General features: G+C 49.2%; 1 protein-coding gene and 1 pseudogene across 1 annotated transcript; one reads left to right on the top strand and one right to left on the bottom strand.

Moving 5' to 3' along the window:
• Positions 1-5,166: 5,166 nt before the first annotated feature.
• On the bottom strand, positions 5,167-15,190 carry LOC107401186 (large ribosomal subunit protein eL37-like; annotated as a pseudogene).
• A 25,517-nt stretch (positions 15,191-40,707) lies between these two features.
• Positions 40,708-66,400, top strand: C9H10orf71 (chromosome 9 C10orf71 homolog). Its single transcript, XM_006976720.4, has 4 exons — positions 40,708-40,906; positions 56,751-56,853; positions 57,312-57,435; positions 61,346-66,400. Exon 4 carries the CDS (start codon positions 61,493-61,495, stop codon positions 65,729-65,731), a length of 4,239 nt encoding a protein of 1,412 aa, XP_006976782.1. The 5' UTR covers positions 40,708-40,906; positions 56,751-56,853; positions 57,312-57,435; positions 61,346-61,492; the 3' UTR covers positions 65,732-66,400.
• The last annotated feature ends 5,407 nt before the right edge of the window (positions 66,401-71,807 follow it).

Below are 71,807 nucleotides of genomic sequence, written 5' to 3'. Positions count from 1 at the left end.
AATATTTTCACTTATGAAGAAAAGAAATTTCAAGTATATTGCAAAGTTGCCATGGAGTGTCGTTAATAGTCACCGATAGATGAAAATGTGAGTGAGTGCCCACTGTTCTCCAATTACACAGTTAGCAGAATTCCTACCAAGTACCAGCGGAATATTTTAATGAAGCAAGCATTTATAAAATAATTCTAAATTTAAAAAAATTAAACAAATGAGAAAGGTTGGAAGCATTTTTCCAAAGCTGGGGGAGCTGCTTTGCCAAATTTTAAAGTCTGCTGTGAAGTTCCAACAATGAAGTGTTTTATTGGCAGGAGAGTGTGCAAACAGATCAATAGAACAGCTAAGCATGCACAGAAGGAATGTCAAAAATATGTAAGACTCAGAAGATGATAAAGGGAACATCACACCCAAGGGGGGAGGAATGGATGAATCATCAGATAGTATTTTTATTTGTAAAGGAAACCTCAGGAAAAAAAGAAATAAACACGTGTCAATAATTACTGCTACTGGGGTATGGCCATGCTTGCAGAATCAACAGCAGAAACAGTAATGGCAAAACACTGACAGACTAACCATGGAATCTCTGTAGATCATGGACATAGAGAATCAAAACTACGAAGCTTCAAATAAAGATGAGAACATGGGTCCCAGGATGTAGGTCAGGGGTACAGCAGGTGCTTAGCGCCCAGATGGCCTTGGGTTCAATTTCTAATAGCAAAACAAGCCGAAACCATAAAAATGAAAGTGAAAGTCCAGCTAGGACATGTTGGAAAAGAAATATTTTCACACACAAACACAAAAAAGAGTAAATTGTCTTAAAGAACTGTCCCAAGTCATACAAGAACGAACCAAGAATCTAGACATAAGTAGAAATACAGGCTAGCCCTGAAGGCAAATGGCCAGTACACCATGAGCAGATCGCAAAACGCCACTGTCCCATCTGAGTCACAGCAGCAATGAGGATGGAGCTGTCTTTGTTCTTGTTTTTGAGGTTGAACATGACAATTCAATAAGAAAAGTTCTAGTAGGATGTGGTGGCACGTGCCTTTTGATCCCAGCACTCAGGAGGCAGAGGCAGGAGGACCTCAATGAGTTTGGAGCCATAGAGTATTTCAGGTCAGTCAGGGTTACATAATGAGACTCTGTCTTCAAAAAAAAAAAAAAAGTTCTAATGAATGCACAAATTTGGGAGCCTCGGAACATGCCTCTCAACTTAGTAATTCCATTTCTTCATATCTAAGGAGTTTTTTTTGGGGGGTGGGGGTGGGGAATTGCTTCGAGACAAGGTTTCTTTGTGAAGCAGTCCTGGCTATCCTGGAACTCACTCTTGTAGACCAGGCTGGCCTCGATCGCACAGAGACCCACCTGCTTCTGCCTCCCAAGTGCTGGGATTAAAGGCATGTGCCACCACAGCCTGGTCACATCTAAGTTTTAAAAATATGGGTCCAGCCCCAAAAGATGAGAATCTGGCCACAGACAGCCCAGCACTTTATGTTCCAAATTCCTTCACTGTTGATGATTTAATACAGTCTTCACCAACTCAGTCCTTTGCACAAAGGTTTGGTTCTAGTTATTTTGTTTCAATGTTTAGGAAATTGAGATTCATATACAGTGACAAGATATAATACAGAGGAATCCCTGGGTCCTTCACTTCACCTCCCCCAAAGTGTCTACTACAACTATAGTAACTGGGCAGGGGACATGTGACAGATGAGGACAGAGTTTGGGAGACAACTGCTATGACGCAGCTCTCACACTTGTAGTGGTGGCAGTCACCTTTCCTGAAGATCAAAGAACAAAGCTTTAGCGCTCTCTCCTCTGGGTCCCTATCCCTCTGGAGAGTGCACAGGCTGGGGCCTCTCCTTGTGCTAGAGCCTGTGAGCAAGAGAGAGCTAGGTGAGACTCTCAGAGGCAAGGGCTACTGCGTGGGCGTGGTCCCCTAGGCTGTTAGGTGAGCAGGCAGCTCCCTTCCTTGCAGACAGGATTGCAGGTCTTCACATAAGCGCACAGCAAAGCCACGGTGGACAGGATCCCAAGCCAGCTCAAACTGCAATGTGTTGAGAATCAGCAGGAAGGCTGTGAAAATGCAGATTCCAAAACAAAATGAAATGAAAACAAAAAATCTCACAGCCAAACAAACAATAGCAAAAATACATGGAGTTGTCTTGGTGCTGGTCAACTACTCCTGGCATGGGGCCTGCCCTGGAAGGCAATTGATATATCCAGTGACTCTGCACTCGGGAGCACTGCTTGGGACTTAGGAAGACACCCTCACCCCCAGTAACACACCCCCGTTAGGCAAACTGTCTCAGGCCTGGAGGAGTTTAGGTGTTTCACAAAAATGATGGACTTACTCACTGACGAAGTCAACTTCTGACTTCTTAGTTCTCTGATGCAAGAGGTTTGCTGGGATCCAAAAGCCTGCTAGTATTGCTCCTTGGGCCATTCCTCCTGGACCCCCACCTCCACCAGGAAGCAGCCACTCAGCACTCCCCCTTCATAGGAGAAAGGCTCACCCCACATACCCAGAGCAGCGTATCCTCAGGAACCAGGCCCTTTAGCTAAACTAGACAATGAAGCACTGGTAGACCCAGGAGCCCAAGAGGACCTGGAAGATGCATGGTGGAAGTAGGAGGGCCAGAAAGATGCAGGGGGGGGTCCGTCAGGAAGGTGCATGGGAGGGGCAGGAAGATGCATGGGAGGAAGAGGACCTGGAAGATGCATGGGGGAAGAGGACCTGGAAGATGCATGGGGGGGACATGGAAGATGCATGGGGGGGCAGGAATATTAATAGGGGGAAGAAGACTTTGAAGATGCATGGGGGAGGCAGGAAGACTCCTTTCATGCATAACTTGCTCTAGGATTGAGTCTTTATGTCTAAAGACTTGATTAGCAGTGTTTAAAGGTCTAGTTAGATTTTATTTATGATTCTTTGCTAAAGTAGAATGGATATCTGGCTGAGTGTGACAGGAAGAATGGTGAAGGTAAAGAAACAAAATAATTTTAAACTTTAAAAGTAGATTGGCTATTGCCAGGTTCCCAACAGGCCATTTATTGTCTTGAGAAGGTTAAGACGGACGGGGCCTTTCTTCTCAGGTTAAATCAGATAGAAAAAGCTCTTTCTGAATGATTGCCATAGACCTTGTGTTTTCAGGGGGAAAACTGGCGTATGAAGGGATCTGGCAACTTTCTTGAACTTTCAGCTCAGTTATATGGAACTTGGCCTGGGGAACTCCATGTTGACCTGGCCCTCTGGGTCCTGGCTCAGGAGCTCTGTTCACAGCAGTGCTCCCATATGCTGTCCAGCACCAGTGTGGAGCAGCACTGAGTCACTGCATCACAGGTACCTCGCTGTTCTTGGTAAGTCACGGGCAGATGAGTTCTGCATGAAGGGAAACAGACACAGACAGCATTGTCTCAGTCCCCACTTTCCCAGTCTATGACAACTTTGATCGAGGAGCCTGCCACACCCACAGGGTAAACAGTCCCGCCGGGCCTGCTGGAGACCACAAGATCAAAGAACCTCATCATGTGATGCTGGCCACTAATTCTCACAACAGTCCTGCAGGGCAGGTGCTGCCACCGCCATGGGGCACATGAGAAAACTGAGCTAATGCCATCTTTCAGGGCCTGAAACCAGGACTCAAGTTGTACTACATCTTGTGCCTCTTCCAGGAGCCCCACCCCCACCCCAGCTTTCTTATGGTGACCAGCACCAGAAGACTCAGCCACCCCCAGGACACAGCTGACCAAATCAGGAACGCCAGAAAACCACAAAGCCCCAGAGGTTGGAAGCAGATGGCCCAGAGGTGCTGAGTCCACACAGCAGAATGCCCATCTCGATGCGCTGGCCAAGCCCTAGACACGAGAGTCTCTGAGAAGGTGCCCACTTCTGCCTGGAGCCCCTGCCACCACAGTGTAAGCCCTCTATGAGTAACTGCTCTTTGAACAAGAACTCAACTCTTGTCAGGAGTTCTGGGATAGGCTGGGGGCATGGCTTGTCCTGTGGCAGAAGCAGTGGTTGTCTCCACCCACCATCACTCTTCTTTGCTCCCTCGTCATAGAGCTCTGGCTTGTTCAGCCACGAGAAAAGGTGATGTTAAACGTCACTGACCTCTGTCCCTTGCACTTAAATGGTAGCCATGTAACTGACCGTGGCCGACGGAGCTGAAGTGAACTGTGTGTACTGAGGGAATGCTGCCTGCCAAGTCTGTATCCACCCAGAAGAGCAGCCATGATCCCCGCCATCTACCTCCTTCCTTCTGCCAAACCTGTAAGGCAGACTTGACGGCTGGCATTTTGTCACCCAATTTGAACCATAGTGTGACCCTGAAGAAAGCTACTTGAGGGTGCAAAGAAGGAGGAGGAGGAGAAGCTGCTCCTCGATGCCTCCATCAGACTGTTTTCCTATTGCTGGGCTGCCTGAGCCAGGCTTGGTCAAACCACTAAAACGTGCAGTTTCTCTCTTCTGTTGTGGCGGTGGCTGACCAAGTGATCTGACCTTCCTGGTGGTCACCCAGGAAGTGGTATAAGTTGCAGAATTTCCTACTCCCCTGAAGCTACACCTTTGGAGGACTTTGGTAAACTAGAAAGAATCTTCTTCAGGTGCTGCAAACCACCCCCCAAGTGTCCTGGGCATGTGGCCTTCCCTCAAGCAGTGAGAATGGCAGCTGATGTTGGAGATGCCTCAGTGATGTCCCATGAACCTGTTGTTCACTTCCCTTCGTCTGCTGCCCGTGGGAATAAAAAGGCAGAGTTACTAGGTTTGGTGAGTGTGTGCATCTGTGTGTCTGTGTGTGTTATGTCTGTGTGTGTGTGTGTGTGTGTGTGTGTGTGTGTGTGTGTGTGTGTGTGTGTGTGTGTGTGGACTGTGTTTGTGTGTGATACTTGCAAGGCCAGTGCCTTCCCACTAAACTACATTCCCAGCCTCTGAGCTCAATCTTGAAGTAAAACAGAAAAGACATATTAAGTAATCCTTCTGCCGCTGCTCTCAGTTACAGAAGAATTAGCCGGCATTAATTATGATAGCGATAATTATACAATACATAAAATATACTATGTAGATCAAACATGCAACTAAATAATTACTGTTTTTATAAGCTCATATGGGATAATGAGCAAGGTTAACTGCAGAGGGAGATGGAAGCTGGTGTTTTGTGCTTTCTCCTTTTCATTCAGGTCAGGATCCCAGCCTATGGGCCGGTACCACCCACAGTCTGGAAGATTCTTCCCACCTCAGGTAGACCTCTCTATAAGCATCCTTCCAGACACACCCCCAGCTCTGTCTCCTGGGTGATTCTACAGTTTCTCAAGTTGCAAATGTGTATTAACCATCTGTGCTTCTTAGATTTTTGGGTTTTTTTTAAAGTTTTTGAAACTGGAGCATTTATTTTGTGACTTATTGAAATCCTCAAGATGAACTGGATGCTGTAACAGCCGCTCTCTTGGGTCTAGGTGTTGTTCCTCCACAGAATCCATGTCTGAATCTGCAACAGACAGTTTTTAGGTGACTCATCTGCCCAGTCCTGGTACTGTTTCATCTCTTACCCTGGGCTCTCCAGTTATACTTTCTCTTGCCCTGGCAGGGTAACCACATTTGCTACGGGTCAACTCTGAAGGTGGTAGGTGTTAGAGCCACACTGGCAACACAATGTGTGCATCTTTTGGGGATGCTTTCCAAAGGATGACGTTTCTTTGTCATCTTGCTTCTGCCACAGAGACTGAAAGACCAGAAGAGCTGTGCTACTTAGTTTCTGGTCAACTTGACACAAGCCAGGGGGTTATCTGGGAAGAGAGAACCTCAACTGAGAAAATGCTCTATCAAAATGGACTGTAGGCAAGTCTGTGGAGCATTGTCTTGATTGACGGTTAGTGTGGGAGGGCACAGTGCTCTGTAGGTGGGCGGTTCTGTAGGCAATTCTGTGGAGCATTGTCTTGATTGACGGTTAGTGTGGGAGGGCACAGTGCTCTGTAGGTGGGCGGTTCTGGGTTGTAGGCCAAAGCAGGCTGAGCAAGCCATGGAAGCACACCAGGAAGCAGTGTTCCTCCACGGCCTCTGCTTCAGTTCCTGCCTGCAGGTTCCTGCCTTGAGTTCCTTCCCTGACTTCTCTGAAATAAACCTTTTCCTCCTCATGTTCTTGGTCATAGTCTTTAGAAAGTAAACTCAGACACGGTCAGCTTTCCATTACTGTGACAAATGCCTTAGATGAGTCGGTTTACAAAGAGGAAAGCGGTTTCCATGATAGGGCGAATTCACTGGTTTCCGGCCTCCAGTAGGGGTGTGGGATCCCCACATGATACTGGGATCATATGTTGTGAAACTATTCACTTCATGGGTAGGAGGCAAAAAAAAAGAAAGCGGGGAGAGAGGGAGGGAGGGAGAGAGAGGGGGGGAGGGAGGGAGGGAGGGAGGGAGGAAGGAAGGAAGGAAGGAAGGAAGGAAGGAAGGAAGGAAGGAAGGAAGGAAGGAAGGAAGGAAGGAAGGAAGGAAGGAAGGAAGGAAGGAAGGAGCACGAGGGCTGGGGTAAGACAGACTCCAAGGACTAGAAGCCATTGGGCTCCACATCTTAGCGTTTCCACTCACACACCCACAACAGTGCTAGCTAGAGGCCAAGACTTTAACACACAGGCCTTTGGGGAGTATTCCAGACCCAAACTTTCTCATGAGGAAGTCTGCAGAGCCTCTACTTCTGGGATCTGCAGTGCTGTTTGGCAGAAATGAAGCCATTTCTTCTAGGACATGGGCTTTGACTTGGGCATCTGAGAAAATGTTTGCCCCAGGACAATAGTGCTCCTGCCTCTGTTTTGAGCTGCCCAGCACTCTTTTCTTCCACCACTCCAAGAAACTTCAGGAATACATCCAACATTCCATAGGTCATCACAAACATAAGCCATGCCACTAAACAGAGGGGTTGCCTATGGTTGAAGTTGACCAACTACCCTTTCCTGTCCAGTGCTGTCCCTCAGCAATGAGGAGAATGACACACTCTGATTTCTGCAAACCATATCACCTAGGACCTCCCACACTGGGAAGAGCTGGATTTGATGATCATCAAAAAAAGAAGATAGCCAAGCATGGAGGCCTTTAATCCCAGCACTGGAAAACAAAGACAGGTGGATCTCTGTGAGTTTGATGCCAGCCTGGTCTACTTAGTGAGTAGCCCATACTTAGCCCAACCAGCGGTATATAGTGAGATCCTGTTTCAAAAGAAGGAGGAAGAGGAAAAGGAAGAAGAAGAGGAAGAGGAAGAAGAGGAGAAGGAGGAGGAGGAAATTATTTTGGGGAGAGCTTATTTGTCTAGTTGTTTGCCTGCAATCACGGGGAGACACCAAAGGCCTCAGGGAAACTGTCCTGAGACCCTAGATGTGGGTGTCCACAGGCTTACAGCCAAAGCCTTATGTGGACAGCAGGCCGCTTCACTAGGATGGCCTCAAACTCAGGGCCAAGTATAGTCAACCTGATAGAAAGTCTAGTTCTTCCTCTTGAGACCAGGGACAATCGCCTACCATGGCAACTGCATGAGCTGGGGATTCGGAATGGACTTGAAAGAAACAAATCCGTGCTGGTTTCTATGGGTATGAGTGGGATGGCTGTGGTTTGTAGCAGGTACTGCATGGCTGTCACCCAGATATGCTTCCCCATTGTTCAGACACAAAGAAAGAGATGGGGGAGGGGAGGGAGGGAGTAACCCTTCTAACTCTAGTTGTGCTCTTTATTTTGCATTCCAGGCCTTAACTACTTCTTCCTGTCAAATGGGAATATGCCATCACCATTAACAAATATCTATCACCATTAACAACTATATTAAAAATAAATATTAAAAAGTCAACTGTCAGCACCATGTCATTGCTTCTCAGCAGCCTGGCCCTGAAGTGGAGGTCACATCCCATACCACAGAGCATCACTTACCCAGGGACTGCTGGGCCAGGTATGCCCCAGACACCAGAATGGATCAAGACTGAAGTCTTACCTGGTAATGTCTCTGCTAGGCCAACACATAGAAATTTGGAGGACCCTAAGGTACCAGCCACAGACTTGTGCCAGCTCAGCACCCAAGGCCAGTTAGTATCTAGTGGTCACCACATCCTCAACTCTGTTTTCTGGGTGCTCATGCTAAGGAGGTCCTCTTCACCATGGTGCTGGAGTTGTTTGCCCTCTAAGCCTCTGAGAGCTACAAGAAGAATTACTACAGGTAGGTGGTTGACCTGACCAAGGGCATGTACACAGGCTCAGGGATGTGAGGGCCTCTTAGGAGGCCCTGGGAGGCCTCAGGGGGTCAGCCTCTCCCACAGCCTTTCACTTCATCTCCAAGACCAAAACAGGTACTTCAGATCCTTTGGGTGCAGTTTTGGAGCCATGCCAGGTGTTCAGACACATTTAATCACCATCAGATCATGTGATCAGGAGCCATGGATCAAAAAAACACAGCAATCATGAAAGCATTGCTGATTTTCCATATTTGTTTCTGTAAATGATCATGCATTCTAGAGCAGCTAGTGATCCTGCCAGGGGTGTAGCAGAGTGGGTAACAGGGTCCTGGCCCACTCAGTCCTTTCAATCCCAAACAGAATTAAAGCAATGACTTCTTTCAAAAACAAACAAACAAAAATCCAAGTACTTCACCAGGGTCAAGGTTGTGATGACCGAAACTTCCAGGGATTCTACAGTGTGCCATCAAGAGCCCTCTCTGAGGAAGGACCTGCTGACCAGCTATTAGGGATGCTGTTGGTGAGCTTCCAAGACTCTGCTCTTTTGAAGGCATCTCCATCCAGTGACTGACATAAGTCCAAGGATGAAGAACTTGTGACCCCGACCCAACCAAGACACTCTGCAGACCACTCCACCACATCTCTCAGGGATGTCGGCCGAGTCTCCACTGGTTAAGATCATAGCTAATTTCTCTCTCTGTCCACATCTGCCCCTTGCTCTTCCTGCCACAGGGTGGTAGTGTGGTTCCAAGGGCCTTCCTTAATAAACATCTGTCCACTAAATCCACCTCAGCATATGAAGTCAGGAAGAGATAATAAAACATTTTTAAACTTTTCCCCATGGAACTAGAGAATCCTTGGCATATATTTTATTTTTTTAATTGGTTGGGCATTGTATGTATGCATATGTTTTGATCAATGACCCCCCATTCCCTCTCCTCCAACTCCTCCCCTTACACCAACTACCACCATTCCATCCCAACTTCACGTGTTCTCAGGACCCCCGAGGAAGCAAATGAGACCAAGCAAGCTCCTGGCAGTATGAAAAAAAAACACAAAGAGATGGGTCTCTTCCACTGCAAGTGGTCTAGAGAGAGCCACGTTGCTTGGAAAGGAGCCTGCTGGCCCCCTTCCTTCCCCAGCCATGAAGTGTAGTCTCAGCAGCCTGCAAGGGGTGCCCACCCCAGACAGAAGCCCAGGTCCCTTTGGGAAGAAAGGATAGAAGAAATTCTGTACCCGAAGGATCTCCGGGCTCCTGTCTGCCAGTGTCTGTCACTGGTGAAGGGCGGCGAGCCTCAGGGTCCCCAGGCCCAGGTGACAACGCCCCACGTTCCACTGAGCTCACAGACTCTGCGGAAGAACCCTTCTCTCCAAACCACTAATGAACTCCTCCCAGCTCCAGGTTTAATTAGTTTTCATTGCAATATTAATGATCCCAACAAACCATTTCAACTTTGCTGGTTCACAGCTGGAATTCCTTTATTTGGCATTTGGTCTCTTTATAAGAGAGTCCCAGGCGCCTCCTCCTCTCCGCTTGCCCCAGCGAGGGGGAACAAGATCACATTCGTACTTTGCTTATCCCTTGGCCAGCCCAGGGACAGTAGCTTTAATAATTTCGAAGCTGGGGGCATTAAACACATCACAAACTGCCATACAAATAACATATAATATAACTCCAGGATTTTAATTACAGTGACTAATATATGTACCAACCCTGAAATCTCTACGGTACCATTAGGCCACACGCGTGGATATTATTGGGAGGCTTAAAATGTGCACAAGGTGTGCCGTTAGTTGATCCAAGGCCTTCCAGGTCTAGAGTTCTCACCTGGGACTTGGAATTCATTTCTTGGGCAGTTTGAACCACCCACCAAAGGCCATGTTTCTTTCATTAGTGGCGATGAAAAATGATTAAACTTTGCCTCCAGCTCAGGTCAGCTTGTGTTGAACATTGAGCATGTCTGGACTGCATGGCAGAGCAGTGAGGCTCCTCTGGCTCTCTATTTCCTCTGGGGAGAAGAGCAGCAGCATCTGATATGGAACTGTGGCCCTCCTGAAATGCGCCAGCCTGGGCTTGGTGAAGGTGCTCTGGACTTCCGTGAGAATCCACCCCTGTTCAGTGCAGTGAGAGTTCACTCGATGTTGAGGGCAGCATTCTTCCAGCCACAGGGGAATGTGGATAGAGATGTTGGATGATGGCTGCCGGGAGCTGAATTAGTCCATTTGGTATTGCTGTAACAATATGCCCGAGGTTGGGTATTTTGTAAAGCAAAGGAGTTTATTCAGCTCACATTTTAGAACCTGAAAGTCTAAGATGGAGTGACTCCAGGTTTGGGCTCTGGTGAGGGCCCCTCTGGGTACAGTACAGCATGGCAGAAAAGTAGGAAGAGAATCAGCAGTATGCAGAAGGGGCAAAGAACAGGGATGACCTCACTAGTGACAATGAACTCTCATGAAAACTGAGTCACTTCTTGAAACTGGAACCAATCTTTCCAAGAGTGGAGCCCTAAGGCCTAGTGACCGCCCACCAGACCCAGTGCTTAAGGATTCTACCACCCTGAGGACCAAGTATCCAGCACAGACACCATATCCAAACCATAACAACCTCCACTGGGCCTTTCCAGCAAGAGGCCAGCAGTCTCAGCTCCAAGTCTGAAGAGCTTAGAGAGCTGTGGTTTAGCATGGCCAACATCAGCAGTCAGCAGCCATGCTGTGGGGTCATCAGTGAGAAGCTCACAGAGACAGTACAAGTCCAGAGGTGTAATCAGTGGAGGTAAGTCCCAGCCAGTGTCTGAAAAGGGAGCAGAGCAAGGGAGGCAAACTGGAAGGGGGTGGTCACAGCTCACACTGGGGAGTAGGGCGGACCTCTCCAGAGTCCATTGCCAGCAATTAAAGAGCTTCTTTCACTCTCCCACCAGTAGGAAAGCTTATTGCACAACTCCAATCAGGCCATTGGCATGGCCTCCACAGTAAGACGCCTCCACGCCTGGTGTCCAGGCAGGGACCATGGCCGTGACAAGTCTCCAAGCCAATGTCCCTACCTTGCCTGATTTACATGCCCCATCCTTGGAGCACACACACTCACTGGGGCCAGAAGATTATTCCTTAAACAGGACCCTTCCCTGCAGCCTCTCGAGACCCACAAGAAGGGGCAACCTGGCTCCAGAAACCATCCTAAGAACTATTTATCTTACTTCCCAGATCTTGGAAATGCCCATAGCTCTTGGCCAGCTCCCAGTAACAGGTCAGAAAGTAGAAGAGGATTAAGGGACCTATGTACAAAATGTTATAAAATATTCATAAATAAAATAACATGAAATGTACAAGACCTGCATTATTAAATTATTATTTTGATAATAAAATTATTAAATCATTCATTTATTTTATATGTATGGATGTTTTGCTTGCATATATGTCTATGTACCACGTGCATGCCTGGTGCCTGTGGAGGCCAGAAACAGATGTTTGATTCTGTGGAACTGGAGTTACAGATAATTCTGAACCTCCATGTAGGTGCTGGGAATTGAACCTGGGCCCTCTGGAAGATCTGCCAGTGCTCTTAACCACAAACATCCAAGGAAAAAGAAACCTATCTGACATCGTGGAAAAACAAGCCAAAGTTGACTAGAGATGAAATGATGAAAACCATAAACATCCTTAGAATAGGACTAAGTCACTCCAATTTAAAGCTAGCACCATCCATACAAAGGGAAAAAAATGACACCATAAGCAACATCAAAATTAAAAGCTCCCCATAAAGAGCCTTAAAAGAATAAATGGACATGCAGAAAGCATTCATATATGTAAGAAAGAACTTAAAACTAATGCATAAAGAGATTTACTAATATATAAAGAGATTGATAGATAAAGAGGTTCCACACTCAGTGAGGAAGCAGGTAACTCAGTCAGTGATGGACAGAGGTGCACACGTTCACTTTACCAAGAAGAATGCACCCATAGACCTGCAAATAAGGTCATGAGAAGATATTTAAGGACCACGAGGGATGTGCAAAGGAAAACCAACTACACACTGTATGAGTGACCAAGATGATGCCGCCTGTAAATGGTGATGGAGAAGATCGGTCCCTCACGTGCTGCCAGGGGCCATAGGAAGTGCTACGGTCTCTTTGAAGCGTCTCCAAAAACTAACTGTTCTCTATGAATATTGATAGAGAGTAGAAACTTATCTGCATACAGAACCCTGTGTACAAGGCAGCCTGATGTAAGGCTTGGGGAGGGTCTGGTAAGATGGAAACTGACCAGTCCCGAAGGGGAGTGACTGGAGAGGCACTGCCGAGCTCTGTGGAGAAGGAAGGTATGAGCTTGACATCCATCTCATTCATTTCTTGAACTCATCTAGGTCCATGCCTGGGGACACCATTATAAAGCACCACTGACTGTGTGTGTGTGTGTGTGTGTGTGTGTGTGTGTGTGTGTGTGTGTGTGTGTGTGTGTTCCTATTGCTCAAGTCACTGCTGCCTCAGTCTGTGACAGTTAAGCTCCACTTGCTTCAGGGACTGGATCCTCCCACTTCCTGTCTGAGACATTTTCTGGTTCCGGGGCACCTGGCCACACCTGTGGTTTACAAAAGGGTGGGATCCAGATGATGAGCCAGCCTCGGGGAGGGGACAACTGTAAATGGTATCGCAAGAAGCTATCAGGAGATTTGTGCCAGATAACACAGCCTTCCTACATATTCGCTATGGGAAATCTCTCTGTCTGCCTTCCATCTTAAACTCTGCCTCCCCAGACTTGTCTCCAGCCTTTATCTTGGGCTCTGATGAAGGTACCCAAGATGATATGCCTCATAAGATTTAACAAGTACCGAGAAGGTGCCCTGTTCCTTGCTGCCTCATGCTAGAATGAGCCCCCTTGAAGCTACAGGTACCAATGTGAGGAAATAATGATGGTGGGAAGGTAAGACCTGGGTGCTAAGCTTGGCCAAGGTGAACGTAAAATCCAGGTCAGAGATCAAGGACATCAAATCTGGATGGGAATGACAAGGTGTCACCTCCAAGAGCCAAGGCTAGATCAGACCATCATGTGAGTGGCAGGTGGAATAACAGAATCAAGTGTGGCTTACAGGAACACTTCTCTGGAAGCTGGGATATGACTAGTCTCCTATTGAAGATCTCTGACCAAGCTGACCCACCCCAGAGCCTTAAGTGACTGGCATTAGTCTTAAATGGCTGACACCTGACATTCAGGGCCCCTGTAGCCCATATAAGAAATACAGGTGGCACTTTGGCTTTGAGAGAAAGAGAAGTAGCCGAGGTCATAGCAGCTGATTTTGTAAGTGAGGGTATGAGCTGGCCTGAAGGCTTTAAGCTGCTGTTAGTCACTCCAGGCCAGAGGGACCCCACAAGGACTTAGTAAGGCTGTGGCCTTCCTGATCCAACAGGCTGCAAATTCACTTTAGGTGGGAAAGAAACTTCTAAAACCTTCCTATACCCTGTTGCACAAGCTGAAACATCATGTGGAAAAAATGTAAGTGCTAGCAAACAAACAAAAACAAAAAACAAAACCCACCTAATCCAGGGGCATGAATAGGGACAGGAAAAAATCTATCACATTTCATGAGCAGCACTGAGAGTCTGGATGAAGTCCAAGGTCAGGAATGACCACTAGTTCATCCAGCCATCCTTCTGCCCATTCAGCTGTCTATTCCTTCATTTGCCCATCAGCCTGTCCACCCATCTGACCATCAACTTGCCTCCATCCATCCATCCACCCACCTATCCATCCATTCATATAACCACCCCTTCATTCAGCAGGCCCTTACAGATTCCCCATCCATCCATCCATCCATCCATCCATCCATTCATCTATCCATTCATATAACAATTCCTTCATTCAGCAGGCCTTTGCAGACTGCCCCATCCATCCATCCACCCATACATATGTCCATCCACTCATTTACCCATCCCTTCATTCAGAAGGCCCTTGTAGAGTTCCCCATCTATCCATCCATCATCCATCCATCCATCCACCCACCCACCCATTTATCCATCTGTTTATATACTCATCCCTTCATTCAGCAGACCCTGGTATAGTTCCCCATCCATTCACCCATCCATCCATCCGTTTATATACTCATCTCTTCACTCAGCAGACCTTTGCAGAGTTCTGGGAGCCCATGCAGTTCTGGGCCTTGAAAAATACCCATGACTGACACATCTTCATGCTCCTGCAACTCATGGCCTCAAAAGGAATGGGATGCTCTACCCAAGACCCGTAGATAGTAAAGTGGCCCCATTTGTCCTCTCAGTGCACCCCACACTTGCCTATCAAACAGTAACACAACTGTTTATTCTGAAGCCTACAAACTCCATGACAGGTTAACATACATCGTGCCACCTTAGAACTCTGTGTGGATTAATGCACAGCCACCTAGATAAGTAGGAACTACAGAGCTGAGGAAAAAGACCAGAGAGGTGAGGCAATTTACCTGAGGTCACACAGGAAGCTCAACCTAAATACTTATGCACTTCATCATGACCTTTGTTGTCTATCAGGAGAGCAGGCTGGGACTCTGTTTGCTGGGAAGAAAAGATCTCTGGACCTGGAGTAGTGTCGGGCCACCCAGAGCCTCAGCAATGTGGATATAGGAAGCCAGTCAGGAAGTGCAAGGCTCTTCAGGAGGAGGCACTGTCCACAGGCTGGCATCAAATCAGGGGTAAGTGGAGGGGTGAGGGGCGAGAAGGGAAGAGGAGAGAGGGAGCAGGGACAGAGAAAGGAGGACTGAAGCTCGTGATCTGGGGCGCACAGTCTGAAAGAGGAGCCGCAAGGCCCAGGCTGCCGCGGCAGGGCTGACACTGAGGACCGGACTCACCCACAGCAGTACAAAATCAACACATTCAGGCTGGGGAGCTGACTGACCTGGGGCTCCCAGCTGATACAGGGCCCGGGTGAGGCCACAGGTGGGGAAAGTCAATTCAGATGGCTTAAAGGGGGAGGGGAGGATGAGGAAGTGAGAAGATGCCATCCGACATGAGTGAAGGATGCTGCCCCCACCTGAGCCACCACTTTGTAAGCCTCTCCTGTGTGCAGACACTGCACACCGCACTGGCCGGGGGATCCAGCCTGGCGCCCCCTCCCCAAGCACTGCCAGGTGGGTATGCCCCTCCGATTCTACTGAGAAGGAAACTGAGCCCTTCCAAGTGTCCGCAGGCAACAGCAATAAAGGAGTTACAGCAAGCTCCAGGCACCATGGGAGGACGCCCGGGTCACCTGCAGTCGGCGAAGCACAGGACACGGGGACAGCTGATCGACTTTGTGAGCATCGTGGTGGCAGAGTGCCAGCCTACAAATCACACCGCATCATCAAGAGAGCCGGAGTAGCCAGCAGGCGTCTCTGGGTGGCCTGCCGACTCCAGCTGTCTTAGCTCAACCGGATCTATTGACGATTCACTAATCCAGCCAATAGCTGGGCAGCTGACCCACCAGCTCCACTACTGCCCAGCCCAAGGTGACACCCAGCCTCCTCCCTAGCCCTGGGATTAGATGGTGTTAGTCACCATTAAAGAGCTGTCTTCAGAGTCGGCACTACCTAGGCGTCCCGGGGCACCCCGGACAACAGGACAGAAGCACCTTGCGCTCTGGATGGATCTACATCTGTGCTGGTTTTCTCAGCCTCCCAGCAAATTTCATTTCCGACATGCTGCAGTGAGTTCAATGGTGAACACAGCCCCCTCTCAAAAACATGTCCACAACCAAAGGCCCAGACTTGGGGTCTATGGCCTTATTTGGAAAAAAAGAGTCTCTGCAGACATGATTAAGACACAGAGATGATGCCACCATCCTGGCCAGGCCTAACCCCGGAGGTACATGTGCTTTCATAATCAGGAGCTAAGGGAGTTTGAGAGAGACAGAAAGGAAGAGACACCTTGACAGGGAGACAGAGGCTGAAGGGACAGTGGGAAAGCCAGAATGGGGATAGGTAAGGAGGATTCCTTGCATGGAGTCATGTGACCTTGCTTGATTTCCAGCTTCCACCCTCCATAACGCAGGAAAATACCTTTGCACTGGGGCGTGTGGTCATTTACAGCAGCCACGGGTGGCCGTCACACATGGCTGGCAGTGTCTGACCCAGGGTGAGCTGCTATCTGCAGGAGGGCCTGCAGGAGCTGGCTGGGTCCTGTCTGTCTGTCCTTGGCTGGGCAGGGAATCCTGACATTGCATCTGCCGGGGTGTGGAGCCCAGGGCAGAAGCAGGATGAGAAATGGGTCTATTTATAAACAAATGGAGCCCGAGGGAGGGCATGGGGTCAAAAAAGGGCTTCAGCAAGGTCAGAGGCCTCGTCCCAGGAGACAGGGGACTATGCAGGGAAGAGCCATGCAGGGGTGCAGTCATGGTAGTCTGTGCCTCTCAGAGTGCTGGGCCAGGGTCCCTTTCTGAACAAGAATGCCCAGCCTGCTTCCAAGTCATATCTGGTGTTGGGCGAAGGGCAGGCTCCGCTGGGCTGGGTGCGAGCAGATTCCTTCCTGCTGTCTCATTGCCTCTCTGAGACAGGAAACAAGAGTAGCCCAGAGGAGGACACCCCTCTATGCCCCTTCTGTGGACCCTTGTGCCTACCCTACTTCTGCCATTCTGACGGGGTCATCATCATGGTGAGTGGACCACTGTGCCCTTAGGGTTGAGGGATTTAGTGACAGTGATGGTGTTCAGTTTGAGGCCATCATGCAAGGGACCTGGTGCCAGGCAGCTTTGCCCGTCCCTGGGCAGACGTGGGCCGGGAGACGCTCTGCTCTGGGGCTCCAGGATTCCTGAACGCCGGCTGCAGCTGTTCTCCATGGCACTGGCGGTCTCTGACCAGCGAGGAGTCCTGGGTTGGCGTCCAGGGAGAGCCTTCCATCCTGGAAGCAATTCTCCTGCAGCAGCTCAGGCAGGAGGGCTGTGGCACAGTCTTACCTGCTCAGATTCAGGGATGATGGAGTTAGTTAAGGAATCCCAAATTCTAACTCACTCCACTTCTTGGCTGTGTTACTCAGAACAAGTCACTCAGTCTCTCTGAGTCTAGTTTCCTTGTCTGCAAAATGAGGCTAACGGGCCGACTTCACTGACGGGGTGTTAGATGGGACAGCAAGTGTGACCAAGGCTCTGATGTCATTAGAGGACATCTTTGGACAATTTTTTTTTCCGTTTAATTTTTCTCACCAAGAAAGCATCCTAGGGCTGCTGAGAGCCACTCTGCTGGCTTCCTCAGCAGCACAAAGTGTGTCTTTGGGGCTGGCCTCTGTGGGTGGAGGAGGTGGATAGGGGCACTCGGACGCCTGAAGCTCCTCCTCGTGACTCTGGACCCCACCCTAGCTGGTCATAGTCAAAAGACCTGAATTCTGGACAGGAAACCACATTACACCTTCGACTCTCCGTGGCCACAACCTCTCCCACAGAAGTTCCTGTTGATGCAGACACAGGGTGTGTGTGTGGTAGGGATCACCTATGGGCAGGACCTGCCTCTGTCACAGGGAGACATGGGGTGCTGCTTCCGGCCTCTTGCCTCGTCTTGGACGGGACCAAGAGCCAATCATGTCATCAGACACCCACTGCAATACTGAGCCAGCAACAAGTCCCTTCCTAATATACACACAAGCAGGCACACACAGACTCACACACTCAGGCAGCCCCTCTCACACATCTATATATACACTCACATACACTCACAAACCTTCACACAGGGGCTCATGCTCAGGAACACACAGGGGTACATCTCCACAGCAATTAGAAGGGAAACCAGAAGAGGGGGCCTGTGCCACCCAGACGTGTAGCCTGGAGTTTCTTGACCAGCGAATTGACTGAAAAGCGTCATCCTCCAATACAGAGAGAGAGAGAGAGAGAGAGAGAGAGAGAGAGAGAGAGAGAGAGAGAGAGGCAGAGAGAGAGAGAGAGAGACAAAGAGAGAGACAGAGACAGAGAGAGAGACAGAGAGAGAGAGCCATGTGCCCATGTGTTCCTCCACACCACAACCCCCGACAAAACATCCAAGAGTGAACCTATGGGAGGGGTCGAGTGTGGTTGCCTATACACATTGTGTGGGACTGAGTAGGGTAGCCTTTGCCTATGGGGAGGGGCTGAGTGGTATAGCCTGTGAATACTGGGAGAGGCTGAATGGGATAGCCTGTGCACATTAGGAGGGGCTGAGAGAGAGAGTCTGTGTGGCCGGTTCTGTCTTCCACTGCTGTGTCCTGAGTGTGTGCCTGGGGCCATGCAAGCTAGGTAAGATGGGAAGGGTCTGCTGCTCAAGCTAACGGTGAGAGGTTGCCTAAGTGCTACTCAACACGGGAGAAAACATCCCATGGAGGATCACGGAATCTTGCCCCCGAGGAGGCGTTGGAATAGACACGGCACTGGTCGGGAAGAGAGAATACCCAGTCTGAGCCCCACCCATGCTTCTCGCTCTGTGGCCCAACAGTGAGAGGACCTCTACACAGAGACAGATTCTTAGGCCTTACTCTGAGCCAACCTATCATCAACTCCAAATCAAAACTCCATGTTGACAAGCCTCTCTTCCTCACAACGGATGCTGTTCCGGGTGAAAGCCCTGCCTGTCTGTCACCATCACACTGGTCCTGATGCTGTTCCGGGTGAAAGCCCTGCCTGTCTGTCACCATCAAACTGGTCCTGATGCTGTTCCAGGTGAAAGCCCTGCCTGTCTGCCACCATCACACCTGGCCCTAAAGGCAACATTCTGTCGTCTCTGAACTGAGCCATCAGGTATTGAAAGCAGGATCCTGCAGTGCTGCTACCAAGGAGACAAAGCTTGGAGTCAGGTCTCAGTGTCACCCATCCGGCCTCCATATTCCTGACTCTGACACCGACACTGTAGGATTTGAACCTGGACCCTGATGCAGATGCACAGCCATGAGACACAGTGAGCTGAGAATCACTGGGAACTGTGAGGGAAACCCCAGCCCTACAGTCAGACCTTCCCACATCCCCCTCCAGGAGAGGCAGCAACTCTCCTCCTGAGCTCCTCAGATCTGGGGAGCAGCAGACAGAGCACTGTCAGTCTAGGAAGTGGAGCCATCAGGATGCCCAGAGCCATTGTCTCTCTGGCACCCTGTATCTCTCAGAAGCTCTGGTCTCAGTGGGAGATCATGTACTGTAGGTGCCATGGGGGTGGCACCCATGGACCACGGTGGGTGAGGAAGCAGGCAACCCTCCTTTGGAGCTCAGGGACCTTCTCTAGCCCAGAGAAGCCTGAAGCAGGCAGGGCAAGGCTGGGGGAGGTGGGTCAAGGACAGGATGGCAGGAGTGAGAGAGGCTGGCATTATCAGCAGCCTATTAGAACCAAATCGGCTGGTAGAGTGTGAGGGCCAGCCTTCAATGGTGAGTAGACCTAGAAGAACAGGCGGGAGAGGACCAGTGCCCTCCAACAGTGTGATGAAGCCAATCATGAACCAGTGACGCTCATGAATGTATAAAGATGTTTGGACAAGTTAGATATCCTAAGGCCAGATCCTTTTGAACTTGATCAAAAGACCCACTCTCCTGATATGGGCCAAATTGTGGCCAAAGGTTGTACCCCAGTTCTGCACCGTGATCCTGGGTGAGCACTTGTGTGGGCAAGGGAATGTGCAGATGTCACTGCATCCAGAAACTTGAAATGAGTAACTCCCAATTATCAGGGGCATGGGGTGTGGTCCACCTAAATCCTGTCTAGTGACAACGACCTCCCGAAAGACACACCGAGGAGGGAAGACTGGGAAGAAGCCACATGCAGATAGGTATCCACGTGGTGTGAGTCTGGATCCTTCCTGCCTGAGAGCTTCGGGGGGAACACGGCCCTGCTGACCGTTTGACTTCAGACCTCTGGCCTCTGGCGCTGTGAGGGAATAGACTGCTGTTGCTTCGAGTCCCCTAGCTTTGGCAATTGCTATAGCAGCCACCAAAGCCTCATACAAATAGGTTCAGAGCTGCCTGTTAGGATTTCAGGGGAGGGTTTTGTGGGGGGTTTGTGTGTTTTGTTTTGTTTTTTTGTTTTCTACATCTTTGTAGAATCTGGAATGCATGCTACACAGCAGAGAAGCGGATAATCGTCAGCAATGGAGGACCAAACATTTCCCACCTTCCTTGTTATTTTTTTCTGTTTCCAAGTTCTTCTCAATGAGTATGTTACTTTTCTTATGAGGGCGGAAAAAAAGAGTTGTTCTTTAAAACGATATCTCCCTGTGGTTGTCACAAGTGTAGAAGCCGAAGAAGCCCATTTCTTCCCATATGGCATCTCCATCCTCACAGCACCCCCGACCCCTGGGGAGGTCTCGCTGTCCTCCCATGTCATAGGTGAATTGGAGGGCTCCATGTGGCAGCTAGCTCATTGGAGGACAGGCCTGGAAATGGAGAACAGCCTGTCTGTCCTGGAGCCCAGAGGAGGAGACCACATCCTCCAATCAGCAGACAGGCTGCTCTGCAGATGCCACCACCACCCTCCTCTTCCCTGACCACGCCCAGTGCCTGGCTGTGTCCTTCAAGTCAGATGGTGGGTAAATGTCTCAAGTGCCCTCCAGGCAGAGATAAATATCAGACAGCAGGATCCTGGAATTCGGTTTCCGATTTTCAAATGGAATGAAGGATAAATCATTTCTGCTGACCGTCTTTACCTGGCTGCAGGAAATGATGCATCACCATTTTTTAAAAGAAAATTAAGCCTTTAATTCCATGACATGTGTAATAAAATGGTGCTTCAGCTCTCTGCGCTGAATATATGGCCCATCGTGTCCTAATTTACTATTCTGACACTACCTAAAATGTTCTGAAGTTATTAATGTGGCAATATATTCAAGCACAAAACCCAGCCTTCATACGCTGTTGAAGCACTTAATTAACGCAATGGATGGCTGTGTGGAAGCAGATCGGGGTAACAGCAAGAGGTGCTGGGTATGTTCTAGCGCTGCCATTGATGCTGGGGTCAGCTGGAGCCTGAGTTTCTGATTCTGGAATGCAGAGATGATGGCACCTAATGGACCCGGCTGTCCTTTTCAGGCCCAAGGCACCATCGTCTTTCTCCATGAAGAACTCCTTTGTGCCATTTCCTTATTCTGACAAGGAATGCTATGGATGCTTACACACACAGAGATGCTTAGCACATGCACAAGCACACACACATGCCCACACATATACATACATACACACAATTATGGAGCAGTTTATCCCAAGGCTCTGAGCTGTCGTGTATCATGTGTTTTGGAGTCTAGGTCTTTATGGCCACAGACCTGATCTGATGATCCATACAAAGGCACTAGGTCCAATGTCATCATAAGACAAGGGCTGGGGGCCAGGGGATTCTAGACCCATGCTTATTATATGCAACTTTCTCTTCCCCTACTTGTTTATAACATCGACTACTATGACCAGAGCCAGTATCAACTGACCTCACACCCCTCCTGCCCCTTGGCAATGGGGACATCCGCAGCACAGGTATGTACCTCTGGGTGTTTCCATGATAGGTACGTACCTCTGGGTGTTTCCATGATAGGTACGTACCTCTGGGTGTATCCATGATAGGTACGTACCTCTGGGTGTATCCATGATAGGTACGTACCTCTGGGTGTTTCCATGATAGGTACGTACCTCTGGGTGTATCCATGATAGGTACGTACCTCTGGGTATATCCATGATAGGTACGTACCTCTGGATGTATCCATGATAGGTACGTACCTCTGGATGTATCCATGATAGGTACGTACCTCTGGATGTATCCATGATAGGTACGTACCTCTGGATGTATCCATGATAGGTACGTACCTCTGGATGTGTCCATGATAGGTACGTACCTCTGGATGTATCCATGATAGGTACGTGCCTCTGGATGTGTCCATGATAGGTACGTACCTCTGGATGCATCCATGATAGGTACGTACCTCTGGATGTATCCATGATAGGTACGTACCTCTGGATGTGTCCATGATAGGTACGTACTTCTGGATGTGTCCATGATAGGTACGTACCTCTGGATGTATCCATGATAGGTACATACCTCTGGGTGTGTCCATGTGGTCATTTGGAGTGGCAGTCCTTCTCCTCTGCCAAACCATTTGAATGAACTCACAAGGTCAATGGCTCCAGCTCAGCCCCTAGACAAGGCAAAATCCAATCTCATCCTATTCAAGGGCCAAGGAATTGGAATAGCTGATTTATCTTTTAGAAGACGTGTGTAGGAATCTGAAAACATGCATATGTTATATTCTTAGCAATGGGCGTGAGCAAGGTTCCTGCTAGTGACCAATCAGTGGCCTGAGAAGATAATAGCTACTGCTGAGACTAACTTTCTGAAGGAGACATGTTGCCTAACAACATTAAGCAAATTCTGTAGCTCACAATAGCACCTCCCTCACAGGGGTGCTGTGGTTATTCAAATTCCCCCCTAGACTCAGACCCACACCTGACACATAGACACAGTCTCTATGTGTTAGCTGTGGACTATCCCCGCGCACGCACGCGTTACACAGTGGCTTCCAGAGTTTATCCAGAACTTGAGTGACTTCCCATGTTCCACACAGTGAGTGTCAGGCATGACAAGGCTCACACACACCTTTACATCCTTGTCCCTCACATTCAAGCCTGCAGCAAGTGGCTTGAATAACTAAGGACAATTCTACTCCCCTTTCTCACCTAGCTTCTCAATAGCTGCCTTGCCCTTGCTTTTAGAGTTTTCCATTCAATGGCTGGAGTGTGTGTGTGTGTGTGTGTGTGTGTGTGTGTGTGTGTGTGTGTGTGTGTGTGTGTGAGAATGTACAGTAGGCTCTATAGACCCTTGTTTAAACCCACCATCTGCTTCCTGTGAAACTGAATAAATGCCTTGGCCTTCAAGACTCCAGGAGGTCTGGTCCTATCTGCCGCCAGCTCCCCTCTCAAATTCATTTTAGACCCTAAGTGTAAGTCTCATGCAATCCAGGACTCTGACTGTCTCCTTTGCAGCCTGTGGTAGTTAGAAAACGAACACTTTTTAGAAATAAAGAAACAATCCACGATAGGATCCCTGCAAACTATACGTATACCCCATGCACCACTGAACATCAGGGAAATGTGCTAACAAAAGTACATCACTTTAATTAACCTTTTATCAACCCCTGCACAAAGCCTGTGAGCAAGTAGAAATTAGAAGGGGAAGTAGATGGTACAAGCCAGGCTTCATTTCTAAGAACCAAATGGCCCAGGAAAGACCATTGCATTTAGCTGCACAGGCTCCAGACTGCATAAATCCAGGAGCATCCCTAATACAGAAGAACACTATCAAGAGTTTAGATGGGGATGGGGTGCAGTAGGCCTGGCTCCCCAGCCTGCTCCATCTCGGTGATCCCCCACTGAGCCTCCTTCCTGGGTCCTACCCAGACTCAGCTGTGTTTCTGCACCTTCAACAGGTTTCTTTCTTACGATGCCCAAACCAGTAACCAGAAAGCATAACTTGAGAGTTACGTGAGGATGGAATGCAGACTGGAAGAGGAGACGCTTGGATGCCATCAAGCACAGCTTTGAGCCCTGCTGTTCATCAGCTGCGCGTCCTTGAACCACCGTTTTGTAGAGTCTTAAGCTTCCAGCATCTCGAGACCCTAGATATTTGGCCTTCATTTAACTGGATATCTGCATGGATGACTGATAAGGAGACCCTTAAGCAGGCCCCTGTGTGTGAATTCTCCCTGCAAAGGCTCTGCACTTCCAGCACGCCCTGGCTTCCCTTCCTTTACCACGGTGGGAAGCCTAAGATAACCATTGTTCCTTCCTGCGTGTGAGGCCAAGGAGGTTTAGTGGCTGCCTGCCCATGATCCTATACCTGTGTGTGGGAGTGGGGAAGCGGACAGACAGACAGCCCCCTGGGCCCTACTGACAAATCCTGCAGCTCCTGCTTGCTAGGCAGGGCTACTGTCTGAGGCTAGCAGGGGCAGAAGAGCCAATGGCTCAGATCTCCAAGGCAGCCGCAGCATTGTGGCCCATCTCCAGGCCAGTGCTCATCTCGGTCTCACCTGCCTTCATGGGGTCTAGGGGAATCGGACCCCCAAGAACAAATCCCCACCCCATGACTGGGTTGAGCTGTTAAGCCAAAGGCTGCCATGACACTAAGACCAAAACCTGGGGACGGTGCTGCTGACAGCCCTGCTGACAGCCCGGCTGGGAGGACAGCTATATTTAGCACACGCTTGACCTAAGATGCTATCTACCAGGCACAGCGAGGGGGACAGAGGGAGCGGAGAAGAGGGCCCCATGCACCCACGGGGCCCCAGCCATGGAGCCTCAATTAGCTACTCAGGCAAGTGTCGGCTTTCCAAACACAATTTTGTTTGCAGTGTTAGGGAGGCCTGATGACTGGCCAGGAGGCCCGATAGAAGTCACTGAGCAGAGTGACCTTGTTAGGAGTAGAAGCTGAAAGCAGCTGGCTCTGTTTGCAGCAGGAGGAATTTGACGAGGCGGGTTGATCAATGTGCTGGCTCCGGTTCACAAAATCAGTTTCCTGGGAGAGCGTAGTGGGGGAGGGGCAAGGGACTGAGTTCTTCGGGAGGAAATTAAGATCCAGCCATCAGCTGGGCGGTGGCACACACCTTTAATCCCAGCACTCCTAAGGCGGAGGCAGGTGGATCTTTGTGAGTTTGAGACCAACCTGGTCTACAGAGCGAGATCCAGGACAGCTAGGCTGTTACACAGAGAAACCTTGTCTCAGAAAAAAAAAAAAATACATATATCTATATCAATCTTTCAAGTGGTACAGAGCAAACAAACAGAGTGTATAAACAAAGGTACAGAGGTGTTTTGCGGAAGTTTCACCAAGGGCCTCTGCAATTCTTGTGCTGCAGACATATTAATATCTCCCACTCCTGGAGGTAACCAAAGAAAACCAAGGCTGCAGTGGGGGCCTAGTTTCCCAGAAGCAATCTTAACCTCTGCTCTTTGAAGTGCCTGAAATTGGCCTGAGACTGGCCCCTGTCAGCACCCTTCCAGAGGCTACTGAAAGCACTGTTAGAGCCTGATTAAAAAGGAGGTGTGGCTTCCAGCCTGCATCTCATGAGCTCATCCCAAAGACAAGGAGTCATGGGTAGCTCACTCTGGACACTCCCTCCAGAAAGAGACCAATGGCCTGGCCTCCCCTGCATGTGGCGATCCTAGACAAGGCCAGGGAAGGATGGGTCGAGCTGCCCTGAGACAAACAGGGTTGCCATTGGGGCTCGAGGCCTTACTGCATTAATTAGCTCTTCACTGCTGTGACTAAATATCTGAGAAAAGCACTTTAAAGGAGGAAGGATTTGTTCTGGCTGATAGTATAAATGGAGGCAGAGTTTTTCTGTCCCTATTGCCTGGTCCCAAATAAACACACAGAAGCTTATATTAACTACAAAATGCTCGGCCAATAGCTCAGGCTTATTACTAACTAGCTCTTACTTTTAAATTAACCCACTTCTATTAATCTGTGTATTGCCACACAGCCCATGGCTTTACCGGTCCACTGGCATCTTGCTTCTAGGGTGGCTTCCTCAAGTCTTTCTCAACTCGGCTCCTCTTCATCCTAGTCCTCAGTTTGATTGTCCTGTATAACTTTATCCTGCCTTGCTATAGGTCAATCAGCTTTATTATTAACCAATGAGAGTAATATTCACAGCACAATGTCTTCAGAGAATTGAGTCCACAGTCACTTGGACAAGCCAGTTGACAATCAAGTAGCATGTGGGGGCATGGGTAGACTTCACTTAGGCTGAGAAGATGACTTAGTTGATAAAGTGCTTGCTGTCAAGCGTGAGGACCCGAGTTCAATCCCCAGCACATACATAAAAAGCCATGGGCGGAGGAGGTGCATCTGTATTTCCAGTGCTGGGGAGGCAGAAACGGGTGGATCTCTAGAGCTCACTGGCCAGCCAGCTTAGGCAACTGGCGAGCTCCAGGTTCAGTGAGAGACTCTGCCTCTTGATAGATAGATAGATAGATAGATAGATAGATAGATAGATAGATAGATAGATGGGTGGATGGGTGGATGGACGGGTGGATGGGTGGATGGATAAGTAAGTAAGTAAATAAATAAATAAATAAATAAATAAATAAATAAATAATAAGTAAATAAATAAATAAGGTATAGAGTGACTGAGGAAGATACCTGATGGCCTCTGGCCCCCACATACATACATATACACCCACATGCATACACACAAAAAATAATTTTATTTATCTTTTTCTAAGTAGGTTGTATTTTTAGAGTAGTTATAGGCTTGTAGGAAAATGGAGTGGAAGGTTTAGAGCTGCCCTATATATACCTGCCCCACACATATACAACCTCCCAAGCTTCAGAGGCTCCCACTTTCTCCCCCCTCCCCAAAATTGTCTATGATGAGAAAAATACATTTTATCAGAGATTAAAGAATAAATGGAAAGAGAGAGGCAAGGTAGAGAGACAGGCAACACCGGCTTCTTGGCCCAGAGTAAGAACCCAAGCAGGCTCTTGATCCTTTAGGTACGCTTTCAGTTTCTCCTAATGTTCATCCATTTAAGTGTGTAAATTCATTTGCCTGTCTGCTAAAGAGGAGAGACCTTTTCAATGCTTTCTCAACACCCAACCCGAGCTCACCCCACAGGAAGAATGCTTCCTGTCTCCCTGCTTTGGCAGCTACGGTCATGAAAGGGCCTGCCCCACATAGCTGTGCTGCTGAGGGAAAATGCCAGGATTGGAGTCTCCCTTATACACATCAGATAACGTAAGAAGAGGCTTCTCCATTCAGGGCCTCAGTTTCCCCAGGCATTGGATGATGAGGTGGGATGGTCTGTCTAGACCTATCCACAATGCTGTTTTATGAATAGATAATAAGGCCCCAACATCAAAACACTTCCATAACATATATTCAAGGGTTCATTTTTATACTTCATGACATCTATAATAAAATCCACAACTAATTCAAGGTAAGAATTAGTTCAAATAATTCAAGTGGATTAGTCTCTCCATAAAAGCCAAAATGTCTTATCTTTTTTTAGTGTGACACTGCAAAGTCTGTCCCACAAATGTATCACATCACACACACACACACACACACACACACATACATACACACACACACACACACACACTTATACACTTTCACCCCTCATATCTTCAAACACATATATGCACATACTCTCAGCCACACACTCACACACCTGTGCTGTCCGATCCACCCCAGCACTATAGATATACATGGGCAGTGTCCAGGAATGGGATCACTCTTCAGACCTTGAAGAGAGAACCACAAAGCTTAGATCTGAACGAATAGGAAATAACATTCAGAGAGAAAGGCAACCAGCTCTGACTTGGGGTTTTAAATAGAGGGCCAGGGGTAGTAGTGTATGCAATCACAACACTTGGTCAGTGGAACAGAAGGATCAAGAGTTCAGTATCATCCTTAGCTACACAGGAAGCTTGAAACCAGCCAGTCTGTATCTCAAAAACTAATCATAGAACACTGTCTAGTCAGCTTGAATAGTGGCATACTCATATGACGCAAAAAGACTCCATTTCCGGTCACTAAAACCACTTGCCTAAACTTAAATAGACAATATCTAACAACAGCAACAACAACTGAAAGAGCCTTGTTCAGGGAATACATCACTCTCCAACACAGGCTGATTTCCCCTGAATCACCTGTGTACTGGTGGGGACGATAAGGACTTCACAGCGACTGTCTTAGTTTATGCAAAGGGGCCACATTGACGTCATGATGCCCACTTTACAGATGAGTCCAGACCAAGGGTGAAGAATGAGTTTCACCACACCCACGAGCAAGGAAGAGTGAGAGCTGGAACTGGAAAGCAAACATAGGCCTTTCTCTTCTCTGCCTGCCTCTCAGTGGATATTGGTCAGTGCCACTGTATCGGAGATGGGAAGGGAAATGGAAGAGGTAGCTAATAATCCCCCAAAAGTCACCACTCTGCATCTGTCTGTGGTTCCAGTCCAATTACTTGCTCTATTCAAGAGATCTCCTATGTACTCTGGACTGACCGAGCGTTTCTTCAGCAATAGCTATTAAAATTGTTCTCCAGGGTGTGACCTGGCCTTTGTGGCTTTTTTCCTGCTCCAAATAAAACTAAGGTCACCAGCAGTCCATTTTCTCATGGACATCATTCTCACAGATGCCCTTGGTGCTGGTGACATCAGATCTATATCTGACTTGCCTCCTTGTGCACGTCCTTTGCCTTAAAGGCCTCTTCCTCTGTACCATCCACCATCTGGGAACTCTGCACCCCAGTGGGTGGAGCTTTCTTGGGGGTGCGGTAACTTTAGGTGGGGGTTGTCTACGTGTATGCATGAAATTCTTTCATCATTTGTATCCCTAGCTCTCCATACGCCTTCCAGCAAAGTCAGAACCAGGGTCAAGACCCTTTGAATATCCTCAACCTCAAACCTCTGTCTACACAGTGTGTGTTCATTGGAAAGGAGGTCTTGGAAGTGTTCTATCTGGACTTGACTTCCAGTTCTGTCCCTCATTTGCTCTCTCGCTTTAATAGGTCATAGTGTTCTAGACCTCAGTTTCCCCATCAATACACCATGAGGGTCGAAGGGGATAATGTATGAAAATAGCTTAGTTCAGCCCAGTTACTATAGGACAGTCCTGCAGAGCTTACTGAAGCAGGTCTCTGACACACTGAGCCTGAGAACCTGCATTTCCAGCCAGCTCCAAGCTCCTATAGAAAACTGGCCGAGCGTACACATTGCCCTGTGCTGAGAGGAATCCTTCTTGTAGTGCAGGACAGTGGCAGCCAGCCACCCAGGGGAAGCCCCCCAAACATCCCTACTTCACCCAGGTAGTGTTTCCTGACCCCAGATAAGCACCAGCTCCAGTCCTTGCTTAAAAACAAACTGGAGCAGATGATTAGGCCTCTCTCCAGACACAGGCAACTGGGCGTCCCAAGGGAGCTAGCTGGTAATCCTCATGGTGATGGGCCTCTGGGGTAGAGCACTCATTAGCCAGGCAGAGGAACACTGCAGGCCCACATCTCATTCTCTTGGCAACAACTGTGCATGGAAGGAAGCAGCCCATGCCCTTTCCATGTAGGAATGTGGCTAAGGAGCCACAGCAGGGTTTCCCTGAGGAAGAGGACTCTTGCATCCTGTGAATGAAGACCTCCTGAGGCTGGAAGCAAGACTTCTCTGGAATGTCTGTGGTGGAATCGGGGAAAGCATCTATGAAACAGGCAGGCCTCCGGTGGACTTCCTAGGGGGACCTCACTGCCAGCTCAGGAGAAACTGCCCAAAGCAAGGCTTGTTCACAGGGTCCCACCCAGAAGAAACCAGGAACATACATACATCAGACTCACCTGGGAGGCTTCATAACTCCTCTGCCTGAGGCTGAGCATCAGCCCTCACCCACTACCCAGAAACACAAGGGTGAACACAATATCTGCAGGGATCCAGTGCTCCACAGACAATCACTGTGTGCGCACTGGCTAAGAAGCCAGGCCCCACACCACAAGGAAGGACTCACATCCCAGGTCACCTGATGCCACCCATCAGCACAGAGCAAGGCAAACCACATTTCCACGGGAACTCTCACTTTAAATGAAACTATTAAGTCATGTTTGGCTGCATCTTTAAAACCTGTTTTGGAAAGGATGCTCAGCCCCACTAATGATTAGGAAGACTCAAAACAAAACCACAGTGAGATACCACCTCACACTGACTAGGATGGCCACAGCCAAACACAGGAAAAGGAAAGAGGAAAATAACAGAGAAGGGGGAACAAAGGCCCCCATGCAGTGTTGGCAGAATGGAAAGTGGAGCCATGTCTCTGGAAAGTAGTTACGCAGTACCTCAAAAAGTGCAACATAGAATCAACATAGCAACATTATTCCCAGCAGCCCAAAGGATCCCATCCACAGAGGAGTGGATGAACAGGATATGATAGGCACAGGCAATGGCATACTCTTCTACTCGTAAGTGGAGGGAATTTCGGCACAACCTGTGATATAAACACATCTTAAGGACATTATGTAAGTGAAATACACTAGACACAAAAAGACATTGTATCATCACACTTATAGAAGGAAAGAAAACAAAACAGCAAAACAAAATGGGAGTCAGATCCAGAAAGAAAGGAAGAAGAATAGAAGTTTCCCAGATACTGGGCAGGAAGTGAGACCCTGGCTGTAACTGCTTCTCCTTTGTAGCCCTGGCCCTGACACATGGTGGGGAACAAGCAGATGGCAGTTTGCAGCACACCATGGTGGGGCTATTTTTCCAAGAAGGGTGTCTCCAGCCTGGCCTGATCTTTGTCCTGCTGGCCTCCGGGGAAGTCTAGCTCCCTGTCTGAAGCCACTTTGGGGATAGTGTCTGCCCATTTGCGTGTTTCTTCTAAGCCAACTATGAACCTTTTTGTTATGGAGAGACTAAGCCAGGCCCAGTTTCTGATCAACTTCACTTTCCAGGCTCACTCAGGAAAGATAAAATCCATTAAATGCCCCTGCTCTCCTGTGAGAGGCACCGAACCCCCATACCAGTAAGATGGGAGCTCTTGAGGGGATAGATTCGTTTTATGTGGATCAGTGTCTGGCTTATTGAAGGTGCTTAATAAATATTCGATCATAACAATCTTAATTACTGGATTACATCATGTCTGTCTTAGGGTAGGATATAAATAAATAATGCCACCATCATAATGAGGCACTCGTGGAGGGCCGCTCGGTTTGAGCTCCCACCACTGCACAGGAGGCTTTAATAAATTTGGGTGGATTTCATATTTCATGAAGAGGTATCTGCTCACCGCAGGTGAGCGTTTCTGAAGATGAGACTGACTTAGTATTAATAGGTGCAGAGTGCTTCCTGGTTGCTTGTTTTACATACTCATGTTCATCTCAACATAGGTCAGAGGAGTTCACAGCCAGCACCAAGGAGGGTGACTGGAGTGGCGCTGCAGCGTCCGTGCTGCGGGGGCCAAAGACATTGTAACCAAAGCCAGGTCCTCTTCAGACAGAGCCCCAACCCAGAAGTCTTCCAGCAGCTTTCCAGAAGGTTCTATAAGAGAGGGAAAGGAGCAATGGTCAGCAGTAAGGGCAGACCCTGTCTGAAGGGGTGGCCTCATAAAGTGACTGCCCTATCGGAATAACACCAGAGGTGTTCAGTTCCCCCCTTAAAAAGCCAGGAGTACAGCTCTAGCCACACAAACCCCTTCATTTCCAAATGCTACTCATCAATCCATATTCGCCGAAGCTCACCGCCTGTGGCTTTATGAGCCTCATCTGACCCTGGAGGTGACATCAGGGGGTGGGGCTGAGAGCCAGCACTGCTCCTTCTGTGGACACCGGGAGAGCAGACAAGGGCAGGAAAGATCTAGAGTCACTCCCGGCAGGGTGGGATGGCACCGGCCCTCACCTGCCGCACTCACCGTGGAATTCCCCCTAGTCTCTCCTGCTCCTCTGCTTCGGGTGGGGAGACTGAAGAGGCTGTGGGACTCTGCTGGGACCCAGGCTGTGCTGCGCTGACAAGAAGTCATCTGCGTGCTCACCAGTGCCCCACTGCACGTGAAAGCCTCACACTCTGGAAAGAACTCACTTCAAAGTCAGACGGAAGACTCTGGGAGCTTCCAGAAGCAGAGCTCGTCTTCAGGAACATGGACCTGCATGCTAGGTATCAACCCTGGAGGCAAGGTGATGACCTGTAAAACCACTTCTTCTAAGAACACACATTCTAACTTTGCCCCATTTCATACTGCAACTGAGCCACGTCTGGTCTTCTGTGCACTGAACCACTTAGGAGAATGAGAAGGAAGATTCTCTAGTGGAGTTCATGGAGCAGGGCAGCCCTGATATCCTCCATGTCCCTACAGGAAGCCCCATCCACATCTCACAGCAAGGTGGATGCTCTGAACAGCTGTCTGTGAACATGAGCACTCACCTCCCTCATGGAGTCCCAGGAGCCCCTAATGCAAAGGCCATCCTACACTGCAGGGACCCTTGACTGGACCTTGAGAACATGCAGACAACATGGGCTCTCTCAGGACACCCCAGCATGACACACCTCCATCCTAAAAGCCTTTGCTTTTCACAGTGACATTAGCCACTAGCCCTACGTGGAGTTAGCCTAGGGAGGCACGTGGGGTAAAGATTGCAAAGAGTCTCTTGTTAAGAGTGGGACCTGTCTTAATTACTCTGCCTCAAGTCACCTGCTTGACATATACAGCCTTAAACACATGAATACACACACACACACACACACACACACACACACACACACACACACACACACACACACAGACACGAACATACATGCATGCACAGCTTACAGAACACTATCTCCTGGCTTCATGTTATCTTTTTATTAATACAAGACAGCAGAGTACTTGAGATGGTTTTTGTCTTGTGTGTGTATGTGTGTGTGCTTTCTTTCTTTACATGCATGTGTAGAATTTTACATGGTTCCTTTTTACATGGTTATGTAACAATCCCCACTAATGGTTTTCTCCCGTTTCAGTTTTCTAAGTTGGAAGGACAGCCTCAGACAGCCACACTCTCAGCTTGGATGTTTAACTGTTTCTGATGTTTGTGGGCTTGCCAATATTTGTAGAGATGTTGGCCTCCCTGAAGCCACTTAGTATCAGATAACCCTAAGTGAGGTTACCAGACAGCCTGGAGTCTGTGGGACGGGCCAGGCTGGCGCAGGTGCCACCGTCTCTGCCACGTGGCGAGAGGAACAGACACAGCTCTGCCCCATCATGGTCTGCCTGTGTTTCTGGTTTCCTGACTGCCTCTCCTTCCCTGAGCCCTCAGCCCCCACCCACTCACTCAGATCATCTCTTTTTCTGTCCTCCCGCTTTGGATATTTTTTCTTCTTAATTCTGGACATTTCAAATGAATGTCTACAAATCTCAGAAGATGGGCAAATGCGTGTCCAGATTCAGAACTTCTCCCCTAACCCAGAGACTGTGTAACTTTGAAGTCCCAGATCCCATGAAGTTTCGTATCTGCAGTTCCACTCGCCTGCTTCCTGCAGCTTTGTGTTGTCATCATGCCTAAAGATTCTCAGCGATTCTTTAATATCAAATCTCCAGGCAGTGTCATGGGTGCCCTGTTTGAGAAGTCTGTGGAGTCTGGTGTAGAGTGGGGTACACATGGTACGTGGCCTGGTGGAGAGTGGGGTATACATGGTATATGGCCTGGTGTAGAGTGGGGTACACGTGGTACATGGCCTGGTGGAGAGTGGGGTACACGTGGTACATGGCCTGGTGGAGAGTGGGGTACACGTGGTACATGGCCTGGTGGAGAGTGGGGTACACGTGGTACATGGCCTGGTGGAGAGTGGGGTACACATGGTACATGGCCTGGTGGAGAGTGGGGTATACATGGTACATAGCCTGGTGGAGAGTGGGGTATACATGGTACATGGCCTGGTGAAGAGTGGGGTACACGTGGTACATGGCCGTTCTTCTTCTAGCGCCTTTTAATCCACACATCCTGTCTGCTTTGCTCTAGCAGACTTTGTTACATAAGTCTGCCCCCTTTTCTCACCCCATCACTTCTTTTTGAGGGGTGGGTGTTAATTCTTAGGTCAGCAAGCAACGTCATGGGTTCTGTTACAGCGTTTTCATACATATAGGAAACCGGCCTCTCCACCTATAGGTCTGTCCACAGATGTCTTGCTTTCCCAAACACATCTTGCTGGCTGCAGCCTTGTGGTTATATTCGTAGTTCTCTCTACCTGCATCCACCACAGGGAGGGGTGAGGGTGGGGTTAAACTAGGGGGCTTTTACTAACGAAAACAAGAATCCTCACTGTGTTTCCGTAGGCAGCCTCCTCCTGAGCAGAAGTTCTTTGGTGTTTGATGATCTATAATACTCCATCTCCACCCTCCCACATTAGGGGACCTCTCCTTCACCCATCGCTTGTTGCTTCAGACCATTTGATAGAGTTCGTGGTGTGGATTAGGCTATGTCTGCTGCCTTGTCCCATTTTTCAGAAGGGTAAGTTGTTCCATGTGTCTTCCAGGGCATGGAGGGCTGTATGAATAGCCTTTTTTTCTTCCGGTCATTATGAACTGATCACTGTAAACACGTTGGATGTGCACTTTATTCGCTGATGGTTTCATTCTTACACACAGCACTGCTTCCTTCCCTGGTTGAGAGCCTCTTCAAGCCCACGCCTCAGCTTTTGCATATGATCCCGGAGGATTTTTGCTGGCCTGCTTGTCTTTCTGATGTGACAAAGTGTTCCAGGATCTGCTCACATGTTTCCTGGTTCATTTATTTGCCTTTTTTTTAAAACTAAGAAAGTGTGATTGAAGCCAAAATCTAGGCGTAAATCATGAGCATTTCTATTATGTCAACTAGAAGATACTTTGCTTTCTTAAAGACAGTTATCAAGAGTCATTGCTGATTTTCCAGAGCAGGAAGGTAGAGAGCATTGTTCAATATTGTCATTTCTTACCATGTTCATCTCCTTTCTCTACTACAAAAAAAAAGAAAAGAAAAGAAAAAGAAAGAAAAGCAGCCTTGAGCTCTAATGACATTGGCATGCCCACTGATGGACTTAACATTTATGTACATGCATGTTTCTAAGAACAGCCTTTTATTTTATATTTGATTTGATAGACAGATCCTTGCAGAGACAAAGCCCAATCCCTGTATTCTAAGACCATCTGATGGGTTTCCTCCAATGTGCTACCTTCATATTGAGCTCATTTATTTCAATGGCAGTATGTTTGTTCATTAGGCTAGGAACAGAACCCAGGGCCCATTCACACTAAGTAAACACCATTTCTAGGCTAAATCCAAAGCTCTCCCATTTGTTTCACTTTATTGAAACAAATTGTACTGCAGTTTTCCAGATCTATTGTTTTCTACCTTAAAAATGTAATTTAAGTATAACTCCATTAAGTATTTTCATGACTCCAAACCAAAGGTACCCAAGAAAGGGAAGATTCAGAGTAGCCTAACTTGGATCCTCTCCCCACACCCTGTTCCACTTCCTCCCCACAGGTAACCATTTCTGGTTGTTGTCTATTTATGACTTCCTTTTACAACAACAACAACAACAATGAAAATGTGTATTCATTTGCAGCCTTGAATAGACAGTAAACATACTGTACCCCCATTTCTCTCCCATGTCCTCAGGATTACAAGCTACAAGGACAGAGAAGAGATCCTTCTCTCTCTCTCCAGCTGTGTAGTACTCCTCGACAAGGTGGCAGGCAGCTTCTTAACAATTCCTCAGCACAAACTCCTGACATTGCCAATCACTGCAGATCTGCTGTCACTGTGACTAGGACATAGCCGAAGCAGTCTCATTATGAAAACAATAAAGCCATGATCGGACTTCCGTAGCCATGATTTTGTGCCAGTGTGAGCCCATGTTCCATCTCATTAGATACTTGCAGAGTTCTGGAGGTACCAAGATGAGAAGATATCAAAGCATGTGCCTAGGTCTGTCAGCGGTTGCTGTCCTGAGGAGAAATGCCTTAAATCTCTGAGGCCAAAACCTGCGACACTGGTAGCTTGGCTATGAACACTCCTGGGAGCTTCCCAGGGGCTCTGCAAAGACTGTAGAGGTAAGAAGAGGAAAGATCAGGGCGAGTGCCCTAAGCAGAGATCTACTGGGCACAAAGGTTCTGAGGAAGGACAGGGGTTAAAACAATCCTGTCACCACAGAAATGGGTGAAGGGCAGTTGGGCAGCGGCTTTTCTCTCCCAACAGCTGTTCCGCAGAACAGAGTCAAAATGGCTGTGTGGGCAGCCAGTGCTCACCTGTGCTTAGCACATTCCTCAACCCCTGCAGCCAGGCTGCTCTGTGGCTCCCTCCATGGCCTCTGCATTGGAAGAATGATCATTATTTTAAGAAGGCCCTATTTCCACGGGTGTGAGAGCGATGCACCCCAGGGGAAATAGGGTTCTTGCTTGAAGTCTGGAATTAGAACCATCGCTGTCTGGGCAACCGAGACATTGACCATATCTTAGCACCACACCCCAGGATGAGTCAACCGGATGGGGCTAGGTGAATGTCTGTGATCCAGAGAGCAGCTGGCCAAGCACTGCGCGACACAAATACAGTGCAAGTCACAAGGGTCATCTGAAATCTCCCGGAGCCTAACAAGTGAGGGAAACCAAGTTTTAAAGAAGTGATTGAAGTTGTTGTTTGACGGTGTCGGACCTGTCTATAGCGCGCTTTGGTTCCTGTCACCTTGACCCCTCCTGTCTCCCTCCCATCCCATTACTGCGCACCTCTTCCCTGCAGCACCCTTCCCCTCCTTTATGTCTTTCCGTATCAAATTCACTGAGTTTTGCCAGAGCCGTCTATGTGGCCACAGAGTCAGAGCTACCCACCAGAGGCTGAGTCAGCCGTGGGTACCACAGCTGAACACAGGGCTGCCCCTCCCCCAGAATCCATCAGGAGTCCGCAGTTCGGCCCAGAGGAACCGAGTCCCGAGAACTCTCCGTGCATTTCCAGGGTTGACTGTCGTCAGACCCAAGCCTCTGATGTTGTTAAGAGCAGGTTTGTACTGGCTGCGTGGAAACTAAGTCTAAGGGTATGTTTTATTAAACCCACAATAGCCAGAGTATGAAGTTCCCTGACCTACAGTGAGGTGATGGTCCAACAAACACGTGGTACATTGAAAATTCATCAGATGCAAAACAACAAGCTTAGCTATGTGGGTTGTTCTTTTCATGGCTGGCTGAGAGGTACAGCTTCTTGTCCCTGCTCAGCACCTCCAGAATAGTGACACCAGATGCTACCAATCTGCAAATGATCAGCATCCGTACTGTGAGGCTGACCACCAGATACATGCCTCGTTATCACAGACATAAAATGGGAAATCCCAAGCAGGACCATTCTAAGTTTAGATCATCTATACTACCATCCCAATGCGGGATCAATACAGGAGTGACTGAAGTGTCTATGTGTCATGGGGATACTAAGTCACACACACACACACACACACACACACACACACACACACACACACTTCACAAACTTCTGCTGTGGAGTCCTTACCAAGGAACCCTAGAGGTTAAGCCTCAGGGAGGCTGCCTCACTCTCAAGCCAGGATGTCCCTCCATCAACGATGACAAGTCCCAACTGTGTCCAGACAGGAAGAGCAGCAGCCCCATGAAAATGTCCTCGGCCACATGGGTCTGCTGTTCCCAGACTGTGAGCTACTAATGGAGCACTCCTTTTGAGTTTAGCAAGGCACTGAGCTAACATAAGCAGTCAGCATCCCGCTACACACACACAGATCCCATGTCCTGAAAGACTATTATAGTCTGGACCTGAAATGTGCCACACACGCTCATGTTTTGAGCATTCTAGACCAGCTGTTTGGTGCATCTTGACCCTGCCCCTACCCCTGTGATGAGGATTGAACCTACAGCCTCATACACACTAGGCATAGCCTTTCTTCCTTTTTTTAATTTTAATTTTGAGACAGCATATCACTAAGTTGCCTAAGTTAGCCTTGAATTCACTCTGTAGCCCAGGCAGGCCTTGAACTTGTGAACCTATTGCCTAAGCTTTCCAAGCTTGCACCAACAAGCCCAGCTGTGGCATAACGCTGAAGGCTATGGAACCTTTAGGAGGTGTGGCCTAGCTATAGCTCAGCCGGGCAGTTTTTCTTATCTCCTCCTCCTGAAGCTCTGGGATAGCAAACAACTCTTTGAGGTGGACTCACTAGTGTAAGGACATTGACTGGCACAAGGCACAGTGTAAGTGTCCCGTATGGGCGGGCTAGCTTTTTCGTTTTTATTATCAAGTCAAGAAGATGCATCAGGCTCCTGAAGACATTGACAGAAATGATTCCCAAGGAAATCTTGGTGCTGGCAAAGAAATATCACCTATGTCCAGGTCACAAGGGTAGAAGAATCAGGTGAGTTATCTCGTGATCTTCACAGGGATGTGAGCTCCAAATGGCCAGAGCCAGAGTCCAGCTGCAGGAGCCATGGTGTACTGCCCGAGTTCCCAGCTTTTGAACATGTCTAGTTATCCAGCAGCAGCACCAATGAAAGCTGGTATAAAACGAAGCTGGTGAACATTGTGGGCACCAAGGCCACGGCTCGGCCGTTTTTGCTTCTGCCATTGAGCTGGTGCTCTGCCCTGCTGTGCTCCAGAGGCCTTCTGAGGGCTGTCACTGCAGGGACGGGACACGGCAGCATGCGGCCTGAGGACAGCTTTATTTATGCTCCTGCTGAACGGCCGAGCAGGCCTTGTTTTTCTAGACCGTCAGAGCGCGGTGGCTCACATAGCAGCCACGAGTCTACATTTAGAACCGTGTCTTCATTCACATTCTTTCCGTGGAGCTCATGGCTCCGGGGCTGGAAGACAGTGGTCACTTCTTCTTGGCCAGACCCCAGGAACCATGCCGGCTCTGGGCTATTCAGAATCTGTGTTCTTGATCCAAAGCCTAACTGTTGTCCTTGCTGGGGGTGGTCTGAGTCAGTGTGCCCACAGTAACTAATGCAGAGGTGGGATCCACGGCTTGTGGAAGGTGGAAGCCTTTCCTGGGGGCACCTGGATCCTGGGGTGGAGCGCTTGTGGTCTGGTTAGTGCTGTGGTCGGGTTAGCTCGCTTGGAGCTTCCTGCTAAGCAGATGCCTTATTGTTCTCTCCCAACACTGTTGACAAAGCTGCCCGTCACTCCCTGGCCCCCTGAAGGTTCCCCTGGCCTCTAGTCAGTCAGCCACTTCAAGCAAACAGTATCAGCTCTTGCCTCGGAGCACAGATCACCCGTGTCTATGATCCCAAACCAGACATGAGGTCATGCTTGCCACCTGTGAGGCATTAAGAGTAAGCTGGGAAGAGCGACTCAGAGGAGGAGGACAGTGAAGAGAGTTGGGAAATCAGAAGCCCCACGGAACGGTTCAGCTCTGGTTACTCACCCAAAGCAAATTCCATGTATAATGAGGTTTAGCAAGGCAGTACTGTCTAAGGTTGGGATGAAATGACTCTGGCCACAGGCAGATGACACGGAACTGACTGAATTTGTTTACATGTGTAACGGGGGAAACAATCACTAAAATAGCAAATCTATGATTTCTTGGGTATTGTTTAATGGAAAGCTCTATTTAAAAAAAAATAAATTGGCTTAAGTTTTATTTAAAGGAAACTAATAAATGATAATTTAGATGGCTGAGGATGTCATAAAAATTGTGTAACAATAATAAATAAATGGCTAACATGGGAAACTTGACAATATAATTATATATATATATATATATATATATATATATATATATATATATATATATAGCCTCGCTCCTTTGACAGAGCAATGGGTACTCTTTCTGGTTTAAAAGTAGGTAAACTGAGGTTTAGCAAGGAAGAGTGACTTGGCTGGTGTCAGGGAGCTAGGGATTAATGGAATCAGGGCTCCCTGGGCCTGTGTGGTGTTTTCACTCCCGTTTCAAGTTGTTATTTGTCCCGGATGGGATGGGCAACACTGAAAGGTAGAGTCTTCTTCAGACCACCTAAATGCTGAACCCATCCAGGGCCTGGTGTTCACAGGCTAAGGTTCAAGGCTGGGACAGAGGTGGCTGCCCTTGAGGTGCCCACAGAGTCAGGACAGGCAGTCCACAAATAGATGCAGAGGTATAGTGCTCTGCAGGGCTCCCCCGGGGCATTGAGCTCTGTATGGAGCCAGATACCTGGCAGGGCTGGACAACTTGAATCCCTCAGGCCACAGACCAAGGGAGCTTTAACAAAGGAGCTTTAGGCAAAAGAGAAGAAATTATTGTATCAAATTTTGGCAGTGAGGAGGATGGGGAGGGCAAGGAGCTAGCACAGCCTAGAGAAGGTGGTCTAGGGCCGTTTAGGGGTAGGGCAGGTGACCCCAGGCCAATCTAGGATGCAATCATCGAGAAGGCAGGTGTGAACTCATCTTGGGACTTTGGGGTGGGGGTGGGGGTCCTTCCCAGGGAAGGAGAGGGGAGCCCTGGGCTGATGGAAAAGATCTGTCATTGGTACCCAGGTTTTGCAAACACCAAGGCCAAGTTGTTGAGTGGACACTTACCTTGCATCTTCTCTGGTTATTTCTCATCCTTCTGCATCTCTCCCCTTGAAACCCAGCCCAGCCTTCCCCCAGCCTGCGGCTGGCCAGATTATTTTGCTCCAAAAGCGTGGCAGAGTATGGCTCCTTACTCGAGGAATGCAGGCCGTGGTTGTCCAGAGCCGATGATGAAACGGGCTATTTCTGCTCTGGGACATCAGCAGGCCTCCGTGGCTGGTTCCAAGGCACACACTATCATGTTCTTAACATTTCTTGAGACAAATGCTTTCCTCCCCCCACCTTGAGATATTTTTATTCGAATCTAGGTTCTGGGGTGACTGTAGAAATCACTCTGCACTGAAGCTGGAATCGTGGTGAGGGGCCAGCTAATCGGCAAACAATTTTCACTCCCTGAGTTATCTATTACTCGTGGCTGATCTGGATGTAAAAATAGCCTCTGAGGCTGTTTGTTTAATCTGACTGTTACTTGACACCACGCGGGTGTTGCAGAGCGGACTGTTTGCCTCTTCCCCACCACGAACACCATTTGGTTTCCCCAGGCCAGTCTCTGTTTGGGTAAGCTTCTGGGCCTTCCACGGCTGGCAGCTTCTGGCCGCTGATCCTGCTCAAGTGGGTAACTCGGTGGGACGCAGGCAGTCCGGGTGTTGAATCCTCTTTCCTCTCCTCTCTGGGCAGCCTGGCTAAGGGGGAAGAAGTTCGGGCAACTGGGCAGAGCCGGTACCCTCCAGATCCTGGGAAGGCCTGTGGAACAAGCAGCTGGTTCGCACGTGGAGATCGGAAGGTACAGTCTGCACACTTGCGTGCTCCTTGGCACAGTCAAGGGAGTCTCCAGCGGATAGTGGAAGGGGTGTCTGCTCTGGAGGGCTGCGAGCGTTGAGATGTGTAGGATGGCGTCTAGGGGGTAAGAGCAGACTGAGTGCTGGGGCTCTCGGGGCTGAGAGTGCTTTGTGGACCATGAACGGAAGATTTAGAGCATTTATGTGTGACTTTGTCCTCCCACGTAGCTGTCAGGGCGCTCAGCTCCTACACGGCGGAGTGAGCACGTGCTGGTGGATATGTCGGGTCTTTGCATTGCCAAATGGGACCACCAGGGTCCCAGGTTTCACGGCAGAGTCGAAGGAGACTCCGTTGTCACTCGCAGCTATAACGGAGAGAGACACTGGCCGTGGCACTCTGACTTAAGGGCTTTGAAAGCACGTGGGTCTCCAACACAAAGCCCTCAGCAGACTGCCCGTCCTCACGCACCCCAGGGAGCCCAACCAGATTCCCTACCAGTCAGGCTTGCCCAGTGGAAAGCCATTCTTTTTCTTTCTTTCTTTTCTTTTTTTTTTTTCATTTTCCAATGGAGAAGAATTGGTAAGTGATGAGCACTCTTTTGAATATAAATATATGAAAGTTTAACATAATTAAGAAATATTATTTGGCATTGTAAAATGCCTCTGTAAATACAGGAATCAGATGTGCATGTTAAACAACGTCTGCTTTTCCAACCTTTGGAAACAGTAGTGATTGAATGCCCTGTGACTGGGAGCCTGGATTTGTAAATAAAGCTTTGCTGGCACACGGCCCAGTGCATTCATTTGCATAAAGCCAGGCAGTTTTACACACCTGCCCAGACTGTGCAGCGTGGAAAAACCAAGTGTGTGATCTTTTACAGAAAAAGGCTGCTGACTGCCCATGGGGCACATGCTCCTGGAGCTGAATAGAATTTTAATCCACGTACATCCACAACAGCAATGCAGTTCATGCAAGCAAGTCTAAATTCAGTTTGTCACCCCAAAACAAAACAAAGAAAAAGACACGCAAGTAGGAAGTCTGGAGCGTGAAGTTGGGAAAAAGGGGTCAGCTAGAATAGAAGAGGATGCGAGAGAGGGTAATGGGGGTGGAAGTAATCAAAATACACTATGCATTGCCAAAGGATTAATAATAATAATAATAATAATAATAATAATAATAATAATAATAATAATAATAAAAGCAAATTTAGGAAGAAAGTAAAGAACAGCCTGGGAGCAGGATGTTCAGGGCCAGCAGCAGGTGGACTCTGAAGTCTCCTTCCCTAGGCCTGCTTATCAGTTCTGGCTCACACCGGAAGATTTCAGTTTTGCCCTGTGGGGCTGAGGGTTACCTTAGCCTTAGAGTCACCAGTCGTGTGGAGCATCGGTGTGGCCAGCTGACCAGAGTGGATTATGCTTATTGGGGAGTTTATAAATAGCCATCTCCGGGTGACCCAAGTCCAACCTGCATCTGCCCCTTGGGTCTTTGGTCTGGAAGGAAGTGTTCCTGCTTTTTGGTGACCAGAAGCTGGTAGGGATGGGAGCAAAGGCTCACACTAAAGAGGAGGAAGCGGGTGGTGGGATGCCGGATCATTGAGGCAGAAGGACCAGAGTCCACCAGGACGGACACTCAGGCAAAGGGAGCTGGGAGCAGGTGACAGGGAAGGCCAGAGGGAGCCTTGTGGCCTCAGAGGAAGAGTCCATCTCTTTGGCTGGCTGCCTTTTCTCAGCAAGTGCCTGTGTTTCCTGCCCTCTGCTCTTGACCCTGACTCACAGGGGGAAGCCCCATGTTCCAAAATAGCCTACTCCTCCAGTCGCAGGCAGTCTCAGTAACTGAGCCCTGCCCATGACGCCAAGGCTAGGCTGGCTTGCTTGTTGCCTCTTGGAGTTTTAATCTGTCTGTCCCGGGGTTACTGGAGAGGAGTGGGGGCTTTAAGAGAATGTCCCTGGGGGAAGGTGCACAGGGCTGGCATTCCCCAGTAAGGTCCAAGCAGGCTAGAGTGTCTAGGCTTTGTGTCTATTGGTAGATTTGAACCCCATTTCACCAACTCTAGCTAACCCATTGCCCTGTAATTTGATTGTTGTTCCTGCTTTTTTGTTTTGAAACATAGGCTGGCCTTGAACTCCCGATCCTCTGTTTCTATTTGCAAAGTGCCAAGTTCTAAGGGTACGGGAGTGTGCCACCATACCCTGCCCATCTTGGGTTTCATTTAGTTAAGAAAGCTCCAAGTGCCTCTTGGCCTCTGCTTGGTTCCCAGGGGCTTGCATGGCATGAGCTGGTGGGAATGGCTGGAGGGGAAGCCAAAGGATCCACGGAGGTCAGAGATCAGGACCCAGCAGGGAACCTGTGGAGTACACGCCAGTGCTGAGACACACCACACAGCGTAAGCCACAGGGTCAGTGTGGAACGTAGCTGTATACAGCACTAGCGCAGTAAGAGTAATACATGTACTTCAGGAGTCAGGGGAAGGTGGAGCATGGTCTTGGCTTGAGGACCAGCCTCAAGGGGCAGATGGAGCTGAGGTGGGGCAAAAAACATTCCAAGCTGGGCCTGTGTACGCTGACCTTAGGGGAATCTGAGAGCAAAAGAGTTTGAAGAACCCAGCGAGCATCTGTGGCTTCTCTAAGGACTTGGGAGAGAGTGTTCCTACCCAGCTCTCCAAGGTCCAGCTAAGACAGGATGTGAACAAAGGGCAGCACCCAGGAAAGGCTCCCAAAAAGCACTTCCCAGTGCTCACACTCAGCTTCAATGGGAGCCCCCGGCTCTTGCCAGCCGAAGGCAGTCCTTTTCGTCTTTGAGCAGGCCCATTTTTCAGGAACTGTCTGGCTGAGTGGAGAGACACATATCGCCTCAGCCATTTCCCATCGTAAAGCCTTTGCCCAAAGGAAGGAAGAGGTGCTGGGATTCAGTTGATTCATCTAGGAGCAGGTTTCTGAGACAGCTCAGATCATCTCCAGCCTCTCTGTGGTGACTAGAGGCTGCTTTCACACCTGGTACTGCTGAGCCCTACCTTTGAGGAGCAGGTGACATTGGAGCTGCCCCTTGCCTAGGTCTGAGACTACCAGGCTACATGCAACATTGTGTTTGGGGCTCAAAACCTGGGCCTTGGCAACTCTAACAAGCTAGGCCTGGCCACCTGGCCTCAATAGTCCAACTAGAGAGACAAGAGCTGGGGAGAGATGTAGTCCATGTGACCATACTAGAAAGAGGAACACAGAGTCCCAGTGATCCCCAAAACTATCTTCTGGGGTCCTGATATGAAGTTTAAGCTTAAACACTATGTGCATGCCCAGCTAGCTTGGTCAGTAGAGCAGGAAATTCCTAAGTTTAAAGATAAGGATTAAAATCATTGACCCATGATTCTCTAGCTCTGTCCTTTAAGGGGATCTAAGTTGTCATAACTGTGAAAACTTCCTGAGAAACCAAATCCTCCTTTGGCTGGCACCAGGCTTTAGCCCTTCCCTTCTACTAGCGTGAGATTTCTGGGGAAATTTCAACTCCCTAGAGACCTTTTGTTTCATTATTCTGATAGCCAAAGGGCAGGCAGAGGTGCCTTTCTCTTCAGAATATCTTCACTCCTGCCAGCATCGTTACAGCACAAAGAGCTGACCCCTGTCCCCAGTCTGGCCTTGTCTGACTCTCACAGGAGGGAGGGCCCAAGTGCTCCAGGAGTCAAAGGCACAGCTCAAAGACACAGGGCTATACCCTGCCCTCAGTTCCCACACCACAGCCTCCATTCAGTGGCTAGCTACATGTTCCCAACAGATAAGTTCTTAGCATGTCTGGGTTTATGGTTGAGGTCACCCAGCACAATAGATCTTAGGATCTCCTTCATAGATGCAGACATTGAGGCTCAGAGGGGTTTAATAACTTGCCTAAGCATGCACAGCTAATGAGGGACAGAGGAAATTGCCCCAAGACCAGGGGAGCCTCGGGAGCTCTGGTCGGCCCCAGTTCAATGAAGGAACTCTCCATCACTGCTGTCTCCCTTTATGTTGGGGAAAGGCAAAGTGCTCTCAGTGACTCTAGTGATTGACAGTAGGCCTAGATTAACCAAGTTACCTGGTAGTGAGGACCATGCCGTCTCTGTTTTACAGACCCAAGAACCTACTTCATTTTCCTAGTAACCATATGAGGTTATGTAGAAACTGAGGCACAAAGAAGGACTTATTTACTTATTTATTTTTGTAATTTGTTGAGGGCCACACACAGCTAGTTCAGCCAGGATCCAAGTTCAAGGACATCTGGCACTCCAAGGTCCCTGTCTTAGTCCACTCAGGCTGCCATCATAAAAACACATAAATGGCTTATAAACAACACAGTTCAAGGCACCAGGCCGGCCCAAGAACCAAATCCTCACATATAGTACCTTCCTGCTGTGTGTTCACTAGGTAGGAAGAGGGCAAAGGAGCTCTGTGGGGTACTTCCATAAAAACACTAATCCCATTCACAGGGCTCCACTCATGTGACCTATGCACCTCCCAGATCCTGATCCATCAAGTTCAGGATTAAAGTTAGACACATAAACATGAGATACACATCCAAGCCACAGCTGTATCTTGTGCTAAGAATTCCCCTGTACTGAATCCTCACTCCATGGAAGTCTGCCCATGTTCCTGTAGTTCCCACCCAGTCTACCCATGTTCCTGTAGTTCCCACCCAGTCTACCCATGCTCCTGCAGTTCCCACCCAGTCTACCCATGTTCCTGCAGTTGCCACCCAGTCTACCCATGCTCCTGCAGTTCCCACCCAGTCTACCCATGGTCTTGCAGTTCCCACCCAGTCTTGTGGTCTTGCAATTCCCCCCTGTTCTCTTCACAGCCTCCCAGGGAGCTAATGGTTACTGCAGCTGGTTAGGCAGAGACTCAAAGTGCTGAGGTGGTGTAGCCAGGTAACTCGTCAAGTTCTCACAGATCTGGGAGGTGAAAGCACAGACAGAGCTTTTGACCTCTACCTCCTGGTCGTAACCTTAAGGGAGTTCTTCAACCTCTCTGAGCCTCAATTTTTTCATCTAAAAATTTTTGACACCAAACCCACCTAATCTTCTAATTGGAACTCCAAACAAGGTCATATACAGGAAGAATGTGATGGACAAGTTCAAGGACAGATGGCCAGGAGCTCCCTTGGAGTGCTGGTGCTCAGTGAGCATCCTGGAGTATGGATGATCAATGATGGCTGGCTCTCCATGCTGTGCCTCTCTGCTGGGTCACCCAGCCCAAGGGTACCATTTCCCAGGTGAAGCAATTGTCCTCCAAGATGGTCTGGAAGACTCTCTGGCTCCCCCCTTTGCTTCCCTGAAGAGGTAGTGCCTGAGCCAGCTTCTCTACACAGTCTGGAACACTCTGGGTTCTTTCAGGGGTCCCACTTCACCTTATCCGGCTACCTTCTAGGGGCTGAAGAGAGGATGATTGCTGGGCAGTAACCTATTCCCAACGTAGCCACATGCCTCTCCTAAGGGACCATCCCCATTTGCATCAACATACGACTGTGCTAGGAGATAGCACTGGGTGAACAAGGTTCTGTGGTATGGGACCCCCTCTGTACAACCTCTACAGAGTCAAAAGTGGTTCTCATGAGTGCCAGCAAACCAGCACCAAATCAAGATTAGAAAAATAGCAGTTTGTTCAAAAGCTGCTGTATTCTGAAACTGTAATCCAGAGAGGCAGTGTTGCTGTCCATATGGGGTGCTAGAGAGTTCCAGGGTCTTTGCATCTCATGTTTGGAAGTCTGCTGCATGGGTGCAGACATGAAGGACATGCTGTAGCCAGAGGTCCTAAAATCAGCTCCTGGGAGACTCGAATATGAAACCCAGAGCATGGAGCTACCAGGAGTAGTACAGCACTGAGTAAACATGCTTGGCCTAACTGGGCATCCCAGAAGCTCCTGGAGATGGTCACACACATGATGCATACGGCAGGAGCCTCCCTGCTCAGCAGTGCCAGGTTCAACCCCACACTGCCAGACACTAAGCCTCTCTAGACTCCACATTCCTTCTCCATGAATTATAGGGATTCTTACCTCCCTCATGCTGTTGTTGTATTGAGCAACAATAAGTATTGATGATATTGGGCCATACAGTGTTAATCTTGTGCCAGGTGCACAGCAGGTAGAATGTCTCTCATCCATCCCTTCATCCCGTTGACAAGAAAGTGCCTTGTCCCTGTGCTAGCACATACACTGTGGGGACTGTGAGCACACAACCAGTCCACAGACTACCAACAGGGGAAGCCTGTTCCTTCCCAGTGAATCTTGTCTGACCCTGTCAGTTATAGGGCTCACAACTCTGGTTTCCAGTCCTCACTCAAATGAAAATCACTATCAATAGGGTTGGTTTGAACTGTTTTACAGGGATAGTTCAGAGAGATGTCCAGAATGACACTGTCATAGAGCCAGGCTTCTAGCTCTTCCTATGGCCGAGAACTGTCTCTGCAGCTCCTTTCCAAAGCCAATTCCCTCATTTCCTGAGTCCACAGCAGGATGCCCATGGAGAAGGTGGAAGGGAAGTATAGACAAATGTGGATCACATACACGATCAGAGCCTGATGCCACCCCCTGGGGACTTTGTCAGTGTCTGCAGTGGCCAGGTCAAGAAGCCCTGCTAGGAGAACCTCCACAATGCACTAGCATTAATTCCACACCTCAGCAGAGAAGTCCAAGGCTCTAAGACAGTGATTCTCAACCTTCCTAATGCAGCACCCCTTTAATACAGTTCCTCGTGTTGTGGTGACCCCCAACCAAACTTATTTCGTTACTTCTTCATAACTCTAATTTTGCTACTGTTGCAAATCATAATGTAAATATCTGTGTTTTCTGATGGTCTTAGCCGACCCCTCTGAAAGGGTTGTTTGATGCCAAAGGGGCTGTGACCCACAGGTTGAGAATGATTGCTTAGTCTTGCCATCTTTTAGTCACAGTTACATTGATATGCAGCCTTACATAACACTAGCCTTGCATGACATGGGATCTTGGTGTGAGCCTGAGTGTCTTACAAGCTTGGAGGGCCTCCTCTGGTGGCTTCCCTGGCATCAGGCATGGCCCTGCAGTTTGGGTGAGTGGCAAGGTGATCAGGTCCTCTATGGAAAGTGCTGGTTGATCAGCACTCAGCCCAGTTTTGACAAGAGCCCAAGGAAGGAGGTCACCGAAGGTCCAGAGGCCTTCTGCTCCCGCCTCCTGGGGCTAGCACCACTCCTGTAAAGGTAGATGGAGCACCTCTGAATCTGAAGTGAACAGAGGCGCCCAAGGCTTGGCATCCACATCTGCAGAGATGTCTGGGGAACGCTGCCAACCCACTGGCAATGCCAGCCATGAACTCCTCCCCAGCACTGGAAGAATACAGAAGCTCTGTTCTGGCCAAGTCTACCAGGCACTCGGGAGTGACATCTAGTACCACCCTGTCTGAGATGGCAAGAGCAGCGTGCAGCTGCTAGCTGGGGGCAAGCTTTTGCAAGTGAGACTTTCCACTCAGAAAGCAAGCCCAGCTGGATGGAGCCTGCTGGGCTTCAGAAGCATTTCAGAGTCCCCCACACCTTGCAAAGCCTGCTGTGCACACCTGGTCCCAGCTCTGCCTTGGGGACATCAGGCTGGCATCAGGAAATGAGCCAGTGCACACACCTAGAGAGCCAGTCTGGAAACACTCTTCAGCCTACCATGGTCATCAGGGATCCGGAGCAGGGGCTGCAGGAGGACAGGCTGCTGGAAACCTCTGGAGCTCTGCACCCTTTTTTCCCCCTAACCTCTCATTTCTCCTGAGACTGGATCCTTGCTTGGGTCTGTGATGCCCAGAACCAGTGTCCTGACTCCTGGTTAGATTAGCTACAGACTCAGCCCTGGGTCTAGGCGATGATCAGAAGTTCATGGGAAACTGGCCCATCTAGACATTGTAGCTAGCACTGGGTCAGTTTGAGAGCCCTTGGCTTTCACTGCCTCTCTCCTAGCTTGAGGATTCCTCAGATCAGCTCGGGCCTTGGATATTGTAACTCATTTGAATTCTATTGTGATAAACACCACAACGAAGAGCAACTTGGGGAGGAAAGGAATTGTTTCATCTTACAACTCTCAGGTCACAGTCTGTCACTGGGGGAAGTCAGGACAGGAACTCCTGGCAGGAACCTGGTGGCAGGAACTGAAGCATAGAGCTGCTTACTTCTTGCTCAGCCCACTTTCTTATACAACTCAGGACCTCCTGCCTAGGTGTGGCACCGCCCACCTTCCCTCATAAATCATTATTCAAGCCAGTCTGATGGAAGCGTTTTCTCAACTGAGGCTTCCTCCTCCCAGAGGACTCTAACGTGTGTCTAGTTGACAAAAAACCAACCAGCACATCTAACAAGTGTCAGATCCAGGGAACCAAAACGGCTAAACCGGGTATACGATGACTCTTCTGCACATCAAAGCTGTGTTTTCACACATGTAAGTGACAACCTCAGAAAGCGAGAGAGACCAAGAGACAGAGACCAATCTAATGCCATCCAAAGTACAAAGCCACCCCTCCCAAGCTTCCCTATTCCACGGGAAAAGGACTCTGATCTCAGATCAGCTCTTCCCAGGCATTATCTATAGCACCAGTTATGGAGCGCATGGTAAGTCCTCAACCCGCACTTAATGCGATGAATGTGTGGGAAAGCCTGAGGTTCCACTCATGGCTTTTCTCAGCAGGGCCTGAACCTCTGGTTTTCAAAACTTGAAAGGGATGACAAGGACACAGCCATTATGACATTTGGCTGAGAGTGGAGGGGAATCACCATGGCTCCAGAAAGAAGGACCCCTAAGGCTAAAGACAAAGTTTTATTCAGCTCCAGAACTCAGGGGCCTTAAGCAAGGGACAAGGAAGAACACAGGAAGCCTCAGTCTCCCCAGTGGAGGATGGAGAGGAAGTGCAACCTACCGGGTTCAGTGAATACAGGTGTGTACAGGGATGCCCTAAGCCTCCCACCCTGTGAACACCCTGCTTGGCCCCATCTTCTCCCCTTCCCTGAAAGAGCCAACCTAAAGAAGCCAATTTGGTCATTTCATCGTCCTCTGCTATAGACCGGATGTTTGTGTCCCCCCAGATTCATATGTTGAAATCTCAATTCCCTATGGGCTAGTGTTCAGAGGCAGATCTGAGAGAGATAATTTAGTTACAAGGGTCAAATCTTTATGGGTGCCCCTAAAAGAGGAGATCAGAGAGATTGTCCCACCCCAAGCCCCATCCCTGTGTGTATAGATAGGGTGAGAAGACATCCATTCAAAAGCCAGGAATAGAACCTTACCAGACAACATGTCTTCCAGTACTTTGAACCTGAACTTCCCAGACATAAGAGCTTCGTTGTTGGTGCTTAACCCACCCATGTGGTGCTTCTGCCATAACAGCCACGCCACCTAAGACAGCCCCTTCCAAATGTGCAGAACACAGACAAAGACCTCTGAAGAAGTAAAGCTGCCGTGTACTGCACAGAGTCCAAGAGCCTGGCCAAAGGCAAGGAGCAAGTCATGGCCCAGAGTGGGTGGCTGGGATGGGATGGTGGAGGCTGTGTATTCACGTATGGCTGGACTGAGGTTTCTGGGCTGGGGACAGATGAGGGAACTGTCATGATTCACTTCTCTAAACGGCTCCTTGTGGTGTGTGTGAGCTGATACCCCCAAACAGCACCCTCAAAGCCCAGCAAGAGGCATCAATTCCAATTTCCTAGGGCCTTCTGGGTGTGATAAAGTCAACCTGTCATCTCTCTCTCTTCCTGCTTCCCCTCACTCAGAACGGAAAATGCCATTCAATTAAGGTGATTACATCCTCCCCAAGACATTGGGCTTGAAAACCACACCACAGGCAAGTGGTCAAACTCGTGGTAGGACAAACCCCAGAGGCCTCCTGTGGTGAGCAGCAAGCCTGGGGAGCAGAAGACAGCAGTACCATGTTGGCCCTGGGCCAATGGAGACAGCCCTAGCCTTGGCTGGACAGAGTCTGGCACCAAGGTCCCATAGCACTGAGCCTTCCCCAAACAAACAGAGGGACCATGTCCCCAGCCCTATCAGAACTTCTATTTCTGTGGCTTCCATGGAAAAAAAAAAAAGCTGAGATGGCCAGAAAAGTGAAATGAACGCCCCACCCCATCCCTTTTCTCCACCCACGCCTTTGGTTCTTCCTGGAGCTGGAAATCCCAGCCTGAATTCTTCCCTTTTTTTACATGCTGCGTTATACTTAGCAGTAGTCTGGACCTCTCTGAGCCTTCTTTCTCCACCTATAAAGTGGTGACAAGGTCTGCTCAAGCCTCCTCAAAGCAGTCATAAGAATGAGACAAGATAATGGGTGCCAAAGAGAGCCAGGAACCACAGGGTGATGTGCAGGAGTGGGCTGTGCTGTCTCTGTGCCGCCTTAGGAATGACACCACGCCAGCTTCCTCTGATTGTCATCCACTTTGGGTGCTAAGAGTTGTAGGACCCTGAGTTGCCAGACTGAAAAACCAAGAGGGCAGTGGAATTTGAATTTCAGAGTAATTTTAGTTATAACTGTTTCCCACATGGATATACTCGCAGTGTAGAAGATGTTTAGTGCCTGAAATTCACATTTTACCAGTCATACTGTACTTTTAATTCACTCATTCTGCTGGCCTGGGCATGGCAGACCTCCTGCTACCCCCACCCCCACTGCCCACTGCTCTGCATGAATCTCAGCGTCACATGCCCTGGGTGCCCAGCCTAGTTCTACCACTCACCAACTGGAAGACACGGAATGTCTGTGTTGCCTCTCCCAGGCTCTGTTGTCTCATCTCAGAAGGGATACTGATAATACTCATCAGTGATGAAGGCCCAAGCTGGGACTCCACCCCAGAGTCACCCATAAGGGCTCTGATTGATTGGACAGTTGTGATCCTCATTGTGTGGGGAGAAAGAGCAGCTAGCTATATGTGGAGTTTCTGGAGCTAAAGGTTGGCGCACCCAAGTCTGGGCCACCTCTTGTGTTCCCCATCTAGGATGCAGGGAGGTCAGGGCACACCACAGAGGCTGGGCTGTGTGGTGCCCTCAGTCCTGAGTTAGCAGCTGACCTGATCCTTGAGGGTGATACAAAGAGCATGAGGTATCTGAGCTCTCAGTGCCCCCTGTCTGTGCACCACACACTCCAATACACTCGTCATCACATCCTCGTGGCCCCAGAAATGCTCCCCACCACAGCAGCTGACAGCTTTCACACAAGGCGAGCAGACACTGGGCCCAGGATAGAGGGAATGCAGGCAAACTGGATTCACTCCAAAGATCTCAAAATGTCGCTGGAGGGGCAGATTCATACAGAAAATATAGAATAAAGCAGTACACATGACAACAAAGAATAGAGCCTTCAAGGAGAAGGTCACATGGGGACACGGGGCGCAGTATGGCCAGGGACAGAGACATTCTTTGCAGAGGACTTCCACCAGGACATGTGTCTGCAGATCCCTCAGCCAGTGGGTGGCAGGCCAGGGCAGGCAGAGGCACATAAGGGAAGTCACACTTGTCCTTCCAGAAAGTGCAAGGGGTCTGGCCGGAGGCAGCGAGCCATCTTCAGAATGCAGCAGTGCAGTGGCAACTCTCCTCGAGACAAGGTGAAGAGTATCCCACACTTAAGACGCACCGTGCCTTCAGAGAGGATCTTGGTGCTCAGCTCCAGAGAAGGCTGGGCTAGTGCATGCCCTCACATTTGGCTTGTTTGATACATTCCTATTCAAAGAGACAAACCCGCCAAAAGGAAAAGGGAAAATACACCCTTGAGTGTTCTTCTCCCCATCAAGGCTCGGTACAATACTCACCCATCCCCATATTGTCCAGGGGTGTGTCAGCAGTGTGCCATTGTCTGCCTGGGGACCCTGTTTCCCCAGTGTGCTCTGGAATTTTTCAGGTTTGGCTGTACCATGGAGGGCAGATGTCCCACCGTGTATTCTGATACCCACCATCATATCGGTTATCACTGGATGACCATCAGCAATGGGACTGTCAAATGTATTCAGAGGGAGTTGCCAGACACTGGCCACTCCAAAGGCATCAAAGCTGCCCCCAGCTTGGAGCACTGGGAGGAGAGAGAAGATCAGGGGTTTCTTCTAACTCAATCCTGACCTACGCATTGTGAATGGGTGCCCCGAACACCCAGCCAGCCTGTGAATGACCTCTAAGAAGAGCTCAGTTAACCTTTCGTCTTTGACCACAAGCAAATTTTGTACATTTGGAGACTTGAAAAAAAAAAAAAAAAAAAAACCACTTATATTTAAAATCCTCTGATTTGGAACTGGTGGGACTTCTGCGATTCTCAGGTTATCAGTGAGTCACTGAATGAAATCCATCAAAGTCGATTGGCAGTGTAAGCAGAGTCGTGGTGTGAGTGGGAAACCTGCTCATCTGCTTGACAGACAGCATGGGATGTTGATGTGAGGCAGACAGTTAGGGAAGTCAGGCAGAGGCAGCAGTGGTGAAGCCCACAGACTAACAGGACAGACACACGTTAAACAGCAAATCACGAGAGCCAACGGTTGCATGTAGGACAGCGCTGTAACAGAGGTACACAGAGCCTGTCACAGGACCGTCCAACGCAGGGCATGAAACAGCCTGAAGAAGCTGACTTGTTCAAGGGACACATGATCCTGGGCTCTGAAGCATGTGCATGAGTTAACCACACAGCAGGGACCAGAAGAAAGGAAATAATTCCAGGTACAGAAAGCAAAGGCCTCAGTTGGGCATCCCATGGTGTGTTGCAGAAGCTGAGGAAAGGCCAAGGGGCATGGACAGTCCCACATGAGAATTCTTGGAAACTTGAAAGCCACTGAGGATTCTAAAGAGGAGGTTGACATCTCAGACTTGATTCCTCGAAGCTGGGTGGAGTGTAGGAATATCTATTGTCTTCTGCAGTCGCCCACGAGAGCTGTGATAGCACCTGGGACCAGGTAGTAACATGGAGACAGATGGAGGCAAATGGACAGAGGAGATCTCAGGAGCAACCTCAGGAGTTGAGGAGCTAGCACAGAGGATGAGGAGGAGTTGAAGAGCTAGCACAGAGGATAAGGAGGATCTGAGTTCAAGTCCCCAGAACCCATGAAAAATGAGGTGTGGGTCCAGTTTGCCTAAGTTACTGTAGGGGAAGCAGTGATATGATAATCCCCAGGAGTTCCTAGGCCAGCCAAACAAGACCCTGCAAACAAGGTAGGGGGTCAGAACTGAGGTGGTCCTCTAATCACCACGTGAGCTCTGTGACAAGCACACACCTGCACTCAGACATTTAAATCTACAAACCCACACCAACACACACACACTCCAACACACATACCAACACACACACACATACATAAATCTTGGGGCTAAGAAACGGAGAAGATGAGGGACTCAGAAAGAAGGAGAGAAGGAAGTTGCCTGTGATTCGAGGTTAGTGAAATCCCCAGAGACATCACCTGGGAGCTTTTGAAACATGCGAGTTTGGAGGGAGGGAGACACAAGCATGGAGCTGGCTGTCAGGTGGCTGGAGACTCGGGCCTGGGGTCACTCAGCTGAACCTGGACACAGCCTTGGTATGTAGATGCTTAGGTGTGAGCAAAGTCACAGTTCCCGAACTTCGAGGGTTATTCCCTGTGTCCCAACAAGCCAAGTTCAGCTATCCATCCTCAATAAGCCAATCAAAGGAATCACATCTGCAGTGAAAAGGCAGAAAAGGGAGTTTTATTCAATGTGGCACATTGGGAAGAGTAACAAAGACATCCAGCAACTTCCCCAAGTCCATCGTAGGGGGTCCTGACATGAATGTAAGAGATCCCATGAACAGTGTGGCCAGGAGTGACCCCTGCCTGACACCGCTTCAGCTCCAAGTCTCTCCTGCAAGGAATCTTTCTCCAGGAGATGAGCTCCTCCTCTGGCTGACCCCAGGCTTTCGGCCTTTTCCTCTTCCTCCAGGAGACCCCTGGACAAACTTGGGGTCCTTCCTTTCAATAGTCTGATAGCCAAAGAGGGGAGCGCATATCTCTTTAGATAAATTCATCCCCGCCAGGCAGGTGTGTTACAGCCTATGTCCATGGTACAGAGTGAGGAGAGAAGCCTTAGTTACAAGAAACACCACAGTGAGGAAGGGAAGGCAAGAGACTGATCAGAGGGTGAAGAGAAGAGGGAGGAGCCAAGGGCACTTGCCAGAGGCCAATAGTCTTAATTGTAGCTAGAAGTTCCAAGAAGCATTCCCAGCCTGTTGGAAGATTCATCCAGGAGCAATGGAGGAGGTCCAAAGGCAAGAGCAAGAAGGCTGAGGCGCTCCTGGAGAAAAGGATGTGCAGGAATCATGTAGAAAAACAGAGCTGTTTTTGGAAGGTTGGAGGCATGTGGAGGAATCCACCCAACCCAGTTACATGTTCCCTTATGTCCCCCATGTACTTGTCAGCTCCTATTCGAAGGCAGTTTCTCACACAGCTCAACCCTGCACAATGTGTCCGGTCAGCGACGTCATGTGCCAGAGAACGCACGAGCCTAGGTGGGCTTCTTTCCAGTGGGTCATAGGAGTGAGCCAGCTGCTGCCGAAGTGGTCAATGGAGACCACCCCAGCAGCAGTGACCATGAATCTATGAGGCAAGTGGGGAGGGAGAGGGTCTGAGCACAGAGTGGCCGGTCCTCAACGTCCTCAAAATAAATGCCACCATGTCATTCTCAGCGAGGTGGTGTCTGTGTGGAGCCCCACTGGCTTTACTATCCATTCCTGTCACGTTTCAGGAGAGCGGCCAGAACTGGGATGTATTTTATTTGGTGGTGCAAACTAGTCGATCTAAACCTTTCAGGTGGCCTTAAGGCCTGAAGTCAGGGCCTTTTGTTACCAAACTTTCTATCATCTTGCCCCCTCCCCCCCCCAACTGTTTATATGTGTGTGTGCCTTGGTTTGCCTTGGGTGGGGGTATAAATCATGATAAAGATTCTCAGTTGTAAACACTGCCACATCAGGGTTGACATGCTCAGCATGCAGACACATTAAGACCCTCTTCCTGAGTTCAAGGAACCTTCTAGTTTGTAAGAGAAAGAATCAATCACCAATTTGTAGAACATATGGGTCCTGATATCTGATCTGTCACAGTGCAGTGTGCTCTGGGAAAAGTAATGGCAGCATGCTGTGGGGACAGGAAGGAGACCCATCAAAACCAGCTGGGGAGTCGGGACGGGCCTCGCCGTATGGCAGTAGACACAGAGCTTCTCTCTGATTCTCTAAAGAAATATGATCCCCGAATTTGAGTTATTATGATTATTAATATTATTAATAAACTAGCTTAGGCTAGATTAATATCCAGGAGCTACAATCTGGAGAAGGTCTGGAGGAAGCCCCATGGGTCTGCCTTTAAGATTTGCATAGTGGCTTTATTTTAATTAGTTTACCTTCATCCTGAGCGCTCTGGAAACCCTCCTGGGCAGCTTTGGGGTTCTTTTAGCTGTCAAAATAGATACTCACACCTCCTGCCAACAATAAATCGAACACCACAGCTGTCTGCTGAGTGGACTTGAATTGGCAGCTCTATGTCCCTTTACTGTAAAAACTAAGGTACCGATTTAGTTAGGAAGGGGTCCTTGCTCAGATTTTACTAGGAAAGAAAAAGTTCTTCATTGGTCCACTCCTGTTAGAAATCCCTCCCACTGGCTACCAAGGGTAACCTGGAGATTCTCCGGACCATCAGCAAATTCATGAATATTAGGAAGAATATAAATTAACTTTGTGTTGGTTTTCACCAAAAGTATCTATATTGATGAATTTCAATGCATTGAAATATGAATTTAACAAAGGAGATCGTCAGCCAACCACCTTACAAACTGTACTACTGGCATTTGAAGACAGTTTTTCTATTGAAGACTCTGCAGTTGGTTTCACTGAAAACATATCTTCCTCTTCATTCTAGATGGGCAGTGATGACGCCAAATCTCAGTGTGAAAAATCGTTTGAAAAACACAGGTCCTGAAAGTCAGCAAGGCAGGCGCCTGCAGCCCCCACTGCCATAACAGGTAGGTGTGTGAGTCAGCTTTCCACCCACCACTGGAAGGAGCACCTGGGATGATTCCCGTAAAAAGGAAGAGTCGGCTTTGGCTCACTCGCGTGTACAAACACAGCAGCTCCATGGGCTTAGCACCATAGAGAGGAGTGCATCATGGGGAAGTAAGCAGTGGAGGGAGCTGCTCACCCCACAGCAGACCGGAAGAAGTGTGGAGGAGGACAGCCACGGCGTCCATTTACTGGCTTCCCGCTAGCCCCCACCATTTAAAGTTTCTAACATCTCCAAGCTAGGAACAAGCCTTTCACAGAAGGATCTGAGGGGGACATCCCAGACCCAAACCAGAGCCCAGTGGAACCGATCCGAAAGCCAGCATCAGGAAATATTTTCTGTAGTTGATGAATGGGCCAAAGGTGCTACTGGGAAGGGTCGGGGTGAGGCTAATGTTATGACTGTTCCGTTTGACTCCAGGTATCATACAGAATTGAAGAAATTATCTGAATGAAGCTGGTAGGCAGAAGTCATGTGGTTATTCTCTGACCATCAGTGAGCATCTCCCTCTCTCTGTTTGGAACCACGCTGAACCCAAGATCAGGTAGGGTTTTCTGCAAGCAACAGAAACAGAACCTTAACTCACACCAGAAAGGGTTCTGTGTGAACAGGAGACTCACACCGGTTGTGATGATACATGTACTCCCAGCACTTATGGATAGAGGCAGGAGGCTCAAGGTCATCCTGGTCTATATGAGACCCCGTCTCAAAAAATCAGAATAAGGCATTCAAGGTGGAGGCTGAAGTTCATGGAAAGCACCTTGAGCGTTTTCCTGCTGAGAACTCCCTCGTACACATCAGCACCTGCACAGCTTCAGGACAAACTATAATAGATGCTTGTCTCCAGAGGAGCTCAGCAGTCACCTTGACTATATACCATCAACCCTCAAGGGCATTATGCTAAATGAAATCATCCAGAAACAAAAAGGACAAAATGCTGTGTGATTACAAACTAGAGCTGAAGGCTGGGAGTCTAGCTGGGTGACAGAGCTCTGGCCTAGTAAGATAAAAGCCCTGCCTTTGAACTCCCAGCACCACAGAAACTAAAGTGCCCTCAGTGAAATATAAAGACATATCCTTGCAATCCTAGCATTCAGGTGGCTGTGGCAGGAGGATCACCAGCTATAAACTTACTCAACAATCTCATCTCAAACAAATGAACCAGAAAAACAAAGTAAAATAGAGGATGTGGGGTCTAGGAGAGAGATGAATGCAGAGCTGGTGTTTAATGGCCAGACTGTCACTTTATAAGTTCAAACCACGCTGGAGAAGGAGGGTGGTGAGGTTGCATGCACAGCAAGTGTGTGCTAGAAATGGTTAAGATGGCAAACTTCATTTATTTACTTACTTACTTATTTTTCCAAGACGGGGTTTCTCTGTGTACAGAGTGTCCTGGAATTCAGTCTGTAGACCAGGCTGGCCTTGAACTCGAAGAGATGCTCCTGCCTCTGCCTCCCAAGTGTGGGATTAAAGGCGTGGGCCACCACTGCCCAATGGGGAATGTGGACTCACTCAGAAAGAATGGCAGCCAGTTTCCTGACAGCGATGCTTTTGGAGCCCAGGGAGGAGCCAGAGTTAGAGAGGGCAGCAGTGTGATCAGGACTCCTGCAGGGATGAGGCAGGAGGAGGGAGCATCTTCTGGGCAGATTCTGTGTGCCGAGTGGCAGCCAGTGAACAGACTGCCCTGTGCTCCTAAGCTCCAGGAGCACACATGGACAAGAAGCAAGGAAATAGAGACTAAGACGGGACAAGCCAGTGGAAGGTCATAGAAGGACACTGCCAACATGACCCACCTCAACTTCTGGTACCTGCTCCATCAGGTTCTCCAGAACAGAGCAGTAAGATTCCAAATGATAGAAATTCAACCTAAGAGCTTCCCCCACCCCAGCACATTTTAAAGCACAACATTGTTAACTACAGGCACCATGCTGTATAGGACAGCTTTAGGTCTTATTCATCTTTAAAACAAAAATCAAAACTTTGGGGACTGACAAGGTGGCCCAGTAGGTAAAGGTGCTTGTCACCAAGCCTGAGTGACAACCTGAGTTTGCTCTCCTGAACCCATGTGAGAACCGAGTCCTGCAATTTTGTCCTCTAGTCCCCACACATTCACGGTGGCACCTACATGCTTATACATACAAAATAAGTAAATAAATAATTTGAAAATCAACACTGAGTTATTTGGCATCACCTTTCTGCTTACCCTTCTTTAGGCCAGGCCCTGGTGCCTCCCACTCCACCCTCTGTTTCAAGGAGTTTGACTTTCAGATTCCTCACATGAATGGTATCACACCCCACTTAGTCTTCTGTGACTGACTTATTACACTCAGCACCCTGTCCTCTAGCTCATCCATGTTGTCGCTAACAACAGACTTCCCTTTGTGTTTAAAGCATAAACAAGGTTCTGCAGTGAATGGGTCCCATTGCTCGATTCATTCGACTGTCTGTGCATATCGTGGCTGCTTCCATGTTTGGCTGCTGACAGCGGTGTCCCAGGAACATGAGAGAGCAGTGTCTCTGCAGGCCCCACTGCATTGCATTGGTTATATGCGAATGGCTGGATTGTTGGTGATTGTAATGGTTAGAGTGCTTGTAATGACTAATTTACGTTTTTGTTTGTTTGTTTGTTTCGTTTTGTTTTGTTTTCCTTAAACATTCATTTTTTCCTTTTATTTTATTTTACAGTACCATTCAGTTCTACATATCAGCCACAGATTCCCTTGTTCTCCCCCCTCCTATTCCCTTCCCCTCCCCCCAGCCCACCCCCCATTCCCACCTCCTCCAGAGCAAGGCTTCCCCCGAGATCGACCTGGTAGACTCAGTCCAGGCAGGTCCAGTCCTCTCCTCCCAGATTGAGCCAAGCGATCCTGCATAAGTCCCAGGTTTCAAACAGCCAACTCATGCAATGAGCACAGGACCTGGTACCACTGCCTAGATGCCTCCCAAACAGATCAAGCCAATCGACTGTCTCACCCATTCAGAGGGCCTGATCCAGTTGGGGGCCCCTCAGCCTTTGGTTCATAGTTCATGTGTTTCCATTCGTTTGGCTATTTGTCCCTGTGCTTTATCCAACCTTGGTTTCAACAATTCTCGCTCATATAAACCCTCCTCTTTCTCGCTAATTTATGTTTTAATGTATTTATTTTACGTGTGTGAGTGTTCTGCCTGCATGTATGTATATGCATCATGTCAGTGCCTGGTGCCTGAAGAGGTCAGAAGCAGGCATCAGATCCCCAGAACTAGAGTTACAGGCGGCAGTCGTGTACCCTGTTAATACAACCTATACTCTTAACCACTGAGCCATCTCTCCCTAATTCACACTTTTCACATCAGTGCGCATGTGTTGTCTGTCCCTCCATCACATTTTTTTTACATTTTATTTATTTTATATACTGTGTGTGTATAGGTGTGCACGCGCGATGGTGTGAGTGTGGGGGTCAGAGGATCACCAGTGAGAGTCGGTTCTCTCCTTTTACCGCGTGGGAGCTGGGGACTGAACTCAGATGTCAGCCTTGTCAACATGTTCGCCTGCTGAGCCAGCTCCCCACACGCCCCCTTCTGCGGCTCTTGGTTGGTTCTGTAGTAGTTCACCTAACAGATAGGGTTTCTCACTATGGTTTTAACACGCACTTCCCAGACAGTGATGTTGGGCACCTATTCTTATACCTGGTCACCATTTGAATGTCTTCTTTGAAGAAATACCCATGTAATGACCTCCCTTTGTTTGTTTGTTTATTTATTTATTTATTTATTTATTTATTTATTTATTTATTTATTTATTTATTTTTAAGACAGAGTCTTTCTACATAGCTCAGGCTGTCCTGGAATGCACTGTACAGACCAGGCTGGCCTTGAACTCACCTGCCTCTGCCTCCCAAGTCCTGGGATTAAAGGTATATGCTACCATGCCTGGCTTTCTTCCCCAATTTTTCAATTGTGTTCTTTGGTTTTATTTTTTTAGGGTTTTGATGTTTTGAGGTTTTGGGGTTTTGCTATTTAGTTATAAGTTAATAACTATAAGTTATTTAGTAAGTCATTCCTTACTAATGCTTTGGGATACACAGTTGCCTTTTTACTTTGCTGACTATTTCCTTTGCCACACAGAAGCCTTGTAGTTTAGTGAAGTCACACTCAGCCATGTTAGCATTTGTTGCCCATCACCTCAAGCATCTTTCTCTTAAGACCTTGAACTGATTAGGTCGCATTCACTTGCATTACACAAGAAAATGTGCTTTGCCCAAAGTCTACGGATTTTAATGCTAGTCACATCTAAGAAATACTGTCCTGGAAACCTCTAGACTAGTGAGCAGAAATAGTACACTTGGTTAGTCAAGTTGACACGTGAAATTAACTACACAGAGACACTAGTATCCACTTAAGACTGGCATGTAGCACGTGTATAAATTGATTAAGCTGGGTAGCCTATTCACAACATGTACTTCTTCCTTTCACAGAGGAAAAAAAAATCCTCACTTGGCTATTGCCACCGGTCAGCTCAAAGCTCTACTTCGTGCCAGGCGGGTTCCTCTTGACTCTTGCCAGAACCTCACCAGAAGCCACCTAACAGCTGCCGGGGACGGCCCTACGCCAGCCAGCGGACTATGCAGGCGAACAGAAAGGGTACAGATGGGTTTAGTGATACCTCCAGCATCGGCAGTGTGCTGGACGACGCAGACAGGGAGGTGAGCAGCCTCACAGACCGGGCATTCCGGAGTTTATGCATCTCAGAGGACACTTCCTTCCACGACTCTGTCCTGGCTCTGTCCCCAGATATCTCCAGCCAGGGCTTTGGGACTTTTCACCAGGAAACAGTGAGCCACACCAACAGGAAAAGTGGAATTTGGAGCCAGCTTCCATCTCAAGGCACGGAGCATTCTGGTTGGGCAGCCACCTTCCAACAGCAACCCAAATATGTTCAGGGGGAGGAAAAGTACCCCAAAAACAGTCCCCCGGCAACTCCAGTCCAGAGGAGACTGGAGGTACCCATCTCTGGCCTGAGGAGCAGCAGCAAGCCCATCTCCAAGGTCTCCTCGCTAATCAGATCTTTTGACAGGACAGAGAATCAACCCTGTGACAGCCGGCCTCCTCCCAGCAAGCCTCCAGCCCTCAAAAATCCCCCCAAGTTTGCACTTCCCCCAGAAGGTGGTGTCAACTTCTGCTTCGATTCTGCCTTTTTGACCGTGAGGAGGGTGCCTGCTGAAGTCTCCAACACCCATCAGAGCAGCCACCAGCCTGGCAGAATTCCTGGAGAGCAAGAGTCTCCCAAGAACCCAGAAGTAGCAGGCCACAGCTCAGAGAGCCTCCTCCGGACACCTGACCATGTGGCTGACTCATTTGAGTCAAGGTTTCCCACCCCACCACTCAAGCCAGCTAAAGCCGAGCCGGGAAGAGGCAAGGAGTGGGTTCCCAGGGGGACTTTTCTGCACAGTGAAAATAGTGCGTTTGAGTCATGGAATAGCCACCAACCAAAGCTCCCGGAAAGAAAGGACATTGCTGAAACAATCCCAGAAAGCAAAGTTCCCAAACATCATGAGGGCATGCCCTTGTTAAAGAAGCCTCACCCTTCTGAGTCCAGAGTGTCCCCCTGCCAAGCCCAGACTAACTGCACCCAGGAAGAGACCAGGTCAGCATCAGGGCCTCAGTCCATATCTGGAGCCTGGGGGGACAGGGATCCAGGATCCCAGGTATTCCCTGTAGAGGGAAATGCTTCACAGATTGACCCCCAGATGAAGCGGAGCCAGCCCCCATGGAGGAAGCCAAAGGCTGGCAAAGGAGGAACAGATGGTCCACATGATGCTTTGGAAGACAAGAAACAGCCTAATAAGAGAGGCCAACCTCTGTATTCAAAGCTCAACCCTCAGGGTCAAATTCCAGAAAATGGTGTTCTGGACATGCCAGAGGATCCCAATGACCATTACAGCCCCCCCTTTAACATCAGTAAACTCCTCACCCCAATTATACCCACCAAGAATGTCCTGGAATCTTCAGACACCCAACCAGTGGAAATCAGTCCATCCCCTCCAGGACAGCCAAATGGATACCAGGAGAAGGAGCCCAACGAGGCTCAGTCTCGGGATAGCTACAAGTCCAAAGCACCCAGCTTACTGTTCAATCTCAAGGACGTTAGGAAGCGTGTCAAGAGCACGTACAGTCCCTTGCCTCTCTTAAAAAGCTTTGATGAGAAAACCAGAGGTAGGCTTGATAGCAAGCAAGAACTTGTGAGCAACGGGGTCACCCTTCCCAATGGGCTTGAAGAAAACCCTCCCGCAGAGCTTTCCAAGGAGAGGCCACCTAGCACTTTGCACAGCAGTACCCAGAAGGATCCTGCAATGAACTCCACTGAGTCCCTTGCCGACAGCCACTCGACCCTTGGTTCACCTTCAACCAGCTCCCAACCCCACTTCTGTGTCAATGGGGAGGCTGCAGAAAGGCACAGTAATGAGAAGGAAGATGCCAACAGAGCACCAGAACAGGGCCCTTCCGAGTACGGCTGGCATCCAGACTCCAGGGGACGCCTTCCCCGGAAACATCTCTCCCTGAAACTCAGCAACAGGGAGTCCGAAACAGGACAAGCTACAGAGAAAATGGAGCCCCACCAGCTGGACAATGGGCTCTCAAGATCCATCTCCCAAGAGATGGAGCCTGAGCAAGAAACGGGGCTCCAGAACCTACCCTTGAACCAGAAGTCCTCCCCGGGGCCCCTCTCCCCTGAGGAGGAGGATGTGTTTTACAGCGACAGCCAGTCTGATTTTACGCCATGCCTCCGAACCAAGGCTAAATTCAGCACCAGCTCTTCAGATCAATCCTTTGCTTCTTTTGATGATCAGCAGAAGGTGTGGTTTGCAGAAGGTCCCTGGGAAGACAGGAAGAATCGTGTGAGTGCAAGTGACGATCAAAAGGATGAGAAGGAGACCATGATGGAGAAAGATGAGCCACAGCCATGTACCTTAAGTAATGGACATATAGGTGTGGAAGAACACAGACAGGAAGAAATGCAAAGAAAAGCACAAGGTTGGTCGGGAGGGACACCCAGGAAGACATCCATGGAGGAAGTCAATTTCAGAGGCTCCTGGGTGAGGGCTGATAAGGATACAGCTCTTTCGCATGCCAAGGACTCGACTCCCTTGCCAGCTTCTGCCAGCAAGCACAGACTGTTCCCAATTAAAGACAACACACTCAGGGCCACCCCGGTGATAAAACCTATCATTCTGCCTCTCCTGAGGACAGTGTCCTCAGAGGACTCACTTAGTGGTGGACACAAAGAGAATGAATTACCAAGGCAACAGTGGGATGAGGATGCTGGTGGCCTCTGTGCCTCAGAAAGTCAGGAAATGCGTAACACTCCTCTATCCAGCAGCATGCTGGGCGCATGTGTGGTGTGTGAGGGCGTGGAGGAGGACCCTGTGCACACTGCAGCCCAGGCTGAAGCTTCTCAGCAAGCCCGGAAGGGAAGTTTTTCTTTCCTACCACTGGTGGAAGAGGAGGGCAAGATGAAGCCACCCCCAGATATCACAGGCGAAGCGCCAGCGCGTGGTAAGAGCAGGTCTGCGGACTCAGGGAAACCGGCTGCCCCGCAGCACATCCCCACCATTGCTTTACCCCCAGAAGACCCGCCCTCCTCCCAGCCACTCCACACCAGTTGGGAAGAACAAGGTTTCCAAAGCCACTTTCTGTCTGCACCCAGAGCAGGACCTTCAGGAAGAAGGCTGGTCCCCAGGGAGGCAGCGACTTCCCCCAACCCCAGCTCTCTAGGTGAGAGCAGCACCTGCTCTCCCGCGGCCAGCAGTGTTTGGGAGGAAGCTCCCCAGGCTCCCGGGGAACCGTGGCTGCGCCAAGAGCCTCCGAGCCCCAGCCCCTGGGCCAGCCCGGGGCGAGCTAGGCTCACCCGGAGGGAGGACATGACACACGGCCTCACATGGGAGGCTGAAGGCTCTGATCCCCAACTCGAACGGTTGGCAGACCTCAGGACCCTCTCTCCGAGAGGCGCCTTGATGGCAGAGGCTGCTGAGAAACCCGAGCCCCCTGCGCTGCTGGAGAGGGCGGCGGGCAAGCCCCCTGCAGTCCCGCCCAAGACCGAGAAGGCCCTGCGGCGGGCCAAGAAGCTGGCCAGCAAGAGGAGGAAGAGCGATCAGGTGCCCGAGAAGCACACCGAGGCCTGGGAGGGCCAGTCCTTCGCAGAGGACACGCAAGGGACAGAGAGGAGGCCGGTGTCTCCAGGAAAGGGGCCGCGACCCAGGTTCCCTGCGGTCCGCTCCCTGCCCCCGCCCACGCACCGCCACTCGGTGTCCTGCGGCTGGGAGTCCTCGGGGAGGCGGCCTTGGGGGCCTCAGCCCCTCACGCCCCTGCCCCCTTATCCCGCCACCCAGAAGGTGCTCCAGGATCCTCAGTCGGGACAATACTTTGTCTTCGATGTGCCTCTCCAAGTGAAAATCAAGACTTTCTATGACCCCGAGACTGGCAAGTATGTCAAGGTCTCTGTCCCATCCTCGGAGGATGCCTCCTCCGAGCCACCTCTGCTGGATGCCCTGGCTGCTCCCTACCTACTGTACCCTGGCTTCCGGCCAGTGCCTGTAACCTCTGTGATGCCTCTACGCTGCTCCTCTCAGCTGGCAGCTCCCACCTTTCTCAGGCAGGGGGCTTCCAGCCACAGGCCCCAGAGCTCCCAAGGCGCTAGACTGCAGCCTCCCCCTGAACGTCTGGGTGAGTCCACCCAGCATGCCTCTGCCCAGAGACCCCGCGGGCCTCCCCATAGTCCAGAGGAAGAGGGTGCAGAAGCGCCAAGCCTCAGCATCATCTCCACCGATGACCTAGAGGACTTTGCCACAGAGGGTGTTTCTTGAGAATTGAAGCAGACTGCCCCCAACTCCCCGCAAACCAGAAAAGCTTACAGTCACAGAACCTCTCCAACAATGCCTCTATCTACCTACCTATCTACCTACCTATCTCTGTCTACATGCATACACACACACACACACACACACACACACACACACACACACACACCTTCAATTCATATTTAGCCATTTGAGACCTCTATAGTCCAAGAGGAAGTGAAGATCCCTGTCTCTCTGGGGGCTCCCTGGGGCCACGGCCCGTTCCCCTCTTCCTCTAGCCATCCCCTGCCCTTCTCTGATCCTACAGTGGGGTCGATATGGCATGGGACATTGGCCATCCTAAGAGTTACTGGGCTCAGGGCACCCCCACAGTCTCCTTCTCCAGGGTGGGCTTCCTCAGCAAGGTTCCTAGAAACGCTGAGCCCTGCAGTGGGTGGGAAGCCCTCCACCAGGTGGACTCCACCACACCCAACCTGGGGTCAGGCGTAGCACATAGCAGCAGTTTTAGGTCCCCTCAGGTGGCACTGGCTAAGGACAGACCCAGGGCAATCTCGCAGAAGTGATCATTTGCACAGTGGTTCTCCTCATGGTGGAAGCTTTGTCTCTGAAGATCTGCTGAGAAAGCAAAGGCTACTATTTAAAATGTGAAACAAGTTTGCCCGTGTGGTCCTGTCCCTGGACTCTGTCTTTCTTCTGTGCCGTTCTTAGCTAGGAGGCAGAGTCATGAACCCCTTCCCCAGAGCTGCCAAGACCTTCTCCCTCCTGGAACACCAACTCTGTACTTTCTCAGTCCAGGCCTGCTGCTCTTACAGGGGATAAAAATGATGGCCTGAGCCCACCAAAAGAGATGGCCTAAAGAAACTAAGTCAGATTGTTAGTGACCCAATCAGTGACTGGTTCCTGTGTCCTGCACTCAAAACCCAGAGGATTCCTTAGTCCCTGGCCTCAGAGAATTTGGAGTTGAATCTATAGAGGGAGCTGAGGGTGGTCACTGGCCCTGCTCCTCACACTGTGAGGGCCAGAGAGAAACAGCCTCAGCAGGCAGCCATGCCAGGGAGGAAAGCCTGCCCACGCTCCAGGGCTCCCACCTGGCCGCTAGTGCTGGTGCTTAATTCCTATTCTGGGGATAGATGAGGATCAAGTAGCCTCCTTTCTTGTTTAAAATATCAGCAGCTGTCAAGACTGTGTTTCCACCTCCCAGGAGCATGGGAGTAAAATCTGCCACCCTGGCTCTGTTGGGGTGTCACTGGGAATGGGAAGTGTGTGCACAGCTCACCACGTCTAAAAACAGGCTTTGAACAATATTCTGAGTCAGGATTTGAATTCAGGATTTGGTATCTAATGATTCTCCTAGCAAATGAAGCCACAGCTGGATCTCATAATGAAAATACCCCCACAGACCTCTGCCTCATCTATGCCATTAGAATTGGATACACTTGTCAGCCAGGTGATAGCCGGTCAGGAGTTCAAGTCACTTGTCCCACAAATGTGGCTCCTCCGAGTCAATGGCAAGAGTCAAGACAGAGGTTGTGTTTGGGTGACACAACCAAGTCACCTCAGGGTCCCCTCTGCTACCTTCTCATCTGACTAGAATTTGAAAAATGATCTCATCTTGAAAGTCTCAAGGCCCCTAGAAAAGAAGTACCTAACCAAAGTTGAGTTCCAAGGCTTAATAGTTACCATAGTAAAAGAAACACTGTCCCCACAAGGAAAAATACCTGGGGCAGTTTGTTTGGGAAAAGCAGTCTTGGAGGCAATGTTGGCAGGGCTATAAACAGAGATGGAAAGCTCATCGGGAGGATGTTTGGAGGCCAGGGTCACCTCTCCGTGGTTGTAGTGGAGGAGCAGAACCCAGGCAGATGGTGGTATCTACTCACATTGGGGAGCAGGGATGCCATGGGCTCCAAGACCCCCCACAAGCCAGTCCTCACTCACAGCAAAGCATCAGTGGTCCTACATTCAGAAGCTAGCTCAGAGAACAAAAGGTAAGTTCCCACCCAATGAGAGCAACTCACTGACCAGTGATCTCTTTCGGCTCCTCCCTGTCAAGAATGACAAAGCTCACTTATGCTTCTCTGCTCCCTGTTTTTGTTTGTTTGTTTGTTTGTCTCTCTTTCCTTCCTTCTCTTCTCCTTCCTCTATCCCTTTCTTCCTGCCTTCCCGCCTTCCTCTCTTTTCCTCTCCCTCCTTCCCTTTTACAAACTTTTGCACTATGATAGACACTTCAATTGGACACCGAAATTACCACGGTAAGATCTGGTCTCTGCACATTTGGAGTTCCAGTATAACAGACAAGGAAGACAATTACCATCCCGTATGTTCAGTAATTTAGAGGTAGCTCCGAGGAGCACCTAACTCAGCACAGAAGGAAAGGGGCCTTCCTCGGGCAGATGGCATCTGAGCCAAGTCAAGACACCCAAGGTGTCACACTGGCCCGTGAAGACAGAAGGTCTCCCCAGCATTTGTTTAGCAAAGATGACATTGATCAAATACTAAGAGATTTGTCATACCATATCAAAGTACGTTGACTTAGCTAATTATTCACTATTATTTCTAATCAAAGCAAGAACTGAAATTATAGCCTCGTGGGATAGACTTATTGATATGTCCTTCAGCTTTTGAACTGATATTTCATTCACTTGGTTGCCCAAAAATATCCCTCCTTCTGCCACTATATCTAAACAAGAAAGTGGTGAGACATGAACAGATGTAATTTGTGGAGACTGCAGATGTTGCCTATATCTCCCGTTTAGAAGGATGGCCCTCTTCTATGAGCCGGAGCCCCTGGGGAGCGGACCTAAATAAAGAATTTCTCTCAAGGGTACCACTGAAAATCCTGGGGCTGTTTAGCTAGAACAACCAAGAGTTTACATGGTGCAGTGTTTTCTCCCCTCTCAGCCTGACCTCAGCCCCCCAGAAGGTATCTCAATGGCCTCACTTGACTACAATGCAAACAGTCTCCCAGCCACTATGGAGGGCCTGCCAGAGGGTTGAACCTGTCTCATCTCTATCATCCTTATCACCTAAGTGGTGCTTCAATAAATGCAGTCCTCATCCTTACCAGCACTACCACACCAGGGAGCTGACCTGAACCCTGGAATTCCAGTCTGCATCATCCTTCACCTAGGTGACAATGGCTTATCTGTACAATGAGTTCTGAGACGCCTGCTCTCCCTGCTGATCCTGGACAGAGTCGGGGTTGGAGCCTGCCTTCCTGTCAGGGGCACAGAAAAGGCTGCTTCCCCACCTCCTGCCTGGTGAGAGAGTGCCAATAAAGGTGGTTTGCATTCAACTGGAGAGGGTCAACTCTAACAACCTGAGCAGCCTCTCCATGAGCGACTGGCATCACTGGTCCCTTATGGCAGAATTCAAGAACCTCTTTACTAGGACAAGGATGGATCGGGATATCACAAGAGACCTGATTTAAAGCTTTCCATAACCCAAGCTATGTGTAAAGAGCGGAAGTCTAAACAGAGTGGCCTTATGCAAATAATGGGTGATCATTTGCATACAAAGGAGATCTCAAGGAAAATCTGAATTGTTTGTGTGTAGAAAGCATTTCAACCCAGGTGGTATCGTACAATTGAACACAACTGTCATGTAGGTCTTCCACAACAGGCAGGTATAAAACCAAGCTGAGCAGACAACTTTAGGCCGTACCGCCAGAGCTTGTCACCATTAAACTCCACTTAGGCTTCTTCAGTGTCTCGTTTACAGAGCCCTCTGAGTAGAGAGGCCCTCCTTCATTCTTCCAGATGTCTCGGGGTGTGGTTAGGAAGGAGGTCTTCCCTTCCCAGGATTCTGACCAACACAAGTAGATGCTTGAAGAAGAAAGGATTCCACTGACCTCCTGTCCAAGCTGGGATGTGTATTAGTTTGTTTTCATGAGGCCTTAAGAAAAGCCTAAAGCTGTGTGCCTTGCAAAGGAAAGAGTTTTGTTTGGATCAGGGTTCTGATGGCTGTGAGGTCCAGACAGTATTCCGGTGAGAATCCCTGACTGACAGCATGGTGGAGAACCAGGAGAGGAACAGGAAACTGGCTGTATTCCGAAGAGGCATGTGCCTGAGGCGAGAAGTCCGAGACCTCCTTCTCTTGTTGCTGAGACAGAACATCTGGTAAGAGCAACTGAGGGAAGGAAAGCTCAATTAGAGCTCACAGTTGGGAGGCACAGGTCATGATGTCAGCGAAGATGTGATGGTAAGAGCGTGAAGTGGCTGGTCAGGCTGCATCTGCAATCAGGAAGCCAAGAGAGATGTGAGCTGGTGCTCAGCTTCATTTGTATTCAGTCCAGGACTCAAGTGCCAGTTGCATTCAAGATAGGTCTTCAGTTCAACTGTTCTGGAAACACCCTCAAAGACACAGACAGAGATGTATTTCCATGGTGATTTAAGTCCCATTAAGTCAACAGTCAAGATTAACCATCACATAAGAGAACAAGGGGCCAGATCCACTCTTCTATAACAGTCCTTCAGGACAAAACTAGCATGCCTTTGTAAGACCAGTATTAAGCCCTTAGTGGGTGTGCTGCCCTGGTGACCTAACCATCCATCCCCTATTAGGTCCGCTTCCTAAAGGTCCCAATATCTCAATTTCACCATGAGGACCAAACTTCAAGCACATGAATCTATGAGGGACAAGCCACACCCAGCAGTTTCTCCTTTGCTAAAATGTAGTTCACTTCCAAATTGTTTTTCTATCTCAGCGCATTTCTCGGCTTAGGATGGCACTGCTGACACTAGCCTTGTTTCAATGTCATTGGTCCTCTTGGATCTGGGTTCTGACTCCCGTCTCTTGTATCCGTCCCTTCTTTGTGTTACAGCTTTCTATCCCCTTCAGAAAACAGATGTGAAGGCTTTGCTGACCCCTACCCACCTGCCTTTCTGCCTCCGTGCCCATGGCTCTATTTTCCTCTGAATTTGGAAGCTTTAAGCCAAACCTCTTCATTCTCGTTTCTAAACCCAGAGTGTTCTGGGTAACTTTGGTCTGGGTCTCTGTGCTTTTTCCAGTCCCCTGCTCCTCCATGAATAAAACTGAGAGCGTCAGCAGGCCAGTCCAGAGTCACCCCAATGGTCAGAGTCCCGCAGGACTCCAGTCAAGGCTGCTCAAGTAGAAGCCATGGCTGTCCTCACTTATACACATCTGGCCCCACTGGGGAGTTCACTACGAAGGAACCAGTGCACAGAGCAATATGACCTCAGTGGAACTCTGCCCCTTCCCACCCCAACCACAGTTACCATATTGGCATTGTCTAGCATGCTGCTTTTATAAAAGATGGGTATTTCCCTTTTGACCAGTGCTCATCTTCACTAATCATCAGGAAATGCAAGTCAAAACCACAAGGAGCTACTACCTCATACCCACTGCCTTAGCTACCACCAAGACAACAACAGAAAGAGGGGGGCTTAGAACCCTTGTGCTCCATTGGGGGGAATATAAAATGGTATTGTGATTTGGGTCAGAAAGTCCCCCAAGGCCACCTGATAAAAGCCATTGGTTTCTAGCCTGTGGTGCAAGTGAGAGGTTGTTCAGTCTTCAGCATAAGACCTAGTTGGAAGAAGCAATTTGTTGTGTGGGGTGGCCTTGGGGCAGCTGTTGGGACCAACTGTTCCTCACACTTCTCTCTCTCCTCATCCTGGCCTCCATGAGATAAGCAGTTTCCTTTGTCATGTACTCCTACCACCATGATCTGCAGTTCTGAGAGCACTGTTGACTATGGATAGACACCTCTGAAACCATGAGCCAAAATGAACCTTTCTTGGGTTAGTCTTCTTCCTCTTGGGCACTTTGTCCCAACAACACAGAGCTGACTAACACAAATGATGAGACCATTAGAGCAAAACAGTATGGCAGTTCCTCTAAAGTATGGATGTATCGTTACTACATGGTGCAGCAATTCTACCATTGGCTGTCTGCACTGCGAAATAAAGCGGGCTCAAACAGATGCTTGACCACTCACGTTTATTACAGTGTGGTTGACAATAGCCAAAAGAGGAAAGCAACTCAAGTCCATTGATCAATGAATAGACACAAAAAAATACGGTGTGCCCACACAGCAGAATAGCATTAAACCTGCAAAATGGAA

This window comes from Peromyscus maniculatus, chromosome 9 (genome assembly GCF_049852395.1).
Source record: "Peromyscus maniculatus bairdii isolate BWxNUB_F1_BW_parent chromosome 9, HU_Pman_BW_mat_3.1, whole genome shotgun sequence".
NCBI lineage: Eukaryota > Metazoa > Chordata > Mammalia > Rodentia > Cricetidae > Peromyscus > Peromyscus maniculatus.
This window is presented reverse-complemented; position numbering and strand designations above follow the sequence as displayed.

What these genes read in the sequence shown, in the direction of transcription:
- C9H10orf71 (XM_006976720.4), top strand. Translation starts at nt 61,493, where the DNA reads ATGCAGGCGAACAGAAAGGGTACAGATGGGTTTAGTGATACCTCCAGC.